Here is a 72,089-nt window from a genome sequence, read left to right as displayed (position 1 = left end):
TCTCTGAGTACCGAAAAGAAAGCTTTGAAATATGATGGATTGTGTAGAGGAAGTCACTAACTCTACTGATTAAATAACAGCTTTATGCAGGGTAGGTGGTGGTTTGCAAAGCTTTGCTTTCAACAAAATTATAGTAGGACCTAATCCTGTTACCAGTTAATTTGCGCCTTAAAAACTTTGCTGATTGATCTGTATGTGCTTTTTATATGTAACTAAGCAAGTTCAACTAATTAACAGCTACAAGGAGATCTCTTTCATATCTATCTGCTTATTTGTATGAACAAAGTTTCTCAGTGCTTACATTTATAAAAATGAAAAGGAAAGAAATCCACATAGGAATAGAGTTGATGTTAAACCCTGGCTCAGTTAGAGCACCTGCTCTTGTTTGTTGATGCCTTTTCATACCTATCTGAAATTTGTTTCTTAACTTCCTTCATCCTGTATATCCTGTTTCCTCAAAGTTATTTTCTAAGCTCTTTTGTCCACTTACATTTAAAAATGGGGCACTATTAAGATCAGAAGCTTTCATTACATTCACAGAGCTTAGCAATTTTAGTGCTGCTGCAGGTTGGATTATATCCATGCTCCAAAAAAATGTATGGCAGTCCTAATGTCTAGTATCTTAAAATGTGGCCTTATGTGTAAGCAGGCTGTTTATGGAGATAAACAAGTTAAAATGATCATTTTATTATGGCCATCCTAGTAGATGTGAAGTACTATTTCATTGTGGTTTTGATTTGCATTTCTCTGATGACTGTAATGATACTGAACATCTCTGCTTGTGCTTCTTGGCCATTTGTGTATCTTCTGTGGTGAAATAATTAATCATATTCTTTGCTGTTTTTTATTAGTGTCTTTCTGTTGATTTGTTAGTATTCATTATATATTCTGGATTCTAGACCTTTATAAGATGTATAATTTGCAAACAGTTTCTTATTTCCTTTGGATTGTCTTTTCACTCTTTTGCTGAAGTGTTCCTCTTAATGTTCAGAATAAGTGATAACCTGCAACATATTAGATGAATCTGCATTATTTATTTAAGAGGAATTTTCTTTAGCATCTATTATGTTCCAATCACCATGGTAGGCTCTTCGAAATAGATAACACACATACAAAAAGAGACAGACACACAATTAACCACTGACCTTTCATAGCTCATAATCTAATAGAGAAGATAAAAAATGTAAAAAGACCATGAAAATACATTTTGATAAAAGGAAGCACACATAGAAAGTATCCCTGAACATAATTCGGGAAAGTCAAGGAAGGCATCAGTGTGGAGGAGGCATGCAATGGTAGACGAAGAGCAGAGAACCCAGTGGTTAATGGGACATCAGAAAGTAAGAACAGCATGTGCAGAGACATCTGACACTAACGTGCATTTAAAGAACTATTAGTTGTTTTAAGGGGCAGCTATGTGAGAATGCTCTGGTTAGGCAAGAAAGAACTAGATTACAAAAGATCTTGTATGCTAATCTAAAAAGATTAGACCTGGTCTTTAATGAAACCTTGGGGGCATTTTAAGTAACAAGTGCCACAGAATAAGATACGCATTTTAGAAAGACTATAATCTGACTTCAGAGGGTGAATTTAGGAATGATAAGACAGCAGGTAAAAATGGCAGTTATGGATTAAAAAGGATGAGAGATGATGACAACCAACATAAGACAGTGGCAGTCAGTATTGTCCTTAGGTTCAGCCAGCAGCTCCGGCTCTTCACATCCTACCCTGATCAAAAATACTGTCCTTGTAACAGCTCAGAGGACCGTATGTGACCTGAGCTATGCACTTCTCTGAGCTCACTGTGTTCCAGGCACACTTGCTTCCTTTCCTTTTTCTGAATACTTCAAGACAGCTCCTGTCTCTGGAGTGCTCTTCCTTCCAGTATCTGTGTGATTTACAGCTATAGCTTCTTAATGTCGCAACCCTCATCAATGGTCATCAGAGAAATGCAAATCAAAACTACATTGAGATACCATCTCACACCAGTTAGAATGGCGATCATTAAAAAATCTAGAGACAACAGATGCTGGAGAGGATGTGAAGAAGTAGGAACACTTTTGCACTGTTGGTGGGAGTGTAAATTAGTTCAACCATTGTGGAAGACAGTGTGGCGATTCCTCAAGGACCTAGAAATAGAAATTCCATTTGACCCAGCAATCCCATTACTGGGTATATATCCAAAGGATTACAAATCGTTCTACTATAAGGACACGTGCACACGAATGTTCATTGCAGCACCGTTTACAATAGCAAAGACCTGGAACCAACCCAAATGCCCGTCGATGATAGACTGGATAGGGAAAATGTGGCACAGATACACCATGGAATACTATGCAGCCATAAAAAACGATGAGTTTGTGTCCTTTGTAGGGACATGGATGAACCTGGAAACCATCATTCTCAGCAAACTGACAGAAGAGCAGAAGATCAAATATCGCATGTTCTCACTCATAGGCGGGTATTGAACAATGAGAACACATGGACACAGGGAGGGGAGCACTACGCACTGGGGTCAGTTGGGGGGAATAGGGGAGGGGCGGTGGGGGGTGGCAAGCTGGGAAGAGATAGCAAGAGGAGAGATGCCAGATGTAGGTGATGGGGAGGAAGGCAGCAAATCACACTGCCTCGTGTGTACCTATGCAACAATCTTGCATGTTCTTCACATGTACCCCAAAACCTAAAATGCAATAAAATAAATGGGAAAAAAAAGAAAACTTCGCTGACCTACTTACATAAAAAACCACTCCCTTGATCCTCTATTTCCTGCTTTACCCTGCCCACAGATCTCACTATCCACAGATCCCATCTCCCTCTGTGAGACTGACTGATCATGAAAGTAATGCTCAAAATATATTTACTAAATGAATAAATATAGGAATACAACATTTTGGATAGAAGAGGACAGGTCTAGTTTTGATTATGTCAAATTACCTATGAGCATTCCATGTATTTTTATAGATTTCAGGAGAGAATCAAGTGGATGCAGACTTAGAAGACATTAAAATAGGTGACAGTGAAGCCATAAATTTGCATATAGAACACATTGTGTGTCACTGATTAAGTCATTAGCTCAAAATTTGTAGAACTTGCAACTGATCCTAAAAAGTGTGATTCCCATTATGGACATAGCTATAGCTAATTAACCTGTTCATTATAAGCATAGAGATTACAAAACCTTAGGGGACAGAGTTGCTCTGGGGGTCATTCAGATCAAACCTCACAAAATGCTTTTATTTTTAAGTGTCTACTCACAGTAAGTGAATGCAATAGAAATTCAACATTCCCAAGAATTTTAAACGAGTTATTTCATCTTGCTCCACCTTCCAGAGAGAGAGAGAGAGAGAGAGAGAGAGAGAGAGGGAGGGAGGGAGGGAGGGAGGGAGGGAGAGAGAGAGATTGATTTAATTTATTTTTTTGAGATGGAGTCTGGCTCTACCACCCAGGCTGGACTGCAGTGGTGTAATCTTGGCTCACTGCAACCTCTGCCTCTCGTGTTTAAGTGATTTTCCTGCCTCAGCCTCCCAAGTAGCTGAGGTTTGTGCCACCACTTTCAGCTAATTTTTATATTTTTAGTAGAGATGCGTTTTGCCATGTCAGCCAGGCTGGTCTCAAACTCCTGGCCTCAAGTGATCTGCCCACTTTGGTCTTCCAAAGTGCTGAAATTACAGGCATGAGATACTATGACCAGCCATTTTGCTGTTGTTGTTGTTATTTAAGAACAACCGGTAGACCTTACACCTAGACGATTTTAATCTGTGCAATTTTAACAGAATGCTGAATAGATCTTTTTTGTAATGATTTGCTTTTCTCTTAATTTTTGAATTGGTGAATCAGGTTCAGATATTAAAACAAAGAGGTGATGATTACTCCCACATTCTAAAGAGAGTCCACATTGAAAGACACAGCATGCTTGTGTTTAAACCCAGGCAGTCAAAATTATTCCATTTTTTCAAGTATTTCCATCATTAATCTCTTCTAACAAAATATGTAAGGAAGATGAAGATTTGAGGGTGTATAAGGGAATGGTGGGTTACTGGCTTAGAGGAAGACTTCTATGGCTTTTCTCTCCTTTCTTGTTTAGTAATAGAAAGGGGATCTGTTTTTGTCTTTACAATCAAGTAAGAAGGATTAAAATAAAGGCCAGCATCTCATTACTGATTGACCGTTCACTTAAGAAGAGACTTCTGAGATGCCTTCTGCTCTTTTTAATGGAGGATGGGTACGGGTGACCTCTGAGCAAAGAAAAGCCATGCCCACTAGTTTGGGGTAGTGAGGTAGTGAGGTTGAGACATTTTGTGTGTGTTAAGTAAACACAGAAGAAAGAAGTCAGTCTTGAGCAGCCTAGTAGAGACTGGCTTCTATTTTCTGTATTTACTTAACACACCTGGACAAAGAGGGATTCCCTGAAATATATGACTGAACAGTATCTGGCGAGAAAAGTTGGCTGAGGTTACGCTGCTGAATGCCAAGCACGAAAAGTTTTCCTAGTGGCCCATCACTAAAGCAGGCCATGAGGTGGCCTAAGATTGCTCACAGGTCCCGGGAGATGATCAGGCTCTGAGTATCTGTGCCACAGGCCCCAGGACAGAACCAGAGTCTGAATTCCTATGACATAGGCCCTCTGGTGTGCCCAGAGGCTGCAGACTTGTGTTTTAGCTGCTTAAAGAAGACCATGGCAGAACTTGTTAATACGAAGATAATCAGGTGTTTTTATTTACTATTATTTGTTTCCTCCAACAACATAAAGAGTAAGGGACACAGAAAAGAGAAAGAAGGAGATATCGAACAGGCCACACCTCTCCCTGCTCCTGATTTTCAGCTGAAACTTGGCTAGCAAAAGTGGGAAGAGTGAGCATTTATCAGATAAGAGGAAGTCCAGGAGACAGAAAGAGTTCCTTTTTAACTACAGGAAGAGATTGAAAAGCTGTGTGTTTGGGTGAGATGTGTTAGAGGCAGTAAGGCAGACTTCCCCAAGCACAGTTGAAAGTAATAGTGGGGGAAACAACACTTTAATTTGCTATTCAATTATATAGGTTTTTTGAATATTGCCTTATGAGTGCTTTTTTCTTTGTTGGTTTGCTATATATACACATATATGTATATAGACACATGTATATATAAGACATACATGTATATATATCTTAGATGCTCTTCATTCAGTATGAAAAATGCCTGTTAGAATTTTGTGTAGTGCAGATCTACTGGTAAATCTACTGGTAACAAATTCTTGTAGCTTTTTAATGGAAGTGTCTTTAGTTTTGCCTTCATTCTTGAGATACATTCTCACCATAAAGATGGTGTTTCACTGGCTTCAGGACTCCACTGTTTTGATGGGAAATCAGAGATCACTTGATCTTCCTTCTATGTAATAATTTGCTTTTCTCTCTATTTCTTTAGGACTTTCTATTTTGGTGCGGTTTTCTTTGAATTTATCCTGTTTGTGCTTTGCTGAATTTTTTGAATATTTACATTTATATCTTTCAACATACCTAGACCAATAACACCAATACACTTTCCAGTCTAGCACTGCCTGGTGTTGAGACTTCAATATTTGTTCTTTGGGGTACCCTTGAAAATGTCTGTCACTGTTGGTCCAATACAAGCTATATGTTTTAAAAATAAAAAAATTCGATCACTTTGGCAGGATAAATATGGGATCACAGATGCAGCAAACCATCATGGCACTTGTAAACCTATGTAACAGATCTGCATGTTCTACACATGTACCCCAGAACTTAAATTTAAAATATACACACACACACACACACACACACACACACACACACGGTCTCTGATACTACCTGATATTCAACCCTTTTTCAACCCAAGTTTTATGGCAAAATAGTTTGCAGAGAAAAGCTTTTATCATTAAGAATGTAATACTGTATCATGTACATGACCTTTTGTCTCCAAAAATGAATACCCATTGATGAAAGATAAATCTATACCTTAGGCAATAAAAAAAGTAGCCTAGTTTGCTCTGCTCTGAAATACTTTGAAATTTACATTCATAGCAATTTGGGAAAGGGCTTATGTAGAATCATAAAATTTTAAAGGAAAGGGAAGTTGAATGTCACTATATTCAATTTTAGAGATGAGAAAATTTTGACCAAAGTCACATTAAGCACGAATTATTCCATTCCATAAACAGTGGCTGGGCTTCTGTTAAGCGCCAGACACATGTTGTGTATATGTTAGACCTTGACTACACCTATAGGGTGAAAAACAAATTCACGGGCTGATACACAGAGACAGGCTAAGAATTTAGATGTGTAGGTATCTAATTCAGTGCTTGCTTCAGAATAAAAATGGCGAAGCCAAAGGAATGGGTACTATAATCTGGAGAACAATAAAATTTAATTTTTTTCAATTACAAGGAAAAGGGAAATAAAAACCCAAATCCCTCCATGAAATGCTATCAAGTAAAACTTAATTTGCTTTTATCATCTCAGTTAAAAATTAGTATCATCTTTTGAGAGGACTACAGAAAAAAAAAGCAACCAGTGGCTTTTATTGACTACTTGCAGGGCTTCAAATATCTTCGGTTCAAGAAAAGCAGTCATTTCCTCCCAGGTAATCATTTATTACGATTTTTTAAAAATTCTGCAGGCTTGAATTACTAGATTTTATAAAATGATGCAGGATGCTAATTACTGTTTTTAAAATGCTGGATACATGGCAAATATATAATATATTCTACTTTACCACGAGGAGTACTTTTTGCCATAGGAGAAATGAAGGGTATTAATTTGAGTTTAATGATCAAGCCACAAAAAGCAGCAGAAGATAACTTTGCATAGTGCGTTTTGCAACTCTATTTGAAAGGTAATGCAAGTTCAAGAGACCAACAAGTATAACCTAAAAATGTTCCCAAATATTCCTATCCCCAAATATTTACAAAGTTATTGAAATCCAAGTAATTGTGAATGCTAAAACTTTTTAATATAAAGAGATCAGTTCACATTTTTATTCATATTTGTTCAAAAAGACCTAAGATTTTTCATTATTTTGGTACAGCTATGTCTATGACCAAGTTAGAAGACTAGATTTTATCAAAGTTAATAGAACAATGAAATCAACATGGAGCCAACGGGGTTTTACTATAGAAAGAAGGTAAAGACAGTCACCCTGCATGCTCCAAAGTCAAAAATATAAATTTTTCTTTATTCTTTCAGTAACTTAACCCGTATTTCTTTACCTCTGTTTGTAAAACATCATGCAAGGTGCTATGAAGAATAGAATGATTCACAGACAGCGATTTCCTTAAAGATATTTACAGATTAAGAGCAAAGACAGAAAATATATGTAAACAATGAAAACATAAGTATACTTGGGGCGCCACTGTAGCACAGGCAGCAACCAATCCACAGTAACAACAGCGTTAGGGTGCAGCCAGTGGGGATCACTTTCTGAGCACATTATCGGCTTCCTAGGACCTATAACACTTTAACTTATGGTAACTTTGGGTGGGGGCTACCATTTTCTTAAAAAGAGAATCTTTGTACAAAAATAAATTTGATAAAGATGATATTCAAATCGTTTGACATCAATTCATTCAGGTATGTAAGAAGGTGCATGACCTACCCCAGTGAGGACTGGTTGCTTCTCACAGTAACCAGGGGCCAACCATGGTGCAGGCCTAAGAGAAGCCATCGGCAGCCTTCACTCAAACCTGGAGTGGGATAATGGAAGAGGACTCTGTAATGAGGGTCCCATTCTAGACTTCCTTGCTGTCAAGGTAGGTTTGGATCTCTGGATTAGCAATTTTCTAGAAATATGCTCTTTTAGAATCCAAAGGTCCTTGACTTTTCTATTCTATCTCTTCTGTGATTTTTTTTTCTCTACGTGGTGAAGCTATTTATATTAGCAAGTTATGGACAGAGAATAGATTCTAGATTACCTCAGACCAGGTTCAATATGAGGCGCTCTCAGCAACTTGCTTGAGTTTCAGAATGACCATTATCTTCCCTAAGAGAAAAATAAACATGCACACTGACACACATGCACATACACACACCACTCTCTTGGCATTGTGAAACAGACCAATTCACTGACTTGCACCAGGAGTTTCAGCAGACTATATGGGTACCATTCTTGCTCTGGACATCTCCCTGAGGATCAGTCTCTGAAAAACCATCTAGACTCAGTTAGAAACAGAACCAGTAATTCATTCATTACTTTGTGTCTGCTTTTTTTTTTTTTTCCATCTTTTCCTCTATTTTTACAAGCATTTACTAGGTGCTAATTCTCAAGAGTGTAGCCCATAAGCTGACTTTCATAGTACCTGCAAAAGGTAACTAGAGTTTGTGATGAGGAATTTAATACAGGGGATGGACATGTGCAGAGGCATGATAAGTTTGGGATGACACAAGAAATTCGATATGTCTTAGGCCACAATGAGGGAGAGGGTGCAATAGCAACACCAAACCACAAGGCTTTACCTACTCTACAGGTATTGATCGACTTACGACCTATGCAACTTACGACCATTCGACTTTATGACCACAATCGCTAGCCACGACTGCTCCGCGTCTGGCAGCGCAAACGTTGCCCAGCTGGGTGTATGACAGTGTGGACCAGCTTCCGGCAGCACTACCATCTCCACGTGCACCATTTCTACTGTTATCCCAGACTCAGTACAGCAATTTGTGCTTTGTGTCTTGGATATTTTTCATCAAACCCCTCCCAAGATGTCTACCAAGAGGAAATTGTCTTTGTCTATGCCTCAGCCTGCCAAGAAGGAAAGAAAGGCCATTGATCTCGACACGAAAATGAAGGTAATTAAGCAGTACGAAGGAGGAAAGAAAGTGAATGTGATCGCACGTGATACGAAGTTATCACACTCGACTGTGTCGACGATTTTGAAAGTTAAAGAAAGAATTTGTGAAGCTGTGAAAGGTTCTGCACCCATGCAATCAACAGTTATAACAAAGCAACGAAGCGGGCCCATCCACGAAATGGAGAAATTGCTATATATCTGGATGGAAGATCAAATTCAAAAACAGACACCATTAAGTCTTTTTACTGTGCAAATGAAGGTGAGAAGTCTATTTCAGACTCTGAAGGAGCGTGCTGGAGAAGATTACAGTACAGTCAAGAATTTGTAGCAAGCACTGGCCAGTTCCAGAGATTCAAGAAAAGATTCCAGATGCATAGTGTTGGAGTGACTGGAGAAGCAGCGAGTGCGGATGAGGAAGGAGCACGTAAGTTTGTTGATAGTCTGGATGAATTAATTACAGGTGAGGGATATCTAGCAGAACAGATTTTCAGTTGATGAAACTGGATTATTTTGGAAACGGATGCCAGCACGCACTTATATTCACAAAGAAGCCAAAAGCATGCCGGGATTTAAAGCATTTAAGGATAGGCTAACTCTGCTGCTTGGCAGGAACATCGCAGGGTTTAAGCTGAAGCCGTTCTTAATTTATCATTCAGACAACCCGCGTGCGTTCAAGAAAGTTAACAAGCACACACTGCCCGTCTACTTTCGTTCTCAACGTAAAGCATGGATGACACAAGGATTGTTTGAAGACAGGTTTATGAACTGTTTTATTCCTCAAGTTCGAGAATATTGTTTGGAGAAAGATATTCCTGTCAAGATTTTATTGCTACTCGATAATGCGCCTGGACACCCACCACATCTAGGCGATCTCCATCCAGATGTAAAATTTGTTTTTCTTCTGCCAAACACGACTCCACTCATCCAGCCTATGGGCCAAGGTTGGATTGCTACATTAAAGGCCAACTGTCTCCGAACCACCTTCGCTCAATATCCGCTATAGATGCTGACTCAGAACACTGTGAAATTTTTGGAAACACTACAACATTTTGATGTGTATCAAGAATATCGCTACTGCCTAGGAGGCTGTGACGACAAAGTGCGTGAATGGCATCTGGAAAAATTGTGTTAAGCACTATGTTAATGATTTTGACAGATTTGACAGTGAATATGAACTTGAAACGATTCAGGAAAAATAGTAAAACTCACTAAAGACCTGTCTTTGGAGTGTGAAATGGAAGATGTCGAAGAGTTGCTAGACAAAGAATCTGGAGAACTTACAAATGAAGAGCTAATCAAACTGGAAGAAGAAAGAGTGGCGGAAGAAGAAAGAAGGGAAGCAGAGAAAGAAGAGGAGGAGCCAGAAAGAAAGTTCACCACGAAGGGATTATCAGACAGTTTATCTTTACTGAATAAACTTCTTATACATTTTGAAGCAATGGACCCAAACATTGAATGATTTGCAAGGATTGAACGGATGGCGCACGATGTGTTTCGTCCGTATCGTGAAATTTATGAAGAAAAAAAGAAACATACAATTCAGACAAAGCTCACCATGTTTATGAAAGAACCAACTCTGGTAACCCCAACTGCTGCCTCAGATGATGACATCAACGATCCGCAGCCAAGTACCAGCGGCCAATAAAATGTTTCGTACATCTTTATATATTTTGATATGTTTTGCAATTGGGAAAATGTTTCCTATGGTATTTTTTACACCTGTATTTTGTATTTTTGTATGCACCTGTATTTTGTAATTTTGTATGTTTTGCAAATGTTAAACCAGTTGTACTAGTAATGCAGTGTTTTACTTAAACCTGACGAATGTAAAAATAAGAAACAAAATGGTGTAGAGATGATACAACTGACATAAAAAGAACAAAGAAAATTATGATATATAACAATAATGAAAGAAAATTATGATAAAATATGACTTAAAGATTTTTATAACATCATTTCACAGTATTGTACATATAGCCTTACGACCAAATCATGTTACGACTGGTCTGTCGGAGCCAGTTGTGGTCGTAAGTCGAGCACTAGCTGTGTATTAGAGTGGGGCTTTCTCCTGAAAGTTAGAGACTCACTGGAAGGTATTATCAGCACAGGGGTACGAACAATCTTCCATTTTATAAAGAATCCCTCTAGAGAATTTCTAATAACAATTGGCAGTCTATGTTTTTGAAGGAATTAATGAATTATGAGGGATCTATCTATGCCAGTGATAGATAAAGAAGCAGTTCTACAGATAACAAGATTATATGCTCTATAAAACTTGGAAAATGATTGAAGTGTGGGTTGATAAACAGAAAAACCAAGTATTCCTATGAGAAAACAAAACAAGCAAAAAATAAAACAAAACCCTAGATTTCATGTAAGGCTTTCCAACCATAGTCACCCACACGGACAAGACTATATTTTGAATACGCATATGCTGATGATATCTATTCATAATTGGCATTTATTGAAGCTACAGGGGGATAGTGGGTACTGTGAGACTTATTTTATATAGCCTAGATAACCCTCCTACGACTTCTTGGGTGGATTTTCCATTTAAATCATGTCCTCAAAATTTCTAGCAAAATTGGCTTATTGTCCTAGCAAAAACAGCTGCTTTGATTCAAACCGTTCATATAAAAAGCAGCAACACAAGCTTAGTAATAGCACCAAATTTTTTTAACACCACAAGCAACCCACAAAAGATAAAACAAGATTCTTTTTCTATTTTTTAACATTTGTTTTAATATCAATAGCAACACATTCTTGAAATGAGTAATATTCACTTTTTCCTATGTTATTTTCAAATGCAAATTTCTAAAAACATTCTGAGGAAAGCCTTTGGAATATTTCAACTTAATAAACTCCAGCTGCCTTAAAGAAAAGTGATTTACTCTTATATTATTTATTTGAGCCTCTTCTGATTTGAGATGTAATTGAATTGGTCCAGAGTTATATTACAGAAGAAATCTGTAAGAGGAGTTGAGGAAGGACGGCATAATGTTTAAAATTACATTTTAGTTAATATGAAGAATAGCCATGTAGATTTTGAAGCTGTCATAGCATTGAACTCTGAACAAGTAATCTCAGAGTATATATTTGCAAACCTGAAAAACACTGTACTGTAATTCACTTATAGTTTTGGAAGAGATGGGAAAGGAGTATGTTCAGTTATCCTTCAAACTATTTTTAAGCATTGTAACTTTATAGATGGAATGTTATATTTCTATATTCCATGTGGCCAAGTTTCATTTATTGACATTACAAAGTATGCTAAGCATGTATTTAGAGCAATTTCAACCAATGTTTAGATGGAAATTTGTTATTCACTAACAGATTACCAGGCCCTCATATCATCTTCCCCATATACTTTTTTCATATTTTGCATTACAAAAACTTTTTATTTTGAAATAATTTCAGATTTATAGAAAAGTTGCAAAAATAATGCTAGGTGATACTTTATATCTTTCAACCTGCTTCACCTAATGTTAACCTTTTATATAACCACAGTATCATTATCAAGAAAAATTAACATTGATATATTATTGACTAAATTCTGAACCTTCCATTTCTGCCAGATTTTCCACAATGTACTTTTACTGTTCCACTATCCCATATTGTATTTAGTAATAAACATCATCAGTAAAATATGTCAACATCATGTACCCCCAGTATGATGCACTGAGAAGACCACTGTATCAGTTCATTTTCATACTGCTGTAAGAACTGCCTGACACTGGGTAATTCATAAAGAAAAGAGGTTTAACTGACTCAAAGTTCCACATGGCTGGGGAGCCCTCGGGAAACTTACGATCATGACAGAAGGTGAAGGGGAAGCAAAGACCTTCTTTACATGGTGGCAGGAAACAGAAGAATGAGGAGCAAAGGAGGAAGTGCCTCTTATAAAACCATCAGATCTTGTGAGAACTCACTACCACAAGAACAGCAGGGGGAAATTGCTCCCAAGATACAATCTCCTCCTGCTAAGTCTCCCCAGGCACATGGGGATCTTGAGGACTACAATTCAAAACGAGATTGGGTGGGGACACAGCCAAATCATATTGTTCCACCCCAGCCTCTCCCAACTCTCATGTCCTCACATCTAAAAACACAATCGTACCTTTACAACAGTCCCCCAAATTCATAGCTCATTCTAGCATCAACCCAAAAATCCAAGTCTAAAGTCTTGTCTGAGAAAAAGCAAGTCCCTTCCACCTAGGAGCCTCTAAAATAAAAAACAAGTCAGTTACTTACAAGATACAATGGGGGCACAGGCATTGGGTAAATACATCCGTTCCAAATGGGACAAATTACCCAGAATGAAAAGGCTGCAGGCCTCATGCAAGTCAGAAATCTGGCTGGACAGCCATTAAATCCTCAAGATTCTTAACCACCTTATTTGATCCTATGTCTTATATCCAGGTCATACTGATACTAGAGATGGGCTCCCATGGTCATAGCCAGCTCTGCCCTGTGGCTGTGCAGGGTATAGCCTCTCTCCCAGTTGCTTTCCTGGGTTGGCACTGAGTGTCTATGGCTTTTCCAGGCACAAGGTGCAAGTTGTGGGTAGATATGCCATCCTGTGGTCCAGAGGAAAGTGGCCCTCTTCTCAAAGCTCCACTAGGCAGTGCCCCAGTGGGGACTCTGTGTTGAGGCTCCAACCATACATTTCCCTATTATACTGCCATAGCAGAGATTCTCTATTACAGCTCCTCCCTGCAGCAAACTTCTGTCTGGGCATCCATGTGTTTCCATGTATACTCTGAAATCTAGGTAGATGTTCCTAAACCCCAGCTCTTGAGTTCTGTTCACATGCAGGCCCAACACCACGTGGAAGCCACCAAGGCTTTGGGCTTGCATCCTATGAAGCAAAGGCCTAAGCTTTACATTAACCCCTTTTGCCACAGCTGGGATACAGGGCACCAAGTCCAGATACTGCACAAAGCAGCAAGGCCCTGTACTAGGCCCACAAAACCATTTTTTCCACCTAAGCCTCAAGGCCTGTAATGGGAGCTGCTGTCATAAAGACCTCCAACATGCCCTGGAGACATTTTCCCTATTCTCTTGGCAATTAAAATTTGGCTCATTATTTATGCAAATTTATGTAGCTGGCTTGAATTTTTCCCCAGAAAATGGGTTTTTCTTCTCTCCTGTATTGTCGGGCTGAAACCTTTTTGAAACCTTTATGTTCTGCTTCCCTTTCAAACACAAATTCCAATTTCAGATTATTTCTCAGAAGTTCTAAGTTCAACAGATCTCTAGGGCAGGGACAAAGTACCACAGTCTCTCTGCTGAAGTACAGCAAGTGTGACCTATGCTCCAGTTCCAAATAAGTTCCTCATCTCCATTTGAGACCAGCTTGGACTTCAATGACCATATCACTATCAGCATTTTGGTTAAAACCATTTGATGACTCTGCGGGAAATTCTAAACTTTCCCACATCCTCCTATCTTCTTCTGAGCCCTCCAACCTGTTCTAACCTCTGTCTGTTTCCCCGTTCCAAAGCCACTTCCACATTTTGGCGTTATCCAATACCTCACTCTCTATGGTACCAATTTACTTTATCAGTCCATTTTCATACTGCTTTAAAAATTTGCCAAAGACTGGATAATTTATAAAGAGAAGAGGTTTAATTTACTCACAGTACCACATGGCTGGGGAGGCCACAGGGAACTTACAGCCGTGGTAGAAGGGGAAGGAGAAGCCAAGGCCTCCAATGGAAGCAGAAGAGAGAAGAGGATTACAAACTGTATGAGATGCAATACCATTTTTTCTGGTATTCTTGACAAAAATGCTTATCTTTAATCCAATTACAAGAGAACAGTCTAACCAAAATTGATGAATATTTGAAAAAATAACTCATTGTACTCTTCAAAGGCATCAAGGTCATGAAATACTGAGTAGCTATTACAATCTGGAGAAAGCATAAATAATAAAATATTTTTAGGATAAATTTCACAACATATTTTTAGGATTAAGGATAAATAATAACACATTTTTCTCTCTTGTTGCATTGCAGCCAGAAAAGAAAAATGAGTAATTAAAAGGCAGGGCCAGGTATGGTGGCTCACACTTGCAATTCTAGCTGCTTAGGCCCAGAAGTTCAATGCTGCAGTAAGCTATGGTTGCACCACTGTACTTTGGTCTGAAAGACAAGAGGAGATCCCTTCTCTTAAAAAAATAACAAATAGAAAGAAGCTCTACCGTAACAAAACCAACGGAAGAGACATGGGATGGGAGCTCTTGCCTTCATCCGCTTTGAGGCTTACAGGGATTCATGGTCACCTTACATGGAATCACAAAATGTGTTGTTGGTGGCAGAAGGTATAGACCTCCTATAATCTATTTCTCTGTTTGAGCTTCTAATATATCACATCAGTTGAATGAATTAGTGGAGCTGAAGAATCTCTAGTGAGACACATTAGATTCCATGGGAAGGAAAATAGAATGATGATGTTGACCACTAATTTTTGTGCCAGGAGTCTTACAAAGGAAAGGAAACTAGGCAATGAGCCTCAGGATCCGATATGTATTTTGTTTTAAGTAGATTAGTCAGGAACACTGAGTCCGGACAGAATAAAAATCAAAATCAGCCAAGTTGGGAAACAGAAGGCAGATCCCCAAGAACCAAATGTCGGGGAAGGTGGAGGCCATGATAACAGAGAAACCAGCACCAGCATGCTTACAGGTCTACTGATGTGTGTTCTCATATGTCTCCTGAGTTCTCTAATAAAAAATCACTCTGCACCATTCCTAAACCCACAGTTCCTATTTCTATGACACTATCTTCAGAACAAACTTTAAAATAGATTGCCCTAAAACTATGGGGATTATATAAAGATTTTTAAGTGCTCTTGAAATTTTTTTATACATACTTTTGAGCCTGGGAGTATATCCCTGTTTCTGGCAGGGACAGATTTATTAGAATATCCAGATTTCCCATGAATCAAAAAAATATGAATGAAAACCATGTGAACCATCCCTTGATTGGAAAAGGGGCAAGAGTCACTGTAATTATATCATATGCTTTTATCAGTAATAACTCACAATTAATTTGACCATAACTATGCTCCAGTTGCCAGGTAATTTACATACATTATCTTGCCTAAATCTCAGGAAAAAACCCAGCAAGTAATAATTATTCCCATGTTGCAATTTGAAAAGCTGAGTTCAAGAGAAGTTAATCTCCTTCCTAGACTATGATCAGTAAAAGCTAAAGCCAGAATTAGCAACAGGTCTGTAAGAGTCCCAGGCTTAAGACTTAAATAATATCAAGCTATCCTTTGGGAGTTAATATTTTATTGCAAATTTACTCAAATAAAAGGAAACACCATACTCCCGTAATACTATAATTTTTTTTAGTAGTTCTCTTAAATTTGAGGAAGTTATCTATTTGCGTAGTAGCTACGAATAAAACAAATGTATTTCAGCAGATTTTTAAAAAAAATTAACCAGCTTTCATCATAAATTTTCCAGCTTCCTCATCAAAAATGTCCATATAGTCCTCTGCTACCATAATTTTTCTGTTATAGAAATTCTATTGATATAACTACTGGAGATTGTTTACTAATATGCCAATTGATTCATTGATGTTGACCAATTGCCAACATCAAAGAAGCCCTGAGCCTTCTTTTGCCTCAGAAGTATTCTGCAAATGAATTTAATTTTAAATAAAATACTCCTACTACATCATTATGGAGTGTGGTTCTTTCTTTCTTTCTTTCTTTTTTTCTTACAGGGAACTGCCTCAAAATTACAGTATTATAAAAATAATTGATATTTTGAAAATAAAATTCATGAGATGGTAGATGTAAGGTAAGAGAAATAAGAATATGTACAACCAATTCTAATTCCCAAATAAAACAAAATCTAAATCATGGGATCATTAGGCCCATGATCGTAATTTTTAACTGATAAACTTTATGTTTTACAACAAGTTTTGGCTCACAAAAAACTGAGAGGAAGATACAGAGAATTCCCCTGTTTCTACAATCATACCCCTTCCCCTACTAGCAACACCTCTCACCAAAATGGTACATCGTTTGCATTCAATGAACCTACATTGACACATCATTATTACCCAGATCCATAGTTTACATTAGAGTACACCCTTGTTGTACATTCTATGAGTTTTGACAAATGTATAACAACATGCATCCAACACAGCAGTGTCACACAGAGTAGTTCCACTGTCCTCAATGCCCTCTGCACTCCATTTATCCCACCCTTCCCCTAACCCTGGTAACCACTAATCCTTGTAATATGCCGTTTCTTTTTTTCCAAAATGTAATTCAGTCAAAATAATATTGTATGCAGCTTTTTAAGCCTGTCTTCTCTCACTTAGTAACATGCATTTATGTTTCCTCCATGTCATTTCTCGGCTTGATGGCTCATTTCTTTATAGTGCTGAATAATATATTCCATGGTCTGGATGTGCATAGTTTATCTGCTCCCCTACTGAAGGACCTCTTGGTTGCTTCCAAATTTGGCAATTATGAATAGAGTTTCTATAAACATCTTTTTGCAGGTGTTTGTGTGACTGTTTTTATTCATTTGAGTAAAAACCAAGAGGTACAATTGCTGGATCATATGGTAAGAATATGCTTATTTTTATAAGAAAACGCTGAACTGTGTTCCAAAGTGACTCTACTACCCATGGTCATATTTTCAAAAATCAAAATATCTCTAAACTAATTATTTTCTCATTTTTAAAATAACGAGAAAAACCCATAAGTCTTTTCATTAAAAAACTGTCAGTTAAAAATGTATGAATACTCTGCTCCACTGCAGATTAACCGGATCAAAATCTCCGAAAGGCGACATTCACGTACTGATACATATTGTAGGAGTGCCCTGATTCAGCTACCTAGCTAGGATTAAGAATTGTTGACAAAGGTTACCTGGGCAGCCACCCAACAACCCTGCACTACCATGTGAATACAGTGTTGCCACTGCATTTACTTATACTCATATTTGTAATACTCCAGTAACACAATGATATTTAACTTTCTGTATTTCAGTAAGTGTAACTGGCTTCGACTAAGTTGCTCTGTTCTATTATCAGAATGACAATTTTTCAAAGGCAGCCTTTTATTCATATTGAATTACTTTTCCTGTTGTAAAATCACCTCACACCCTTTTACTACACTAGTCATTCAAAACTAAAGTAGTTTTTGGAAGAACAACACTATAGTTTAACAAATGACTTAAAAAATTTATTTATTATACTTTAAGTTCAGGGGTACATGGCGGATCATGCAGGTTTGTTACATAGGTACACACGTGCCATGGTGGTGGTTTGCTGCATCCATCGCCCCATCATCTACATTAGGTATTTCTACTAATGCTATCCCTCCCTGATGCCCCCCCACCCTGTTATTTCTCCCCTATCCCTCTATCCTCCAGACCCCGGTGTGTGATACTCCCCTCCCTGTGTCCCTGTGTTCTCACCGTTCAACACCCACTTATGAGTGAGAACAAGCAGTGTTCGGTTTTCTGTTCTTGTGTCAGTTTGCTCAGAATGATGGTTTCCAGTTTCATTCATGACCCTGCAAAGGACATGAACTCATCCTTTTTCATGGCTGCATTGTATTCCATGGTGTATATGTGCCACATTTTCTTTATCCAGTCTATCAATGATGGGCATTTGGGTTGGTCCAAGTCTTTGCTATTGTGAACAGTACCACAGTCAACATTCCTGTTTATGTGTCTTTATCATAGAATGATTTATAATTTTGAGGGGTATATACCTAGTAATGAAATTGCTGGGTCAAACGGTATTTCTATTTCTACATCCTTGAGGAATCACCACACTGTCTTCCACAATGAATTAATTTACACTCCCACCAACAGTGTAAAAGCATTCCTATTTCTCCACATCCTCTCCAGTATATGTTGTATCCAGATTTTTTAATGATTGTCATCCTAACTGGCATGAGGTGGTTTCTCAATGTGGTTTTGATTTGCATTTCTCTAATGACCAGTGATGAGAGCTTTTTTTCATCTGTTTGTTGGCTGCATAAATGTGTTCTTTTGAAAGTGTCTGTTCAAATCCTTTGCCCATTTTTTGATGGAGTTATTTTTTTCTTGTCAATTTGTTTAAGGTCTTTGTAGATTCTGGATATTAGCCCTCTGTCAGATGGGTAGCTTGCAAAATTTCTTTTCTATTCTGTTGGTTGCCTGTTCACTCTATTGATAGTTTCTTTTGCTGTCCAGAAACTCTTAAGTTTAATTAGATCCCATTTGTCTATTTTGGCTTTTGTTGCTGTTGCTTTTAGTGTTTTAGTCATGAAGTCATTGCCCATGACTATGTCCTGAATGGTATTGCCTAGGTTTTCTTCTAGAGTTTTTATGGTGCTAGGCCTCATGTTTAAATCTTTAATTCATCTAGAGTTAATTTTTATATAATGTGTGAGGAAGAAATCCAGGTTCAGCTTTCTGCATATGGCTAGCCAGATATCTTGAGAACAGAAGCATTCCTAATTTTGCTTTAAAGATAATATCGATTTGCAAAATATAGTAATAAGAAAATTAATCCTTTATCACAAACGTGCATCTCCCCAGGATTTTTTTCTTACCCTGTATATAAATAAGCATTGTACCTAGGGTGGCCGTGCTCCTCCTCTTACTCTTGAAACACTCTACTCAGTCTGTGGAGGAGCTATTCTTTCACCACTTTATTTTCTAATAAACTTGCTTTTGTTTTGCCATGTGGACTTGCCTTGAATTCTTTCCAGTATGAGATACAGGAATCCTCTCTTAGAGGCTAGATCAGGACCCCTTTCTGGTAATAGATTGCTGTCAGACTCCCTGGTTCTCTCCTCATTTTTTCTCACAGGCATTTCTCTTAATAAAATTCTTGCATGTTCATGTTGGCAAGTATTTCTCAGCAGACCCAGACTGGCACATACATCAATAAAAAATTATAATTTGGTGATTGAAACAAGATTTTTTTCTTCAGCAAACATGATTTACTGTATTAAATTGGTGATAATTTTAATACCCAGTAGCAACTTTTCTGTTTACGGGTAATATTATTTTTAAAAAACTGTCTTACGTCTCCACTAGGACTACTGAAGGCTTTTCTTTTTCCTTTTAAACTGGTGTGTATATCATATAAATTAGAGAAATGCTGTCCTAACTAAGCATTCACTTGCTACAATTCTCTGCAGCTGAGGGGGAGAGTGAGCATCATTTCCATCAGGCTGCTTTTATCAAAGTAACTCCAGTTAAATTGTTTTTCAGTTCAGATACTTGTTAACTGCAGATCAAGTTGCATGGGGGGACTTTGTCTAAGCATGGTTTGCCATTGTGAGCACCCAATCTCACTGTGAAACCAAACCACCACCGACCTCTAACATGTGTTCTAGCAAATGCATCAGCTCCACCCAGTCTGGCTCATTCACAACAACCCAATTTTTAAACACTGCTCACAATGTTGCTTCAACTATTTGCACCCATTTTGGCTGCTTTCTCCAATAATTTAGGAAAGCCTACAGACCAATAAACAAGTCAACTTGGAGAGCTGCAAACCACAGTGCCCCAAGCCTAAACTACTGAGTTGCTTACTTAGCATACCTCACATTGGGGCACAGCCAGCACTAGCCTTAGCTGGAAGCCCTAGATGAAGCCCATAGGAAGTGGCATTGTGCCACATTAACATATGTAAAAAACTCTGTCTCCCAACATGAGGATCCTGCAGCGAACATAAAACAATGTTTCTTTGGTTGCTCCACAGGACTGTTACCACTGCTACCATATTTAAACATTCTTTAGGACCTTTGAATTCTAACTCTCGCATCCTTTTTTAGAACAACTGTGGGGAGAAGAGAATGGACAAGGAAGAAACACACAGAGTCTTGGCACAGCTCTCCGGCTTACTGACTTTTAAAGTGAATCTTTCAACTAATAAGTGAACAGAAATAAAAATACAGACTCAGTTTTAGTCCTCTTGATCACTGAGTAACTGTGAACATAGTAGAATGTGCCACTCAGAATTTAGAGTCTGCTGACATTGATACTCTGTAGAATCCCCTGAGGTCCAAGAAAGAAACATCTAGCATAAGCAGAGATCAGTATCTCAACAAGGTGATTGGGTTTGGCACAATCCACCTCTCAGGACAATACAAGGAGAATCTGTGGGGTAGTGTAACCGTCCAATGGGTTCTTTTTGCCCACTGTCTAGACAAAGCCAACTTATCAAGACAAGAGGATTGCAATAGAGAAAGTAATTCGTGTGGAGCCAGATATATGAAGATCAGAGGTTGACTAAATCAGACTCAAATTATTCTCCCTAAGAATTTGCAGATTAGAGTTTTTAGGATAATTTGGTAGGTATAAAGCCAGAGAGATAGGAGTGCTGGTTGGTCAGGTCAGAGATGAAATCACAGGGAATTGAAGTTGTACTCTTGAGCTAAGTCAGTTCCTGGGTGGAGGCCATGAGAACAGATGAACCAGTTTATCGATCTGGGTGATACAGGTGATCCATCAAGTGCAGGGTCTGCGAAGTATCTCAAGCACTGATCTTAGGTTTTACAATAGTGATGTTATCCCTAAGAGCAATCTGGGGAGGTTTAGAATCTTGCAGCCTCCAGCTGCATGACTCCTAAACCATAATTTCTAATCTTGTGGCTAATTTGTTTGTACTGCAAAGGCAGTCTAGTCCCCAGGCAAGAAGCGGTTTTTTGGGAGAAAGGAATTGTCTTTATTTCCAAGCTAATCTATAAACTACTTTCCTCCCAAAGTTAGCTTGGCCTATGCGCAGGAATGAACAGGACAGCTTGGAGGTTATAATGAAGATTGAATCAGATCTCTTTCACTTTAATAATCATCTCAGTTATAATTTTTGCAAAGGTAGTTTCACTAGTACCCAAGTATCAGTCACCCCAGGTGACTCCACGTCTCAGGCAAGTCTAGGAACTGTTACTCTAGGTTTAAGGCATTTATTCTCAAAATTTCTCACTCATCAAAATTATCTGAACACTTACTAATAAAATGATTGCTGGGCCTCACCCCCAGGTTTTTATTTAGTGAAAGCCCTTTGTGAAGAATTTGCATTTTTACTAGAACATACCAATATAAGGTGCTTTAAAAGGCCAAATTCTCCTCTTACCTTCTGCTCCCTATGCCCATTTGGAATGTCTGCAATGCTTTCTCCTGTTGTTGTGGTTGAATAGGAAAGGGAAGTGTATGGGCCCTGAAATGACTTAGTGTAGAGTGATTGTTGATGCAGGATATGTTGATGCTGCCAGTTAGGGACTACACTTTGAGAACCAGCAGCCCAGGGAATTCTAGGTTTCCTAGGAGGCCCATCTAGAAGACTTCTGCTCACTTTATTTTGGTAACAACTAGGCTATCTGGACATGTCTATCCATAAGGGAACCAAGATATTAAATATTTTTGTTGATCACATTGTACACATTCTACCCCAAACAAAATCAGATTATCTTAAGTAAGAAAGAAAGGGAGAAGAGAGATCTGGAGGGCGAGTGCGACCTAACATGTTCAGTGTCATCGGAACCTAAAAATGATCTGATGTTTGTGGCATGCTGAAGGAAATAGGATTTTAGAACCTGTGTAGCAAGCAGTCCACTGGCTCAGTGTTTCAGCCACCCTGAGTTCTGTCCATCCACCCAGAGGGCTGAGGGCATCCACTCTCTGTCTGGGAAGATGGTGAAGGTCTGGATGGCAATTAGTAGTGTCTGCTGGAGACATGTGCTAAGGTGAGCTCCTATTACCTAATTTGTTTGACTGTTCCATTCTCTGAAGGAAAGATAAAATTCTCATAAGCAACTCTACCAAGCATCAATATACATAGCAGTAAGTAAGATAAAGAGTTAACTCCATGGATTCTGCCCACAGCAGACTTTATCCAGAGGGGCACTAGTGGATTGTCTAGACCAGTAGGAGGAGAGGGGATACGTTAGCACTTTAATTTTATCCAGCTATAATTTTTCTTTCCCAAACACCATTTTCTTAAGACTTTTTTTTTCCTCTGCAGAGATCTCACGCAATTCCTGGCTCACATCATGTGGTGTTAGCATTTTAGAATCACTGCCAGCAGACTAACTGAGTGACAGAGTGAGCACATACCAACATAAAGTGCTCTAATACCCCTAGTTCTCCTCTTACTTTCTGCACATGTACCCATTTGAAATGATTGCAATGCTTCTCATTTTTGTAATGGTTGAATCTGAAAGCAGGCCCTAAAATGCCTTAGTACAGAGCAATTTTAAAAGATTTGAAAGCTTTTCCCTTGAACTCACAGGATGTCCTGAAAGCTGCACTTGACTCTCGTCTATCCCACACAGATTTGACCAAGCCCCTATTCCATCAGCCGCATATACACTGAAAAATATCTATCCCTAATCATGAAGACATTCCCACTGCTTCAAATGACCCTATGGCGCCTATAAAAGCTAAAGTTATTTTCACTTGACAACATTTGGGTTTGGGTATCTTTTGCTAAAAAAATAGGGTCCATCAGTAAAAATTACACAAATGTAATGGTGCATCCAAAATTTGTCTTATTGTATATAAATAAAATTTAAGAACCTCCAATATATGTAGGTCTCCTTTGTTTCGGGGAAAAAAGAAAAAAAAAAGAGAGGGATGGCAACTACTACACAGCCATGATGACATTATTTCTGCTGCTCTCTAGGTGACTGTAGAAAGCTTATTGCTGGAATGATGGACAGTGAGGGAGGCACACACTCACCACCCCTTGGCCTGAGGCTATAGCTGCAATTTTCAAGGTGTAGCATAGGGTGAAATGCTGTATCTTTGTTTCTCAGACTGCTTGAACCTCTGCTCTAAATTGGCCACCTTGGATCTGAATGACATCCACTGAGAGGGGTTATCCAACAGCTAAGGGCTCTTGAAAGGTAACAGAGGTTTCTTAATAAATGTAATCATAATCAGTAATTAGCAAATTCCATGTTAGATGGTACAGTAATATCTCTATAATTACACAAACTTCTTATTCTACCTTCTCTAAGCATAAATGTTCAGTATCAAAACTACTTAAAAGAATGTACTCATCACTGCCTTCCTAATTTTATAAAAGTGAAATTGTAGTATTTCTGTCATTTTCCGTAAATCAGCCTAATCCCTTTCGTACATATTGACATATTATTTTATCTGACAACTGATAAGAACACATCACAGGGCTCCAATTAGAATTAGTTTGAGTTAATTCATCCAATAGCCTTTGTAGCAAGTATTTATCGAGTCTACTGCATGCTAGGTTCTGTGCTAATTGTAATGGGTGCCGTGGTGTACAAAACATAGTTTCAGGACTCAACAAGCTCACGTTATCCAGGAAATTGATTTATAACAGGAAATTGATTAAATATAACATATATTTAATCATCTATGTTTCCTTATTGGGCTGTGGAATTATGGGATATGTTTATTTCAGGCAGTTTTCTAACTCTGGTGGCAAAGGGTAAGCAAGTGAGAAAAATCTCTCTCATATCCAGAGTGTACCCTTCTTTTGAGTTTTTCATTTAGCCTCATTACTCTCCACTTTCTGATCCTTGGTCCCCAATCCACAAAGGAAGTTAGTAAATTAATTGCTTATTTATTTCTGGTCTTTTATGAGACGACAAACTCTGTTCTTCAGCACAGGGAAATGATCTTATGTTTTATTTTTGCCCATTCCCATCATTCTGTCCTATTCTCTCAGTAAATTCAGTAGTCACGATTATTGTTAAGAGCTCAAGACATATTAGATGGCTTGCTGGATGAATCGATGGATGCATGACATTCAGCTATGCTCAAAGAGAATCTGTTAGACTGGTACTTCACTGAAGCATCCACCACTGTTTATTTAGTTCACATGGCTTCCTCAAGAGTCCAACTTATGTCATCAGGTCTTAAAGGATTTTGGTCAAAGCAGATGATCAGGTTTTTTTACTAAATCATATGGATAAGAGATATTTCACCATAAAGAAAAATGTTGCATAGAATAAGGAAGATATCTCAGATAACATCTAGTTCCAACTTGTGATTATACAGATAAGAAAAGGAACCAAGAGAGGTGAAACATTCTGAGATTGCACTGTCTGTTAGTATGTATGACCAGAACCCAGCATTCGCGATTCCTTGCCCCAGATTCTTCCCAATGCACAGAATGGACCACTTTTGTAAACAAGCAAAAATCACGCAACATTAGATTTTCTTCGAGAATTCTGTATAAATATAAATGGACAGATGGTTCACCTGGGCTCCTGGAGGCCAGCCAAAAGTATGGGCAGAGGACAGGGTACCTTGAATTCATATTTGCTGAAGACGCTATAGAACATTTACCCAGAATGTGCAGCAGATGCTGCGCCTTTCCACGTGCCTTAGTTATGCAGCTAAGACTGAAATTCTGTGTGGCTGTGTCCCATGTAGCAATTCAGTTGTGTTTAGTCTCCACTAAAAGAAAATTTAAAAAGGCAGAACAAAACAATGCTGAAAAATACTTAGGTTTGGGAGCATCCAAAATGCTACTTAAGCCATGCTAGATGTTCCTTAATTATAAATTAAGTTTTAACATAGTTGGGCACTTAAGAAAAAGAGCAATAGTACAGATGATCATTAAGAAAAATTACTGAATATGTTAAAGAATGGCATTATTTTTGTTATCTAAATTAGCAGTAAGATTTATTTTTTTTCACTCAACATGTATCACATACACAGTAGTCTATATGATTTGAGAGGCAAACAGGAAACTTTTCCTGTTCCAAAACTAACTTATACAAATTGCAGTATAAGAAAATCACTCCCTTGGAGTTAAAAAGTCACCTCCAAGGTGCAAATGATTTGAATGAATCGTATCACAGAATTAGATATTAAAGCATCAATAGTTCATAATTTGGTGCCCCCACCTTTAATTAGATGGTACAAAACAAAATTGCAAGTTTCCTCACTGACAGAGTGGGTTTCTCATTGTTCTGGGTCTGACACTCTCAGCTCTGTGAGTTTCACATTATATATGTTGTAAGACACCCTTCCTTTACCCTGGTAATTCTTAAGATACTTTCAGTTCAGTGAAAGAACATCTGACTAAAACTAGCCTCTCGCCTCTGAATTCCTCTTGGATTTTGGCTTTTGTAACTGAAATATGAAGAGGAAAAGCTTCAAGGATGTGTTGCTTATTTCACTGTTCCTGTGTGGTACTCACATCTTCCCCCTGTTCACATGTCACCTGCATCCTTAGAATGGCTTCCTTATCATAAGAGAATGGACAGAGTCATGCTGCCCCTCATATCTGCATACCGCATCACTCAAAGCAAGAGACATCATGTCTTCCCTATTCCTCCCATGAGCAAAGTTCTGAGATTCACTCTTATTGTGCCAAATTTCAATATATGCCCTTCTCTGAGTGAATCATTGTGATGAGAAGGATGGACTGTTCTGATTGACTAGAACTGACTGTGGCCAACACCTAGAAGTGAGGTGTTAATTGCACGGGGGCAGACAAGAATGGATGCCGGGATGACCACACAGACTACATTATGATAGTTACTGTAATGTGTTACATCAAAGAAGCAGGAAACAATGTGTCTGAGGCTGATTCTGTACGTTGAGCTCCTACCTAATGAAGTTCAACTGAACTTGGTCTGTAAACAAACCAAAGCATAACCAAGGAGCATAACAAATAGCTGAATTTTAACTCACTCCTGAATCCATGCCCCAAAAAGGCAAGTACGCACCATGCTCAAATGAGGCAGACACCTAACTGTAACCAATCAGGTAACTTTTCTACTTGGTTTCTGCGTTTGGCCTATAACACCTGGCTGCTTATACTGTTATTGCTGGACAGATCTCTCTGAACTTTCTCTGGTTCTGATGGCTGCCCAATTCATGAATTGTTCTTTGCTCAAATAAACTCTGCTAAATTTAATTAGTCTAAAGTTTGTGTTTTATTTTTAACAAGATGAATAGGAATTGTCGTGGTGATGGAGAAACAGGAGAACAGACAATTATTTCAAAACAGGTCAGTGCCTGTGGAGGACAGATATAACTGCATTCAAAGAGAAGAGTTCTTTAATGCTAGAGTAATGTATCTCTCAGTGGTAGAAGGAGGCTGAAGAAGGCTGCTTTTAGCCGAGACATTTTCAGAAGGAGAGTTGACAAGGGCATTCATGATTGTTTACTGCACAATCACAATACTTTACAGATGTTTGCTGCAAATATCTTACTGTAAGATATCAGAAGTGTGTTTCAAGTACCAAAACATTTACATAATGGGCATTTTCTCTTAACTACCTTCTTTCTATAAGATCATAGCTCACAGAGAATAACAATAAGACTTGCTGTTTATTCACAGCATTCTGAGTAGAAAAGAAGTTAAAGAGTTTTCTCTCAACCTACTGACATTATTCCTATCCCTATTTTACTCTTTAAATGTAAACATTTAAGGTCACAGTTATGATTTTTTTTCATTTAAGTTTCATTTGTTTATGTGTGAAATCTTTAAAGTGTAAAAGTGGAGTCTAAAACTTACTGCTGTTCTTCTTTTCTTTGGTCCTATACGGTCATAATGTATCCTTTCTTCCTGAATCTCACCACAATGTGCTTCTTAATATGCCTTAATATAATAGCATTTTATAACGTTAATGCAGAGTCATAAATATGGCCGACAGAAATCAGCAACAAACAATAGAAACAGGCACTAATTCATAAAATGTGAAATCTAAAATTCCACCACTAACTGTGAACTTTGGTCAAATCATTCAATTTCTCACATCCTGGGTAGTGGTTTCCTCCTAAGATGGGAATATTAATACCTTACATGTCTAAAAGCAGAGAACTGGATGAGATGATCTCCTGATTTCCCTTTAGGCTGAAAATATCTGTAATTCTTACAGAAAAGTCAACAAATGACACTTGAGAATGACATGGTAATAATCTTATGATATTTCAAAATGTTAGTATTAACATAAATGGGCTATTTGTCTATTCATTGAAGGTAAACAAATTACCTCTCCAATGTAAGTTAACAAAAGGGCAGCATTTGTCTAGAAATTTTATATCCTGTGTCTCAATCAATCATTTTCCTCCACTTTGGAGATCAGTTTTAGTTGTAACTTCTTTGTGATAGGTCAGTGTAAAAGGTAAGGAATATATCTTCAACAACAGCAACAACAACTTCCATAGAGCTCATGACACCTCCACTCTAAAAACGCATTGGATATTTAAAACTAACATGTTAAAGGGCATTGCTATTGGCTTGATTACTCTTTCTACAAACTGCTTTTGTATTTAGCCATTTTTTATTGTCCTAAAACGTGTTCAGTGTTAGAATTTGTTGCAGTAATCATAGTCTAATACAATTTTTTGTTGCTGTTAACGTTGTTGTTTTAATTTTTTTTGACAAATTGAACAGAAAGCCACTTGATAGAGAAGATGGGCTAAAATAAAAAGAGCTAAAAAAGTGTATTGAAAAAGTGGCATGCATTCAGTTCCGAGACTCATGGGTTGCTTTAAATTGCCACTAAAAATGCCTGCACTAAAAGCTAATTTATAACACCTATAAATGTAGGTAAACATTCATTCATTCTTGCATGTATTTATTCATGTACACTGAAATACCCCACTACGTTGCAGACACTGAGCTGGGTGCTAGTTGTAAAGGAACGAGTAAACAGAAGCTACCCCAGTTTCAGGCAGCTAGGGGGATATTTAATTGACACAAAAAGAAGGGTGCAATTATTGTACCAGAGAAACCTGAAAGAACTTCACAGATTTGAGTGGGAATCTTCACTACATTCTTGATAGCTGAGTAGTTTGCATTTCCAGGGAGAAACAGTGCAAAACTGGAAGGTAAGAAAAAGGAATTCAGAACACAGGGGAGCCCTACATTTTAAGGAACTGGTGGAAAAGGAGAGTTAGGTGGACAAAAGGCTGAAAAAACAAAAGAGAAGGAGGCAGGATCTCTCGGTGGTCAGGATGGAGAAAGATTCAAGAAGTTGCTCAACTTAAAAAAGTGTAGAAAAGTCTGACAGAAAATGATGTAAAAGAGACCTTAGGGCTGGCATTCTGGTGGACACTGGCAATGTTTGGGAGCCACTTCCACAAAGTGGTTATTTCATTGAATGCCCATTCTGGGCAGCTCTCAAAGAAGTTACATTTTGGTCATGAAAACATTTCCAAAAATCATACCACTCAATTCTCCACTGCCAGTTGACCCGGTCTTCCCTTCAATGTCACAGGGTCTTGACCACTTTCTTTATCATATGAACCAACACCCATGATCTTTCTGTAGCATGTCAAATTCACTATTACCTTTTCCTATAAGATACTCAAATTTTCTGCCAAGGCCTCCTTCAGATTCCTCCTTATATTCCGGAAAAAGGAACTGTACCAACTGCACTGATACACCTATTTATTTCTTTAGAGGCTTGCAGTTGACAACTTGTAATCTTTCTTCTCTCCGTTTCACCAATCTGAGAGAAGAAAACTAAAAATATTAATCACAATGATAACATAGACTGTTTTGTTTCCATCTCTTGCCAAGGAGAATCCCTGGGACCCCACATCTCTTCTTAAGGACCTGAGACTGGGCTCAGTGTGACAAGTGTCCAGGACCTAGCCTGAGCATCTCAAATCTCTTCTGCCTACCTGCTTCCCTACTTCTCTCCCATATTTTGAATAGTTTTAATTCTACAATCCTATGTTTTGAGAACTATGCCTAACACCAATTTCTCCTAGGACACCAATAAATTCTTCAGACAAATAGGATTCCTAATGTTCTACCATGGAATGCCAAAGTGCTTACAGTTAATATGATGATGATCTGCCATAACATTTTCATGTTACGTTTTGCTCTGTCTGAAATCAAGCCATGTGTAATTAAAATTGGGATCATTTCTTGCTACATTATTATAGGTTTAATTAGAACCAATTTTAGATTCTCAAATAAGTATCATGTAATTTGTCCCATTAAATGAAAACTATTAACCAATGTGATATTGTACTTGGCATTTCTTTTCTCTCTTGGCCCTTACCTCTATTTTGACAGCAAAATTTTTCTGGACTTAGACATCAGGAAAAGTATGTATGACTATAAAACAGAAGAAAATAAAAATAATGATAAAAAATAATTTTTTCCCTGCATGAATTTCAAAAGCTTCTGTTCATAAGATAATTAAGAAGACTTATGATCTAAACATATTTGGGGGGACAAAAACAGTGTCATGGCTTGAATGTGTGTCTTCTCCAAACCTTGCGTAGAAATGTGACCTCCAATGTTGGACATGGGACCTTGTGGGAAGCTCTCTCATGAGGGCTTGTTGCTGTCCTCCAGGTACTAGGTTCTCATCTTAGCTCCTGCACGAACTGCTTTTATAAAAAAGCCCGGCCTCTCTGCTCCTCCTTCTCTTGCTTCCTCTCTCCTGCATGTGACACATCTGCTCCCGCTCATCTTCCACCATGAGGGGAAGCTTCCTGAAGGCTTCAAGAGAATCAGATTCTGGCACCACGCTTCTTTCACAGCCTGCAGAACTATGAGCCAAATAAACCCCTTTTCTCTCTACATTACCCAGCGTCTCATGTATTCTTCTATAACAACACATAATGGACTAATACAGACTGTCAGGTTTTTTTTTTTCTTCCACCATACCCTCCCAAAACTAAGAATAAGTTTTTGGAGCTAAGAAGATATAGGACACTCAAGATGGAAGAAAATAGAGTTGCTGAGTACCCAAGGAAATGGATTGATTTTTTACTTCTTCCTACATTGAGCCATGGGAAGGCAAAACATTTTAAGATTGTTTTGGGGTTATGAGAAAAGAAGACATCTAAGTACTGATTCTGGATACAGTCATAGGACTGGTAATAGTCCATAGGAAAGAAATGTTATGCCATTGTCTATGTGGAAAGGACTTTACACAATTTTGCTGGGATTTCCAGTGCCTTGTGTATATAAGGTTGTTATAGAAAGGACATGAAGAATCAGAACTGTATAAACAGTGACCAGAAAGTAAAAGAATAAATGTCTGTGATAAAAGATGAATGGATGAGCATGGAATAAAGGTCTAGAAGAGGCATGCATTATTTTGACCATGTTCCATTGGTAAGAGCAATCACATTAACACCTACAACTATAGGGAAGGCTGGGATATGTAGTCCCTAGCAGGGATAACACTAACCCAAATATATATAGGGGACTACCTATATATATTTGAGACAGGGTCTTGCTCCATTACCCAGGCTGGAGTACAGTGGCATGATCTTGGCTCACTGCAGCCTTGACCTCCTGGGCTCAGAGTGATTCTCCTACCTCAGCCTCCAAAGTAGCTGGGACTACAGGTGCATACCAGCATGCCTGGCTAATTTTTGTATTTTGTAGAGACAGGTGCCCTACTTTGTTGCCCAGGCTGGTCTTGAACTCTTGGGCTCAAGTGATCTACTGCCTCAGTCTCCCAAAGTGTTAGCATTACAGCCTCGAGCCATTGCTCCCAGCTCAAAACGGATATTTTTTGACCACACATAACAGTCTCCACCACAGGTTGCCCTTTAGCTACCAAATGTGTATACAAGTTTCTTCCTATACATAGAAAAATCAGTATCATTTAAGGGAAATAACTAAAAACTCCCCTTGTTTACTTTATCCTGCTGAAATTTTGTATTATCTGAATTATTTTCTCAGGCTTGGACAAAATACAAAATCAAACTCAATAAACACTTTCATTGAGAAAACTGAAGTGTAGAACAAACTGTAGACCAGTGAAACATTTCAAATCCTGAGGGGCAGGAACTGTATACAATCCCTGGCCTGGGGTGACAGCTCATTCCCTTGGCTGGCATAAGAGGCAGCCTTAGGTAAAGGTTCTGAATAGCAATAATCATTTGCATTTTTTTGGTAAGAGAAGCCATTGGCTTGTGTAAGACTGTAGGACTTCCAATTTTTGTATGATGTCTGTTATGTTGGGTATCTTCTTAGAAACCAGCTGATTATTTTTATAATTTCTTCACATAAACAGCAAGAAATTGATATACACTAGTAATATGACATAAAATGTTTTCTTTAGAGCCACTTGTACTTAGCTTTCAAGTTACTGTTTTATGAAATATTTTGCCACAGCGTAAGAACAAACACTAGCTTTGAAGTCTGCAATATGCCTTTCCCCCCCTGCAGCCTAACACTTGAGGTAACAACATATATGAAGTTTGGTTGTAGGAGTTTTCTATTACTCAATTTTTCTAGTCCAAAAAAAGCATCAGCTGCTCTAACATACTGCAAATTAATTCAATATCCTAAAGAAGACAGAACCTTATTTTTCTGAGAATAGCCACAGGATAAAGTTCTTGGTGGATAGTGGCTTTATTCCGTGTAGTCAGTCAGGGACCCAGGTCCTTTCCATTTTGTTTCTCTGCATGTGCAAAGTACTGACTCTCAGGGATGTCCAGATTCTAGTTCATGGGGATGGGAAAGGACATGTAAACAAATGAGCATGTGTGAAAAATAAAACATCACATGTAATTAAAATTGCCAAAACTGAAGTGATTGGTGACAAAGCAGCAGGAGCTATCCCAGGCTGGATAACTATAGGGAAGGCTGGGATATGTAGTCCCTAGCTGAGATAACACTGTATTGTACCTATAATTGGTACAATTGCTAAAATGGATAACTCTGTTGTACCTGTAATTCTATCACTATGGAAGAAGAGAAGAATGGATTTCTGGGGATAGCGAACAAACTATTGCTATGAATCAAGGGAAGAACAGATGTAGGCGGGCAATTATCAGCCTCTGCAACGTGAGTTGTATTCCCTTTGTAATTTAAAATCTTAACTAGGAAATCGTACAAGGTCAATAAGTAACTATAAATAGTCTGTAAAAGGCTATGACTGTAAACACAGTGCCATGTTAAGAAACAAGGCAACGAATCTGACCTGGCTTGTGGGTTCAGGAAGGCTTCTAAGAGGAAATATGTATAAAAAGAGTCCTAAAGGGTAAGTTGTTACTGAAGTTGGGAGGCAGGGAGTCAAGGGCGTATAGGAAGTGAACTCGGCCTGCATGAAGGCCTGTAGACGACGCACAGTGTGACGCTATTGGAAAACGGCAAGAAGTCTGCTATGGAATATACATATAATTTAACTCAAAGAATGAATTGCTGGACTGCAGACAGCATGGGGAAAACGGCATGAAATGAGATTTGGGAAGCTAGATTATAAGGGACCTTACAGAATCTATAACCTTATAATCATTCAGTTGACAGTAGCCCGAGGACAGTGGGGAATCATATATGAGCTGGCCCTGTCCTCATCTCAGAAGGACACAGAGTTTTTTTCTGTTACCTCCAGGACATCTCCTCATTCTTTTTTTTTTATTATTAAAGTTCTGGGGTACATGTGCAGATCGTACAGGATTATTACACAGATATACACATGCCATGGTAGTTTGCTGCATCCATCCCCCTGTCACCTACATTAGGTATTTCTCCTAATGTTATCCCTCCCCAACTTCTCCGCCCCCTCATATCCCTCCCCTAGCTCCCCCCACCCCCAATAGGTCCCAGTGTGTGATGTTCCCCTCCCTGTGTCCATGTGTTCTTATTGTTCAACACCGACTTATGACTGAGAACATGTGATGTTTGGTTTTCTATTATTCCGTCAGTTTGCTGAGAATGATGGTTTCCAGCTTCTTCCATGTTCCTGCAAAGAACATTAACTCATCCTTTTTATGGCTGCATAGTATTCCATGGCATATATGTGCCATATTAGCTCTCTTACCCTTTGTAGCCTCAAGTCGCATCCCACACAGATAAATCACCTTATTCTCCTGTGAGAAGAAATCTGCTTATTTTCTTATTTACAGTTCTGTACTTTTCTCTGCTGATGAAGAACCCTTATAATTTGATTTTGTCTAGAGGCTGGAGTAAATCCCGTTGTGCCAAAGCTTCACCTTGAATGACATTGTTTGTATACTATCTCAGTGATTTATTTCTTATGTTAATATAAAGGTGATATTCATAATCTGGGGAATAAGCATCTTTTGTAAATACCCTTACTTCTAGGTCCACTCTCACAAAAACTATTTTAATGTATTTTTGCAGGGCTATAGGCAAAGATGACAACTGCTGCCTTTGATAGGACTGTGGACGAGAGAACAAATTATGTCCTATAAAAGCAGAGAGCAAGATAAAAAGCAGTAGAATTAAGATAAACAGTTGCATAACCATCTAGGTGTTTCTGTTTGATTATATCATGTTTTAATCTTTTGCTTATGTATTTACAGAAGAGGGCTACGGTATCAGAACAGCTTATTCTCCATTATCATTATTTTGTAGATGGAGTCTCACTCTGTCACCCAGGCTGGAGTACAGAGGCATGATCTTGGCTCACTCCAACACTCACCTCCCAGTTTCAAGCAATTCTCCTGCCTAAGTCTCCTGAGTATCTGGGATTACAGGTGTGCATCACCCCACCCAGCTAATTTTTGTATTTTTAGTACAGATAGAGTTTCACCATCTTGGCCAAGCTCGTCTTGAACTCCTGACCTCAAGTGATCTGCCTGCCTCAGCCTCCCAACGTGCTGGGACTACAGGCGTGAGCCACCATGCCCGGCCTTCCTTATTATTTTTATGAAGCACAATATATTTTCTATTTTATCTCTCTTTACACATGCTCATGTAGGGAATGTTAAACTTAACCTTGAATTCTGTTCTGTTACTTAAGGAGAAATAGTTAAGTTCCTGTGGAAGTTCTGTGAGGAGGAATAAAGTTTACTTTAGTTACCTGAGCCATCTTAACAAATCCACATGTACAATCCACCCTCTGTAGCCATGGATTCTGCATCTCAGATACAGTTAACCACATATCAAGAATATTTAAATAAAAAATACAACAATGTACCAATAAAAATAAGACAAATTAAGAAACCAACATAGCATAGCAACTGTTTACATAGCATTTACATTGCATTAAGTCTTATAAGTAATCTAGGGATGATTTATAACATACAGGAAGAAGTGCATAGGTTGTATGCAAATACTATGCCATTTCATGTAGGAGACTCGAGCATCCACAAATTTTGGTATCTGTGGGAGTCCTGGAACCAATGGTCTATGGATACTGAGGGACGTCTGTATGTGATGCTGGATCCCATTGTACCTAATTCACATAATAAGGCTCCTCATGCATCTGAATCTGTGGGAACACACCTCATTTCTGTCTGCCTGTCACTTGGGCTTCCTTCTGGTCAGCTGATCCCCTTTTGAGCTATAAATCACCTGTTTGAATTTCCTGACCCTGTGTCTTTCTTATTCAACCTGAACCTCGTTTGGGTCTAGAGTGAGGTCTTATGCTTTGATCTCCCCAGATGGCCTAAACTCAACATCTGCAGAGCTCAGCACACCCTTCCATCCACCAGCCCCAGCACACAACCCAGCCTGCTTTTCATCTATTTTCCTATTTCAACCTGCCTAAGATAGCCAACTTCTCATTTAAAGTTTCTGAAATCAATCTGTCTCATAACAGATGACATCTCGGGCAACAGTCTTAATACATTTTACCCATAAATGCATATTAAAATTTGGTCCTCATTGTTCACATCATTGAGGAGTCCTAACTGGCACAATATCTCTCTACAAAATACGTATCTTCTCCAAAAACTGACTCTAAACTAAACTTCAGCATAATGTACACCCATTTTCTTATTCATTTATTTGAAAATATGAAGTCACATTTAATAATATGCCAAAGTCATTTTAAGAACATTTCTAAGGCAAAAGTAATTTTAAAATTAAATGTCATTATACCAGAGAAAGTCAAAGAAAAAAATAATGAAGCTAAAAATATGATCAGCAGATGAAGAGGTGGAAGTAACACATCCTAAACTTTCATGATGTGACTTTAGTTTTTCCCCTGCTACGAACCAAATTTACACTTCTAATTTTAGTAATTATTTTACAGTCTGATTTTTCCCTGTCTGCTATCATTGCCATTTGGCTTTTCTTGGACTATTTTGATCCCAATCAATCAATCAGTAAATCTCTTCAAAAATACCTCAACAGGTAAACAAGGCATTGCACAAGAGGCCCAAATAGATTCGAGAAACTCTCACTACACCTACGTTCAAGATGTGTTTTCTATTGCTTGAGAGATCAATTATAAACACATCCACATCTAGAATACCAGCCCCCCACACTGCAGATGCTCAAGAAATACATATTTCATAATAAAAATGTTATTGACAAATAATGACAGCAAGAAAACTAATGCTAACAGTAAAATGCATCACATGATAGTGTCTCATAAACAGGGCTGCTCACACGAACTATTGGCTTTTATAGGAGGGAGTAATGGCTATAGGCTTATCTTATATAAGGTGACCTAGACTCAAGGATGCAGTGATTTGAAGAGCCCGTAAACTATCTCTGTGCAAATTTGGAAAAGGCGCCCTTTCCTCTAGGCAGATGCAAACCTACGCCGTTGGCTTAGCTGCACTGGATTTTAACCCCTTTTCCATATACTTTTCCAGGCACTCTAGTTCAGCAAATATCTGGAAAAACTGCATGGTGACTTTGGAAAAGAGGGAGCTTGTGCCTGAAAAGACATTTAACAGTTTCCTGTGACTACAATTTGTTATTTTCAAATTCCTCTTCCTTTCCCACAATGGCTTCTTTACTGAAAAACTTCGGTCTCTTCATGATTAGGTCTAGTCCACCCATAACCTAGTAAAATAATTTAAACTTTAAATATTATTTCCACTTTGAAGTCACATTTTGCATCCCCCTTTGCCTTCTCAATTTAAAAAAGTCATTATCTCTCTCATGAGAATGTAAAGTCATAGTAAAACATCGAGGTATACATGTAGCACCTAGTAAAGTACTAACTGCCTTGATACTCATCACTATTCTCTTCAATCTGAGCAGCCCCCTTTGAGGTAGATATGAGGAGGAACTCTACTTCACAAATGAGCAGACGGTGGACCTGAGATTCTATGACATTGTTCAACTCTTGCACCAGGTAACCAGGCCTAAATTTGAACATTAATTCTCTGAATCCAAATTCTTGAGGGTGAATTCCATGAGAGTAGACAGCTTTTTTTAAATCTCCTTCACTTTCAAATTCTCACTTCCTAAAATATTGATGTGGTCAATCTTCCATAAAAATGCAATGCATTTAATACGTAATTTTAGGACCTGATACGTAGCACTTAAAATTTTAGACAAAATTTTAGCAAAACCAGTAAAATCTCTCACTCTCATACAGGTTTTACTCCAATTGAGAAGACAATAAATAAATTAGCAAGTAAATTACGTGCCAGATATTGACAGATGTTTGGTGGTAAAGCAGGAAGTAGAGGGAGAGAGTGCAGTGAGAGGATCGGGGACTTGCTATTCTAATAAGATGGTTGGGAAGAGCTGCAATGATCAGCCAATATTTGAACACATATCTGAAGGAGGAGAAGAGTAAGACTTGCTGGGTTAGAGCTTGCCAGGAAGAGAGAACAACCAAAGTTAAAGTCCTAATGGAGAGCGTCTCACTGAGGGTTGCATGTTGCATGTTTGAGTAACAGCAACAGAGCTAATTTTGCCAGAAAAAAGCCAGCCACAAGAAAGAAATAGGAGATGGGGTCAGGGAGATAAAAGGGGTGGCTGAGATACACGTTAGATCTCTGTTAGGACTTTACGTGGACTCCGACTCCAGGTGAGGTGAGAAACTAGCACTAAAGATTTTAATAAGAGCAAGGACATTCTCATTTTAGTGAAACAGGATCAACCTGAATGCATGCTTACAACAGACTTTTGAAAGGCAAGGGTGAAAGCAGGGAGCCCAGTCAGGAAAACACCCTTTCGAGACCCGACTGGTGGGGCTTGCAGACAAATGGGATGTGGAGTGAGAAAGATGGAGACGGTTCAAAGAGGACTGCTGAGTGAATGCTCAACTATCCTCTTAACCATGCTTTGCTTCCTTCTAATAATCACAATACTCCCAACTACTGTGGTTTATAAAATAAATTTTTGTGGGGTAAATGAACTTGAACCAGGAGTCTAAATGTGTGTTACTTCCGTCTAATTGACTTTTATCACTTTCTGAGTTTCTGGTGGTTTGGTTTCCTTAATGATGAGCCTCAAATAAACAAAAAGAAAGGAATGGGAAATAAAAAAAAAGCAAAACTTCAGATTAGTCTATAAGTAAACATGTAAGTCAGATGTTTTGCAGAGTCAAAAAGAAGATTCAACATTTTATAGATACAATATAATCTAACATTTCCTTAATTTATTGCTTTATGTTTTTTCCAAAAGTTCTTCACAGAATGAAGAGTATACACATATATTAATTTTCTTTTCACAAAAATACCAAATGGTGATTCTTGAGGCATGTGATAAAATACATTCTTATTTCTCTTGAAGCTGGCATGCTTGCATTTGACATTTTGTACTTTCTAACTTACTTGCATTCTCTGTACTATTTAGCTTATCTATTTCAATCAATGTTTATCAGGAAGATTTATTGTACTTTTTATCTATTACCTAATTTATGCCCATGAAATTTTGAAAATATTCCAAGAATCTAAAAAGAACTTCATTGAGTACTTGATATAGTGTTTCTCAATTATTTTTAACCCACAGTAATATCGCAAGATTGCCTCAGACATGATTTTATGACCTTGTATTTATAGATTTTTCAAGTCTAGGCCTCATATGAATACACTGTCTTAAATCAGGAAAAGTGGTTAAGAGCTGTTATAAAAATTAAATGAGTTTATATACATATACTATTTAGGACAAGGCCTGGCCTCAGTCAGTATTGTAAAAGTATTTGCTATTATTATGGTAATCACCTGCTGTATTTTTTTTTACTGAAAGAGATTTCTTTGAACGTAAGTTTATATGATTCAATAATAAAAACAGTGCTACTGAATGTGCTTTTTAAAATCACATGTCCCACTGCATTCTCAAGATCTTCCGACGATTCTCCCCAAGAGTGATCAAGCCATCCCTGTTTTTCTGAGATTTTCCCATTTCTAGAATTGAAAGTTCCACATCCTGGGAATCTCCTCAGTCCCAGGCAAACTGGGATGTTTAGTCACTCTACCTTTCAGGTTCTTCACCCCATTTTCATCATCACTGATATAACCAGACTTCTTTGTTTATCAAAAATCACACAGCTGATGCCAGATGCAAAATAGTCTCTGGTCTCCTTATGCACAAATTAAAAAGATGCACAGACTGTCTGAGACAGAGGAGAGGTAACGTCCTGTAAATAAACACCTTGTGCCACTCTCTCGTACTTTGATGCTGTCTATGCACGTGTAGTCTGTATGCTCATGAGCAGGTAGAGTATTTCCATCACATATATGTTCATAAATATAATAAAGTCGTAATGATAGTATACTACAGTTCACAGCTTAAGGAAAAAAATGCTTCAAAAATTCTTAAAGAACACTCAGGCTAATAGACACATATCTATTTTATACTACTTGTTATCTATGTTTCCAGATCAATATATATAAATAAATTTGATTTGAAAATTACCACTGTAATGTATCTATACAATAGAACACCACTCAGCAACACAAATAACTGCCAATGCACACAAAGCTTGAATGAATCTCAGAGACATTATACTGAGTGAGAGAAATTAGTCTCAAAACATTGCATATTGTTGGTAATGCTTATATGTTATTTTCCAAAAGATACGCTCTGGATGTGAAGGATAGAGCACTAGTTATCTGGGGTCAGGAATCAGTGAAGGGGCTGAGAATGAAGGGACATTTGAAGAAATGTTTGAGATTGATAGAATTGTTTTTATCGTGATTCTGGTGTTAGTCACATGAATCATTGCATATATTAAAATTCATAGAGTAATATATCAAAAGAAAAAAGTCAATTTTACTCTATGCTAATTAAAAACAAATAGTGGAAATGTAAGTTCAAATTTCTGAAATGAGGTGAACTATAACTCACCTTCAGAGACAGAAGATCTGACTTCCTAAACAAAATATTACTGAATGTTATTTGTAATTCAAGGCTGTATTTCAGTAACATCTTAAAGATAGCATCAAATAATAAGCGCATGAGATATCCACATACTCTTCTACATTTCCTAGCTCCTGCACATTTCTGTAGGGTCGAGACATTCACTCTGACTGGAATCATAATTCTATATGAGTCAAAATTATGTATGACTTCTGGGCAGTTAGGGATGGGGTCTCTCACTCATATACACACACACACACACACACACACGAGAAACCTAACTTTTTGTTTCTCTAGAGTAGACACCATAAAGTCAGCTGATGGGTCATGTAGCAAGTATTTGCTTAAGTTTGTAAGAAACTGACAAACCATTATTCAGAATGTCTATACCACTTTGCATGCTCCTCAGCAATGTATGAGACACACAGTTGCTGTATCTTCTTCTATAGCAATTTGGAGTGTCTGTGTTTATTTTTTCAGTTTGGTCATTCTAATAAGTGTGTAGTAATATCTCATCATGAATTAATTTTGAATCTCTCTAATGGTTAATAATGCTGAAAATCTTCTCGTGTGCCTATTTGTCATCCGTATGTCTTCTTTAATATAATGTCCTCTTAAGTCTTTTTGCTAATGTTAAAATTGGGTTGTTTTCTTATTATTGAATATTGACAGTAACTTACACACTCTGAATATTAGTACTTTGTCACAAAAAATGCAATTAGTTTTTCTCTGTAAGTAGCTTGTTTTGTGCGTATTTCTTTAATTCTCTTAAGAATGTCTTTCACAGAGAACATTTGAAAAAATTTAATGAAGTCTAATTTATCCATTTTTTTAATGGTTCATGTTTTTGGTGGCTTACCCCAGATAATATTTTTATTTATCCCTGGTAATGGAGGATAGAATGACAGGGCAAATGCAACCAGTGACAACTTCAGTCTCTTAAAGCCACAGCTCTACTTAACAAAGAAAAGGTTCTCCACCTTCAGAGTTTGGCTTCGGGAGTTTCCCGACATTCATTACCGCTAACATTGCTGACAGACATAGTGGAAAAGAAAAAAGTTGGATTTCTGCACTCTGAGAGTTATAAATATAACACAGCAAGTATAAATACTGAGCTTACAGAATAATTCAGAATATTTTTAATTAAAAATTAAATTCAAAAATTACTCATTTGGGTGCTAACTGGAAGTTCCAGATTACACTATGAAAGTCCACACATAATACAATATATTCAACAGATTTTCCCCAAAATTGCCTATTTTGGTTACACTTATTCGTTAATTCATATAATCAATAATTCTGAGCACTACACATGTACCAAGAAGAACATGAGACAGATTTCCCCTTAGTATAAAAATAAAGAAGTTCAAAGCAGGTTCCTGGACTTCCCTTTAGGAACATGCATGGGCCACCCACAGGTGAGGTGTACAAAATGCAACACAGTCCTGTGTCCCCGTCTCAAGGATGTTCACCCTTAAGGAGGCTGAAGCCACTTCTGCATCAGCCCATTAAACAAGGCTTTACCTTTACTTCCCTTAAGAATAAACTAAGCAAAAATGTGCACACGTGTAGCCATGCACCTGTGCATGCGTGCACACACACACACACACACACACACACAGAGACACACACGCATTTTCATGCATGCATACTATTTACCCTTTCCATATGTAATAGGTTCTATATCAAAGATTCAAAGATTAACTTGGTTATATAAATCTCATAACTAGAGAGTTTCATATTCTTTTTGGTCAAATCAAATGCAAGGAAGACTATATGGGAGGGAAATAAAATTAGAGGTGAGGCTGGGTGGTTTGGAGAGCCATAATCATTATTTTTTCATGCTCATTGGACCAAAGAGTTATCCGCAATTTCAAGTTTAACAGTTTAACTTTAGCGTTCTGTGGCATAAGTTACAAAGCAGGAAGTGATATACTGACAGAAACAAATAGAGGAAGATTCTGTTATTGCTCACAGGCACTGATTATCTTGGAAGTGACAAAAAAAAAAAAGGAAAACTCATTTCACTTAGAGGTTCTCCTTCACATACTTAAAATAACTTAATAAAGTTAATTCTGGAAAAAATGTGGGTGTGTTGAATAATGAAGCAGCAGTATTAGAGGTACATGAGCTTTAAAGTTCTACTTTGCCACCTCACCAGCTGTCTCTTTTGGTTTCTTCACAGATAAGCTGAGTGTCATTATTCCCCTGCAGCGGTGCTTAGGCTGTTTAAATGAGATAATGCATGTAAGGCCATTTTCACAGTAGGTGTCACATAAAAATACTCTTTAAATGTTAGTTTCCAACACGGGGTCTAGGAAAACAAAGAAAAGGGAGGAAAGAAAGGTGTTGGCCAAAGCAACATAAATAAAATCTCCCCATTTACAAGAAGATGGAGGTCCAGCCATGTCCATCTATAGCACAGAAGGGGGCCTGGGTTCTTTTGTTAAAATGAGTTTGAGTTCAGACTCAATGACATGGATTGGGAACCCTAAAAGGAAGTTCTGACCACAAAAATATATTTCTGTTCTTAAAGTTGGGAACGAGTAGGTTGGCACTGGTAGGTGAACACATATTTTTCAAGTCAGAGTTAAAGTTTAGCTGCAGGATGAACGCTCTTATTTAGTAGCAGATATTCAATAAGAACATGATAGTTACAGATGAGATGGCTGACAGCGATAGTCCCATGTTTCAATCCATAGACACAAGCATGAAAGGCATCTAAATTATTTCATTTTAAATTATTACTTTCAGAGTTCCAGTTGTCAAACTAAGATTTGAACTAAATGGACACATACCTCCAGAATGAGATTTCCAGTCCAGAAGTGAGGATCTATATAACGCATTGCCCAAGGACACTTCCCTTTCCTGAAATATCTAATATTCATCTTTCACAACCACAAATTACTGGAAGAGCTGCCAGCTTGTTCTTGGCAAGATTTTTGGAAGAACTTGCTTGGCATATTATGTCCTATCTTGAGGTCTGCAAGGAGCAAGGACAGCTTGACAAAGCCACGTCAGGGAAATGCTGCCCCACCAGCAAGCCAAAGGTCAGACAGTAATTTAAGCAGCAGTTTGCTCATCAAGGGTAGAACACTCCCTGGTTTCCTCTCGCAAGCAGGGAGAAAATCAATCCTTTAGTAGCCTTCAAATGGAAAGTTTAATTCAGGACAAGAAAAGTAAACTTGCTTTGCTTTTTTCTTTCTTTTTTTTCTTTTTTTCTGATTAGTCAGCAGACAGCTCTGTAATTGTTCTGTTGACAGCCTAACTTTTTTAATGTCAACCTTGTCCTTTTTCTCTCTCCCGGCTCTCAAATTATGCAGAAAACAGAAAAACTGAAAGTATGCTTCAACCCCGGAAAGTTAACTAGCAATGACTACTCGGACGCTGATTTTAATGGATCCAAAGTTCAAACTCAATCCAAATGGTTTTCATACAAAAACAAATACTGTACTTGTTCCATAAAGAGAACATTATATTGAAGCACTTGATTTGATTAATAATCCATGGGCTTGATCTGCAGATTTTCAGAAAACAAAGCCACAGTTTCAATACAACACTTAGAACGGGAGGAAAAATAGCTGATCTGGTTTATTTGTCCTCTCTAAATTTCTTGTTGAAAAATGACCTCCAGTGTTGAAGGTGGCGCCAAGTGCAAGACGTTTAGAACATGGGAGTGTATTCTTCATGAATACCTTGGTGCGTTCCCCATGGTAATAAGTCAGTCTCACTATTTTAGATCACTCAAGAGCTATTTTTTTTTTTGTTTTTTGGGGCTTCTTTCATTTGATCGTTTTTTTAAGATGGAGTTTAACTCTTGTCACCCAGGCTGGAATGCAATGGTGTAATCTCAGCTCACTGCAACCTCCACCTCCCAGGTTCAAGTGATTCCCCTGCCTCAGCACCCTGAGTAGCTGGGATTACAGGCACATGCCACCATGACAGGCTAATTTTGTATTTTTAGTAAAGATGGGCTTTCACCATGTTGGTCAGGCTGGTCTCACTCCCAACCTCAGATGATCTGATAACCTCAGCCTCCCAAAATGCTGGGATTACAGGTGTGAGCCACTGCAGCCAGGCAAGAGCTGGTTTTTAAAAAGAACATGGTACCTCCTCTGCCTTCCTCCTGTTCTTGTCATGTGACTGCCAGCTTCCCCTTCCCCTTCCACTATGATGGGAAACTTCCTCAGGCCCTTAACAATAGCAGATGCTGGTGCCATATTTCTTTTACAGCCAACAGCACCATGAGTCAAACCTCTTTTCTCCCAGCCTCAGGTGTTCCTTTATCAAAACATAAAATGGACTAATGCAGTAGCTTAATACTTGGAGTCCCTTCTTTGGTTTCTACAATCTGAGCTGAGTTAGCTTTCAACTTTAACCTCACTGAAGAGAGCTGTATTTTTGAATACAAGCTTTGCTTATCATTTCATTATTGAAGAACTCTGTTCTGGTTTACATGTTTCTGTTGTTGTCCTTGTTGTCTTAATATGCTATTAACCTGACCATGCTTGTCAGTTTGGTATTTAGCAATGTGATAATACTGTTTAAGATATTTGACCTAAATTATCAAAATTGTGTATTTCCATTGCAAAGAAAAAAAAAATCTAACCATACAGAAAAGTCAAATCCCCAATCAGCAAGTTTTCTTAATATTGAATTCAATCACATTTTAACCCCTCTCACTGTGGCAAAAGCCTTCTGCCCAGGCTTCCTGCCACCTCTCATCCCCTCAACTTTCTAATCTGCACACAGCAGCCAGAGTCACCTCATTCAAATATAAGTCAGATCATGCCACTCTCATGCTCTAAACACTCCCATGGCTTCTCATTGCATTTCAGTGGAATCTAAAGCCCTTCCGATTACTGAGAAATTCTTGTATAAACAACCCTCTCTTGCTCTTCTTCACCTTACTCTAAAAACATGCACCTCTTTTTATTTTTTCATAGCTCATCCACACTCTCCTGGTCCAGGGTCTTTGCACTTGCTAGCCCCTTGCTTGGAAGTTCTCTCCACAGGTATTTACTTATCCCTTCCAATTCAGATCTCTGCTCAAAAAGGCTCCCTTACCGAGAACAGCAGTCACTATCACTGCCTATTCTTGTACCTTCCTTAATGTTTTTCTAATAGCATTCACTACTGCTACGATTTTTACGTTTATTTGCCTCTCTCCTGGAATATGAATTCTATAAGAGGCAAGACTTGTTTACATTTATATTCTCAGAACTGGACTAGACAGCTCCTGAGAAGGACTAGGCATCAAATATTTAATGAATAAAACTCACTCAACAAAAGTAACACTATGCATGCATTAATGTGTATCCCTCTAGACATTTTGTACATACACATAAACTATTTTTCAGAAATAAATTGTTTCACTGATATTGCTTTCGGAATTTCTGTGTGCATGTGTATTTATTTTCAAACACTCTCTTTACCTAGACTTCTAGGAGCAGAAATCTCCAAGTCCTTCTCTGGCCCTTTGAGACTAAACCTCCTGTCTCTGCCCTTGATCCAGCCTTCTACCTTTCAGCTTCCTTTAGACATGCTGGAGCTCCCTTTGCTGTTTAACTTCATCAGTATTTACTGTCTGTTCTTACTCTACCTGTTGGTATGTATGTATCTTACTTTTCTTCTAAGAAAAAAGATTTTTCCTTCAAAACACTTCTCCTGTTATTTTATCACCTTTCTTCCTATAATAACAAGATATCAAAAAAGAGTAGTCTACGTTTTTGGTCTTCACTTCCCTATGACTCATTTCCTGTATAAGTCTCCCTAAAACCTACCTTCTGCTCTTAGAGTTCTGGAAAAAACTCTTTTCCAAGCTGACCAATTACTTTCTCATTGCTAAGCCCCAAAACCTTTCTCAGTATGATTTCCTGAATCTCTGACGAGCACCTGCCAATACTTCCTCCAACAATCCTCTGTGGCCTCACGGCACTGCACTGCAGAATGGCCACAGTCGAAAGCCTCAGCTACACTCCACTTCTTTAAAGGGAGTGTTCAGTTGTTGAACTCTTTTCCTGGAAAACTAGTAGCATCTATCTAATCAGTATGTCAAAAACATTTGTCCCACAGTTCCCTGGAATTTGAAAATAGTTCTGCTCCGTATTGTATCTAAAAGGTCAAGCATCAGGTACTGGAACAAAGCTACACCGGAAGCAACTCTCCATTTCAATTAAATTGCCTTGTGGTGAAGACCCCTCCAGCTGCGACATGTAGGGTTCTTGCCCCCATCCCATGAACAATGATATCTAATGGTAATCCCTCTACCGTGTATCTTAAACACCTTGGGCCTGCTTCCCGCTTTAATCCTATTGGCTCCCACTTGTTATAGAAGTGGGTTCTATTCCCCTCTGGCTTTTTAATTTGAAGTGGATTCTACTATTATACTCGGTGTGCAATTGATTGTTACACTGTGATTATTCATCTGCATCCACGAAATGTTTCCCCACATCTGACCCCTAGGAACTTTGGATGGCTGTGCATTTTTAAAGCTCTAGCTACTCTGCATAAAGCGGAGTATTTTTTGAACGCATAGAGCTTGTGTATCTTATTAGTGGCTATATTCCTTTCTGTAAGTATCCAGGCTTTAACAGATGTTTAAAAGATAGTTCTAAATGAATAAAGCAACAGATGGGTTAAAGTGAATTCAGCACATTTTGGTTTGAATTTTGCTTCCGTTTATCAGCTCCCACCTAGAAAGCAGCTCCTCCTTTTCAGTTTTACTAAGCTCCCACCAGCTTCTGGCTTACCTTCCTTCCCTTGCTTTATTTCTGTTTGTGTTTCCTGCTCCAGCATGGTCAGCTTCATCCTGGCAAGTCCTTTAACATCCCCTAAATAATCAGACTTTCTCTATCAATCAGGCTGGTAACAAAAAGAGTGGCACCTATTACAACTGCAGATGCCAGGAAAGGGTGTTGTCTTCATTACTCTTGGAAGTGTGTAGTGTTGCAACTACAGAAGGCAACCTCATGGTGCTGATGAAAATGAAAACGCACACATCCTTCAAAGAAGCAATTCCACTATGGGAATCTCTGCCCCAGAAATAAAAGTGAAAATACATAAAATTTCTCTATAAAAGAGTATTTATTGCACTGTTGCTTATAATGTTTTATAAAACTGGAAATGAATATCCATCAAATGACAAATAATTTACAAATAATTATATAGCCACATCATAGCCACGGCCATAAATTCATGCTATAACAAATTACTCTAGAGAAGAAAGATGTATGTTATCACTTCTGTAAAGCAAAATGATTGTTTTGTTTGTCAACTGTTCCACATATATGTATATTTTTATAGAATCATATAAATGCAGAGAATTCATATAAACACTTACTAGACATAAACATTGAAACATGGGTTACCTGGGGTATAAATGGAATTGTGGATGTTGGCATTGATGTAAGTAGAGGAGGAAACAGACGGGAAGGAGAGAACACACCTCCCTGCAAGTCCCCCAAATCTACTTTTTGTAAAGCCATATATTCACATTCATAAATTTCTATAAAAATAGTAGCAGATAGTTCTTTCCCTATACCAAACATTGTTCTACTGCTCACTATATTATTTAATCTTCTACCAACTTAATGAAATTGATACGATTTTAACCCTCATTTTATAGACGATAAAATGCAGGCACAGAGAAATTAAGGCACTCGGTAAAGTCGAAAAGGTAAAATACAGCAATTCGTGTTAAATCCAGACAGTTCGGGTCCAGAGAGAATACTCTTAACCATTCACTTTTCTGTGTCTTAGGGTATGTGCAGTGAGTAAAGAAAGAAAAAGTAATTCTTAAAGATGCACAATGTGGCAATTAACAGGATAGTATTGCTTCTAAATGGTGCATTTTACTATACCGGGCTAATCCCTTTTTTTAGTTGTAGCCAATTGCATTTTTAAAAAAACAGTCTTAACTATATTACTATGTGCTAGTAGTACTTGTCTACTCATGATTGCTGTTCAGAAAGGATTAAAGCCTTCTAGAGTACATCAGTTACACCTCAAGCGACCTGTCCCAATAGCCATCAAAACACTAAGTCTCAAGGGTCTCATTTCAAGAGCTGTTGATAGGGGAAATTAACTACTTGTTGCACGTGCTTTTTAGATCTAATTCTCCTCCTCAGTGGAATAAGGATTATCTATAAAACCTTTTGGCTAGAATGAAAGAAACCGCCTGTAATTAACATAAGCAGACTGCAGAACTATAGACCACTACCCTTTATCTGACTGGGAAAATCCACAGTGAAGGAAACAGTGCTCTGAAATTGAAATCAGTAAAAGTCAACACAAAATAGAGGTAAGCAGTCATCTGAATAAATGACTTAATATAAGAAAGGAGCCTGGGCCTTGAGGTCCAAGCTCAAGCTAGACTCTGCAGTTAACTTGGCTAAGCCTCAAGTCTTTCCTTGGAGAACCCGTGTACCAAGTGACACCCCTCAAGTGCTCCTTCCATCAGGCAACCGTTAGAGCTCTCATTTTTTTCTACTGAGTTCACTTAAGCAGCAGTTTCTTCATGAGCTGAAAAAGTTACTGATTCAGCTCATTTTGTGAGACATCTCTTCCACGATACATTCATCTTCTGATATTCTGGTGTCCAAATCAGTTTGTTATTATTTTTTTTTTTTTACATTTGTTTTGGCCTGAATTGTCCTTCAACGTTTAATCACTTCTGAGTAAGCTGCTAAAATGAAGACTCTGGACTTGCTGAGAGGAAGAAACCTGTCTGTGACCTCCCAGGCCTTGCCCTGCATCCAGCCTTTCTCCCACAATTTGACATCTGTGCAGTGCAATGCCTCTCAGCAAAAGGGCTTTGACCATGGGACTGTCTGTCTTTAAAGATACATCTTGATTTTGACATGCATCAAAATGCTATTCGGACTTTCGAAGAGTAATGCCTAAGGTGATTCTAAATGATGGGATGGAAGAGGGACAAAATGAAAGATTCTTTCATTCTTAAGTAGATGGAGTATGCATTTGAATGCCTAGAGGGGAACTCTGATTGACAGAGAATGTATATATTGGGACAGAGGTTAAAGGTGAACAGAGAGGTTTTGGAATTGTCAATGTAGTCATTGTCACTAAAGCATTCAGCCAAAAGAGGCCACAAAGACATGTGGAGAAAGGAAAGAACCTCGTGGGTCAAGGACAGACTCTTCTGAAAGAAGTAGGAAGATTTGGTAAGAGAAAGAAAGATGAATAGAAAGAAGCAGCATCTGTAATGAATGCTACTGCTCAGTAAGATTGAGTGGGATTTGCAGGGTAAATGGGAGAATGGATGGATTGACATTAGGTGAAAATCAATGGCTTTTAATTAATACCACCCCAAAGAGTAAGGATAATGGGGGCAGAGAATTGGATGATTATACAAAATAAGGTCGATCTTGGTTGGAATAAATTACACTTCCTATACATGGTCAGGAGTACTATGCTGTTTAAAACAACAACAACAGCAGCAACAAACTACTGAGTTTGAATGGGGGGACACGTGATAAAATAACAGGAGCTATTCATTTCAAACCAACAGTCTGCCTTCATAAATAATTGCCATTACTTAAACAAGAATCAGTACCGAGGTGGCCCTGATACCCAGAATCCAAAGGTCAGCTCCCTGAAATGCTCCCAAATCACAGACATTTACTATGGCCTGGCCCTGTTCCATCTGTCACAACTTTATTCTGCCCACTGGATTTCTCCTACAACTAACAACTCTGAAAATCTCAGTTTAGAATTCCATAGAGCAAAACTATGTTAAAAATACAAATTTTAAAAAGAGAAAGGTTTAGTCTGTTTAAAAAGAACACTATCATAGATGTAAGGTTTTATTAAAAATAAAATTTCATGTATATAATAGGAAGAATATTAATTAGCTGTTTATAGAAAGGCAGAATAGTGAGGGATATAAAAAATAGAACAGAAAAGAAAGACAAGTTTGAATATTAAAAACTACAGTAAACTAGCAATTTAGACACTCAGATTGTAGTATGAATCTGCAGAGGTCATCCAGTGACAGAACAAAGAAACGGACAAAAAAATGGCACTGGCTCCAGCTTATGCGGTATTTTCCTCTTCTCTCATCAAAAAAAGCAAAGAGATGACAGAATACAGAATACCCTAAAAAGGACACCATAGAGTAGAAAACTCACAACCTTGGTGTGTTTAGTGCCTGATATAGTTTAGGTATTTTCCCCACCCAAATCTCCTGTTGTAAAGGAATCCCGTGTTGACGGGGCCTGGTGGGAGATGCGGGGATCATAAGGTCAAATCCCTCACTGCTGGGTGCTGTCTTCCTGACAGTGAGTTCTTGCGAGATCTGGTCCTTTGAACAGGTGTGGTACCTGCCCTCTACTGCCTCTGTCTGGTCCTGACAGTGAGTTCTTGAGAGATCTGCTCCTTTGAACAGGTGTGGTACCTGTCCTCTACTGCCTGTGTCTGGTCCTGACAGTGAGTTCTTGCGAGATCTGCTCCTTTGAACAGGTGTGGTACCTGCCCTCTGCTGCCTCTGTCTGGCTCCGGCTTTCGTCAGGTGAAGTACAAGTTTTTGCTTTGCCTTCTGCCTTGAGTAAAAGCTTCCTGAGGCCTCCCCAGAAGCAGATGCTGCTATTCTCCTTGTAAAGCCTGCAGGATCATGAGCCAATTAAACCTCTTTTCTTTTCTCTTCTTGTTTTTATTATTATTTTTTTTGTGATCAAGTTTCCCTCTTGTAACCCAGGCTGGGCTGCAGTGGCACTGAACCCCCCCCTCCCAGGTTCAGTGATTCTCCTGCCTCAGGCTCCCGAGTAGTTGGGATCACAGGTGCCTGCCACCATACCCGGCTAATTTTGGTATTTTTAGTAGCGATGGGGTTTCACCATGTTGGCCAGGCTGCTCACGAACTCCTGACCTCAGGTGATCCACCCGCCTCACCCTTTCAAAGTGCTGGGATGAGCACTTTGATTATAGGGGTGAGCCACCATGCTTGGCCAAGCCTCTTTTCTTATAAATTACCCAGTCTCAGGTATTGCTTTATAGTAATGCAAACATAGCCTAACACACTATCGTTTCAGTATTTTTTTTTTTTTTTTTGAGACAGAGTTTCGCTCTTGTTACCCAGGCTGGAGTGCAATGGCGCGATCTCGGCTCACCGCAACCTCCCCCTCCCGGGTTCAGGCAATTCTCCTGCCTCAGCCTCCTCAGTCGCTGGGATACCAGGCATGCGCCACCATGCCCAGCTGATTTTTTGTATTTTTAGTAGAGATGGGGTTTCACCACGTTGACGAGGATGGTCTCGATCTCTTGACCTCGTGATCCACCCGCCTCGGCCTCCCACAGTGCTGGGATTACAGGCTTGAGCCACCGCGCCCGGCCCCCGTTTCAGTATTTTAAAACAAAGTGTTGACGACATTTAGAAAAGTTAATGTTTAAAATCACAGAGCTAATAAACTGACTTAAGGACTTGTCCCAATTATTAAACTTTAGAAACTATTTAGATATACAAGTTAGAATTAAATTAACTTGAATGTTAATTGATAACAAGGGAAATGGTATTTATTTTTGCCTTGTTTTATATTTTATATTGTTTTATAGCTTGCTCCTGATTCACAGTGAGCAAATCAGGAAGCTCTTCACAGTAATAAGCAGCCCAAAGAAATGTTCTAATATTTCTGTTAGCATTTTGACAGTACACTATTGGGTAAAAGAGGAAACAAATGCTGAGATGGAGATGTGCATTCAGATGGTTTATTGGGGCATGCTCTCAGAAACACCTGAGACATGCATGCCTTAGAGACATTCCTCAGCCACTGGAAGAAGGAGTCTGCAAAGAGTGAATGTGGGCGGTCGAGCAGAGCATCTACTTTGGTATAAAACCAACAGGTGAGATTCTGCAACAAAGACAACCAGTTAATCTGTGCGAACTTTGCCTCGGACTGATGGCTATAGCCCAACAGAACTTTTACACCCAAGTTGTGTATGAGACCCTCATTATCCAACCACTCAGGCAGAGCTGCCTTGACCTTCACCTTTCTAATGAATAAAGTTATCAATAACTGCCAAAGCAGGGAATATGATCTTCTGTAGCAAGAATCTTCCACAAGAATTGGAATCAGGATGTCATAAACCACCTTCAAATAATGGTTCTGAACACATCTTTATACACTCTAACTACCTGGTATCTTGTAGTTCTAGTTAACATCCATGATTTTCTGATCTGGGAGAGGTAGTAAATTCCAGGGGATTCTAGGAGAGCGGGAAGCCTTTGGCAAGACCGATGTCCCACATAATTGCAGTCATGTATCACTTAACAACAGGAATACATTCTGAGAAAAGCATCATTAGGCAATTTTGTTATTGTGCAAACATCATAAAGTATATTTATGCAAACCTGGATGGCAAAGCCTACTACGTACCTAGGTGTACAGGATAACCTATTGCTCCTAGGCTACAAACCTGTACAACATGTTACTATATTGAACACAGGAGGTAATTTTAATGTAATAGTAAGTATTTATGTATCTAAACATCTATATGTAGAAAACATATTGTGTCATGCTACAACACTGCAATGTCACTAGGTGGAAGGAATTTTTCAGCTCCTTATAATTTTATTAGACCACTGTGGTACATGTGATCCATCAATGACCAAAATGTCATTACATGGTACAAGGCTATAAATGTAGAATGAGGCGAGTTCTGTCTGAAAATCAGAGTGAAACAGCATAGCATATGGCCCAAGTGTCAAATTTAAGAAGATATTTGTAGAAAGAAATGTGTCTATCTTGAGGCAGCTGGCCATAAAGCCTATGAAAATAAAATTCCGGAAGAATTTCAAGGTTAAAACTTATGCTGAATTGATAATCCAGAGTATTAACCATAAAAATCTCTCTTCTTCTATCACCTGTTATCCTTCCTTTGCCAACCTGTGTAAGCCTCATATGTCTATTCTTTGAGTTTGAACTTTGAAATCTTAAATGAAAGGGAAGAAGAACCAAGTTTTCAACTCAACGTTGAGTACGTGCTTATTTGCAATGTAAAATAATTGATAACAGAAGACAGAGTGAAGAGAAAGATTAAAGGATCCCACTTAGATTTAATGCAGGTATTTTCAGTCATGTAAAGATGTGCTTAACTCACATATGACCATTATTTGATTTTAAAACAAACAAAACAAAAGCTTTCAAACTTTCAGTGGAAGCTCTCAAATGAATGGGTTTTCTTTACTCATTCATTACAAGCAGGGTCAACCCTCTTATATAATGGAAAGTGAAAGGCCATTCTCTTCCCGCGCCTACTGCAAGAGTGGATACAGGCAACACAGGAGAGTATCCACTATGGCATAAAACCAACAAGCGAGATCCTGCGATAGAGACAGCATCTGAATTCCCTACTTTTTCACTGTGATATCAAAAAAAGTTAATATTTTGTTGTTCTTCTTGTTTCCTGGAACACTCGCAGAATCTCCGAAGTGATAGGAGTGTTTTTTGTAGGCTAATGACATGGCTGGTAGGTGGGGGCCCCTGGATAGTTTCAGAATGGTGGCTGCTCACCAGAAAGACAAAGGAATTATTAGAAAGTGGTAACTTCCAGTCCCCCAACTCACCTTTAGAGTCGGGAAAGGGGCTGGAGATCAGGTTAATTACCAAAGGCCAGTGATTAAATCAATCTTGCCTATGCAATGAAATCTCCATAAAATGCCCTAAATGACAGGCTTCTGAGAGCTTGTAGGTTTGGGGAACACATCAACGTGCTAGAAAGATGTCTTAATCTATGCAGTGTAGCTATTAAGAAGGACATGAGGTTGGGTAATACATGAAGAAAACAGCTTTATTTGGCTCACAGTTCTGTGGACTGAACAAGAAGCACAGCATCAGCATCTGCTTGGCTTCTGGTGAAAACCTCAGGCTGCTTCCACTCATGGTGGAAGGTGAAGGGAAGCTGGCATGTGAAGGGATCACATGGTGACAGAGGAAGCAAAAGAGAGAGGGAAGAACTGCTAGGCTCTTTATAATAACTTGATCTCCTGGGAACTAACAGAGAATTGATTCACTCCCAGAGGAATCATGAGAGCATTAATCTATTCATGCAGTACTCACCACCATGACCCAAACACCTCCTGCTAGTCTCTACTTCCCAGCAACGCTACAGTCGGTATGACATTTCAACAGGATATTTGGTGGGAACCAGCTATAGCAGAGGGCATGGAAGCTCTGTGCGATCTCCATTCTCAAACCTATGGAGCTCTTCCATTTGGCTGTTCCTGAGTTATATTCTTTATAATCAACTAATAATAAGCAAAGCACTTTCCTCAGTTCTGTGAGTCAACATAGAAAATTATTAAATTATTAAATATGAGCAGGGGTTGTGTGAACTCCCCGAATTTATGGTCTGTTAGTCAGAAATACTGGTGATAACCCTGAATTTATAACTGGCATGTGAATTAAGGGCAGCCTTGTAGGACTGAGCCCTTAATTTGTGAGATCTGATGCTGACTCCAGGTAGACACTGTCAGAATTGAACTGAATTATAACACACCTAGTTGATGTCAGAGAACTGGAGAAATGGTGTTGGAGAAATCACCACGCATTTAATGTCAGAACTATTGTGAGTAAAAACAGTTCATTTTTACTCTCAGAAGATGATCTCAAGTTTATATAGTAATTTCCAGAAAAAAGGTGGCAGACTGGAATTTCCTCAATTTCTTGTCATGAAACCTCTTTCCCACATGTTATATAAAGCTGTTCCTTCATCTATATAATGCCAGTCTTTCAGCCTGTGGTCATAACTCATCTCCCTCAAAATTTTTTGAAATTTGACATGTGATAGTAATTACGTATTTTCTTTCTGGTACTTTTGTTCTCCCCACCAAAGTAGAACCTTTTAATCAGCAAATTAACATGATATACTCTCTAACACACACACACACACACACACACACACACACACACACACACACACTCCATCACTTCACTTTCTCTTTCTTTCTTTTTCAGATATCAACTCCTCAGGTACAAACTCTCTTTAGAAGTGCTAGTTAGGTCACGTGCAGGGGCTCATACCTATAATCCCAGCACTTTGGGAGGCCAAGGTCAATGGATCACTTGAGGTCAGGAGTTCGAGATCAACCTGGCCAACATGGTGAAACTCTGTCTCTACTAAAAATACGAAAATTAGCCAGGTGCAGTGATGGGCCTGTAATCCCAGATATTTGGGAGGTTGGGCAGGAGAATCGCTTGAACCTGTGAGGCGGAGGTGACAGTGAGCCAAGAGTGCTCTATTGCACTCCAGCCTGGGTGACAGAGCAAGACTCCTTCTCAGAAAAAAAAAAAAAAAAAGAAGTGCTAGTTTTACTGTACTAGTTACTTCTATTTTCTCTTCTTATACTGACCTTTCAGTTTATATCAATATAACCTCTCACCATGCAAATGGCTCTTGCTGATGTAACCAAAAATGTTTACGTTGCCAAATTATGTTTCTTGAACTTACAGCAAAAGTCTTTCCAGTTGACTAATTGCTATCTCTTTGGCTTTTCTGGCATTGTGAGTTCTTGACTTTTCTTTCTTCTCCGTCCACTCGTTGGTCCTCTACAACCCACCCTTTAAATGGTGGCAATCTCAAGATTTGCCCCAGTCCCTTTTCTAATTCCTTTACTCTCTCCTCAAGTAAGCTAACTGTCATGTCTTTGACAGCTATTGATACATAAAATACAACAAAGTATATGTAGTATACATATAAGTGTATGTCTTGGTCAGTTGGAGTTCAACTAGTCTTAACTTGATTTGCCTTCTCTTTAAGCTGCTAGTTGGGTCCAGGTCTGCTCATGTTTTTCATACTCCTTGGATCAGCAGCTCACCAAGGCTAGTGAAAGGTTTAGAATAAGTAGTGCTGGTTATATAAATGAAAAGTGTTCGTGAAGAGAATGAAAAGACAAGCCACAGACAGAGAAAACCTTTATGAAACATAAATCTATTAAAGGACAAATATGCAAACTATACATAGGCCTCTTAAAACTGAACAATTTTAAAAAACTTGTTTAAAAATGGACAAAATATACTTTTCCTAAGTTAATGCCAGATACCAAACCATAAAGCCAAGAAGCTCAGAAAACACCAAGTAGGATACATATGAAAACAAAAACAAAAAATGAACAAAAACTACACACAGGTGTATCATTTTCAAACTATATAAAATCAAAGATAAAATACCCTAAAAGAAGCTGGGAAGAAAAATATCTTCTTTTTAATTGCATTTTAGGTTTTGGGGTACATGTGAAGGACATGCAAGATTGTTGCATTGGTACACACATGGCAGAGTGATTTGCTGCCTTCCTCCCCATCACCTATATCTGGCATTTCCCCCCATGCTCTCTCTCCCTAACTCCCCACCCCCTATTGTCCCTCCCCTAATTCCCCCATGTGATGCTCCCCTCCCTGTGTCCATGTGTTCTCATTGTTCAACACCCACCTATGAGTAAGAACATGCGGTGTTTGATTTTCTGTTCTTGTGTCAGTTTGCTGAGAATGATGGTTTCCAGGTTCATCTGTGTCCCTACAAAGGACACGAACTCATCATTTTTCATGGCTATCTTCATATAAAAATAAGAATTACATCCAAGTATCCCAATAAATTATGCAAGCAAGGAGAGAGTAGACTAAAATATTTAATGTTGACAGAAAAAAGCTATCAACATAAAATTCTGTACCCTGTGAAACTACCCTCAATAAGCAAAAATTGGGAAAATTTGTTCCCAGTAGACCTGCCTTGTAAGGAATATTTTTAAAAGTTAGGGGAGGGATAACAGGGGATGGGGGGATTGGAGAAGGATAACACTAGGAGAAATACCTAATGTAGATGATAGGGAGATGGATACAGCAAATCTCTATGGCATGTGTATACCTGTGTCACAATGCTGCACCATCTGAACATGTACCCCAGAACTTAAAGCATAATAATAAAAAAAATTGCTAAAGAAAAATAAAATAATATAGATCAGCAACTACAATTTACATGAAGGAAAATTTACGTAAATGAATAGAAACAAAAACAAGTTTTTATTAATAGATCAAAAGGATATTAGTTTGTTCTAGACAATAATGTCTATATTTGATTATATATGTTTACACACACATAAATATATATGCTTATGTATAAGTGAAGAGAATGACAGCAGTAATACAAGGGGTAGGAGAGAGGAAGTAGAAATGTTTAGTTATGATAGACTATTTGCACCACATGTACAGAGGTATAGCATTATTTGAATGTAGACTTGGATTCGTTGCAAATGTGTATTACAAACCATACAGCAAACACTAAATAGGGTAAGAAAAGTAAAACTGACATGCTAAGAAAGGAGATAAAACAGAATTATATAAAATGCTCAATTAAAATCACAAAAGGCAGAAAAGAGTGGAAGACAATAATAAGAACAAAGAACAAAGGCAACAAATAGAAAATGTGGTAGATATTTATCCAGTTATACCAATAATCACTGAACATCAGTGGTCAAAACGATGGTTTAAAAGAGATTGTCAGAGTGAATCAAAAAGTAAGACTGAAGCCTATGTTGTCTATAACCACCTGACATATAAAGGCACATATAGATTAAAAGTAAATTAATAAAAAATGTGCATCATGTGAAGACCAATCAAAAGAAAGCAGGAGTAATTATATTAATTTAATACAGAGCAGATGTTAAAATGAGAAATGTTATGAGGGATTAATAATGGCATTACACAATGATAACGTGTTCAGTTCTTCAAGAAGACATAACAATCCTTAATATGTATGTACCTAACAACAGAGCATCAAAATAAATGAAGCAAAAACTTGTAAACTTCCAGGAGAAAGTAATGAATCCACTATCATTATCAGAGACTTTAACATCATCTATTAAAAACAGACATTATCTAGCAGAGAAAAATCATTAAAGACATGATTGAACATCATTAATCAACTGGATATACTTGATATCTATAGACGACATCATCCAAAACAGCAGAAACACACACACACACATACACACACACACATTTTTCTGAAGCTCTTATGGACTACACACCTGGGAGATAACTTCCTGGGTCATAAAAAAACACCTTAACAATTTTTTTAAAAACAGTATTCAAACAATACCTGCTCTCAGACCACAGTGAAAATAATCTAAAAATCAGTAACATGCAGGTATAGCTAGAATTCCCAAAATGCACAGTGATTGGACAACACTTTCATAAACAACACATGGACCAAAGAAGAAACTTCAAGAGAAACTTAAAAATATCAAGTAAATGAAAATGAAAATATAACTTATTGATATTTATGGAATGAGGTAAAAGCAATGCTTTAAGGGAAATTTATGATATTAAATGAATATTTATAATATTAAATGAATATATTAGAAAATAAGAAATCAGATATCAACAATGTACATTTCTACCTTAGAGAACTAGGAGAAGACAAGCAAATTAAATCCATAGTAAGCAAAAGAAAAGAAATAATAAAAATCAGAGCATAAATAACTAAAATTAAAATCAGGAAATAAGAAAAAACAGTGGAATCAAAAGCTTTTTCTTAGAAAAAGTCAATAAAATTAATAAAACTCTGGTGTGGATAACTAAGGAAAAACACAGAGGACACAAGTTATTAATATCAGAAACACAAAATGGGACATTACTACAGATCTCCTAAGTATTAAAAGAATAACCAAAGAGTATTGTAAACAAGCTTGTTCACACAAAGTTGATAACCTAGGTGAAATGGGCCAATTCCTAGAAAGATACAGTAAGCCAAAATTCACAAAATAATTTAGATATTGTCTAAATAGGCCTATAGCTGGTAAATAAATTGAATAAATAACCTTCTAAAGCAGAAAGCTCCAGATCAATGGGTTCACTGATTAATTGTATGAAATGATTACATAATAAATTATTTGATTCTCTACAGTCTCTTGCAGATGGCAGATGCTAAGGGAATACATCCAAACTCATTCTATGAGAACAGCATTACCCTAACACCAAAACCAGACAAAGAAATCACAAGAAAAGTATCAACCAATGTATCTCATGAAAATGGACACAAAAATCCTCAATAAAATATTAGCAGATGGAATCCATCAATGTATATAAGGTATTATACACAGTGACCAAGTGGGATTTGTCACGGGTATGCAAGGCTGGTTCAACATTCAAAAATCAATTAACGTAATCCATCATATCAACAGGCTAAAAAGGAAAAAATCCACGTGATCATGTCAACAGATGCAAAAAAAATTTGACAAAATCCGAAGCAATTTATGAAAAAAGAAAAGAAACTCTCAGTAAACTAGGAATAGAGGGAATCTTCCTCAAACTGATGTACATTATCTACAATAAAACTATAGGTAACACCACACTTAATGGAAGGAAACTAGAAACTTACTCTCTAAGATCTATGACAAGAATTACAACTGCTCTTATTGCTCTTTTAAACATTGTACTTGAAATCCTAGCTAACAAAATAGAGCAAGAAAAGTAAGCAAAGGTATACAGATTGGGAAGGAGGAATAAAACTATTTTTGTACAACAATGATGTGATTATATAAAACTGGAAGAAATTGATTTGAAATTTCCTGGAGCTAATAAACAATTTTGCAAGGTTTCAGGATACAAGATTAATATACAAATGTCAATCTCTTACCTATACATCAGTAATGAACAAGTTGTCTTAGTCTGTTTTGCGTTGCAGTAACAGAATACTCTCAGCTTCTGGTAAAGGCTTCATGCTGCATCATAACATGGTGGAGAACTGGAAGGAAAAGCAGGCATGCCAAAATGTGAAACACAGAGCACAACCTTGCTTTTTAACAACTTGCTCTTGGGAAAAGTAACCCAGTCCCAAGAGAACCAACCCAGTCTTGCAATAAAGACATTAATCCATTTAATGACATAATTATTTTTAATTATGTCATTACCATTACATTGGCAATAAAATTTACCTCTCAATACCATTACATTGGCAATAAAATTTCAACATTAGTTTGGTGGGGACAAACCCCATACAAATCATAGCACAAGTGAAGCTTGAAATTAAGAAAGCAATAAAACTCTGATGAATAAAATAACAAATCTCAATAAATGGACAGATATTCCATGTTAATGGATAGGAAGATTCAATATCATCAGCATGTCAGTTTTTTCCACTTTGATTTATATATTCAATGCGATCCCAATAAAAATTTTAGAAAATTATTTTGTAGGTATCGACAGACTGATTCTGAAATTTATATGGAAAGGCAAAAAATTAAAACTAGTGAACATTAAATTGAATAAAAACAAAGTTAGAAAATTGACACCACTCAACTTCAAGACTTATTGTAAAGTAATAGACAAAAAACCTAAGGAAGTAGAATAGAGAGCCCAGAAACAGATCCAGATAATGATAATTAATTGTTGAAAAAGGAGCAAAAGAAATATACTATTAAAAAGATGATCTTTTCAACAAATGGTCTAGAAACTACTGGTCATAGTATCTTTAAAAAAAAATGAATCTAGACAAAGACTTTATACCCTTCACAAAAATTAAATCAGAATGGATCATAGACCAAAACGTAAAATGAAAAATTATAAAATTCCTAGACAATAACATAGGAGAAAATGCAGATTATCTTGGGCATCGTGATAACTTTTTAGATCTCACACAAAAGTCATAATTCATGAGATAAATATTTATAAGCTGGACTTCACTAAAATCAAGAACTTCTGGTTTCCAAAAGACAACATCAGGTGACCGAGAAGACAAGCCACAGACTGGGAGAGAATATTTGAAGAAGCATGTGATAAAACACAAAGAATTCTTAAAATCCTACAGTAAGTAAATAACATAAACAACCTCATTATGATTTTTTTTTTCCTTGTAACAGAGTCTTGCTTTTTCACCCAGGCTCACTGAAACCTCTGCCTCCTGGATTCAAGCAATTCTCCTGACTCAGCCTCCTAACTAGCTGGGACCACAAGTGTGTACCATCACATCCAGCTAATTTTTGTATTTTTAGTAGAGATGGGGTCTCACCATTGTTGGCCAGGCTGGTCTCAAACTCTTGAACTCAAGTGATTTGCCCACCTCAGCCTCCCAAAGTGCTAGGATTACAGGCATGAGCCACTATACCAGGCCTAACAACCTGATTTTTAAAATGGGCCAAAGACCATAACAGATGCCTCAGCAAAGAAGATATATGGAATATACAGATGGCAAATAACCATGTGAAAAGATGCAGCACATCTTCTATCATCAGGAAAATGTGAATTAAGATGACAAAATATCTCTACACAGCTATTAGGATGGCCAAAATCCACAACACTGATGACACCCACTGTTGGCAAAGATACAGAGCAACAGCAACTCTCAATCTTTGATGGTGGGAATGTAGAATTTCACAACCACTTTGAGAGGATTTTTTATTGTTGTTTGTTTAAAAAAAATTAAAATTTCAGAGACAGTGTCTTGCTATGCTGTACAGGCTAGAGTGCAGTGGCTACTCACAGGGACAATTATAGCACATTATAGCCTCAAACTTCTGGGCTCAAGTGATCCTCCTGCCTCAGCCTCCCAAGTAGCTGGGACTACAGTATATGCTACTGTGGCCTGTACAGCCACTTTGAAAGACAGTTTGGTGGGTGTCCTATAAAACTAAACTTACTCCTACCATAAGGTCCAGCAATCAAGCTCTTCACTATTTATCCAAAGGAGTTGAAAAACATATGTCTGCACCAACACCAGCATACGAATGTTTATAGCAGGTTTATTCATAATTGCCAAAACTTTTAAGCAACCAAAATGTTCTTTAGCAGATAAACAAAGTGTGGTACATCCATACAATGAAACATTATTCAACAATAAAAGGAAATAACCTATCAAGCCATGACAAAACATAGAGGAACATTGAAAGCATATTGCTAAGTGAAATAAGTCCATCTGAAATGGGGACATACTTTATGATTTCAACCGTATGACATTGTGGAAGAGCCAAAATCAAGGAGACAAAGACATCAATGGTTGCTAAGGGTTTAGAGAAAGTGGGGAGGATCCAAGGGGTGAAGCATAAGGGATTTTTAAGAGAGTGAAACTATTCTGTTTGATCCTTTTTTTGTTTGTTTTTTTGAGACAGAGTCTGGCTGTATTACCCAGGCTGCAACGCAATGGCACCATCTTGGCTCACTGCAACCTCTGCCTCCCGGGTTCAAGCAATGCTCCTGCCTCAGTCTCCCAAGTATCTGAGATTACAGGTGCCCAGCTAATTTTTTATATTCTTAGTAGAGGCGGGTTTCACCATGTTGGCCAGGCTGATCTCGAACTCCTGACCTCAGGTGATCCACCCGCCTCATCCTCCCCAAGTGCTGGGATTACAGGCATGAGCCACTGCACCATTAATGGTGAATATATGTCATTATGTATTTGGCAAAACTCATAGAATGCATAACAGAATAAGTGAACCCTAATGTAAGCTACAGACTTTGGTTGATAGTTTTGCCTATCAGTATTGGTTCATCAATTCTAACAAATGTACGATATTAGATATTAATAATGGAGGTAATATGAGGACTCCATACTTTCTGCTCAATTTCCCTGTAAACTTAAAACTGCTCTTAAAAATTCCAATAATAATATATACAGGAAACAGATACTATAAATAGACTTTAGTTACTGTAGGGAAAAAAAGAAGAAATTCCTCACTATCTTGCATCAGCATTGCTGTGATCCAAATGGGCTTCATAAATTAGTTGTATATTGAGCCTGAACCTTGAACAATGGATGTGGAAGGAATCTGGAGGAAACAAATTGTAATAAAAATATTGGCTAAAAATTAAAAGTAATATTGTCATTATTCTCTTTGTCAGTAAATAGATCAAAAGTAGGATGCTGAGAATTCTGTCATTAATGGAATTTCACATGATGGCTAAGTTTCCTAGTAGCCATCCATCCTTAACCAAATTTCTCTTGTTCCTACTGAATTCTTTTGTAAGAAGGGTGTACAGATGCTTAGCAGCTGTTGCTGTATGTCAGGAAGCAGCTTTATAACTCTGCCTCCCAATGAAATAAATAGAAACTGTAGGGTATAGAAGCTCCAGTTCTCACATCAGTGGTATGTACTGGGGATGCTGTAATGGCTACCACCTGAGATATGCAGAGAGAAAGCAAAAACGAAAAATGTTCCGTGCACTTCATGCCTTTCTGAAAAATGATAGCTTTCCCACAAGACATATGGAAACAACTGCTTTCCCGAATATGTAATGTCTCAGGGTACAGACGAAGCCAGTCGACTTGACAGATAACAGCGAGGAGAGAAATATATGAACATTTCTCTTTGGGCCAAGAAGCAATAATGTGTCTTACTAGAGTTACTGCCTCTATTAAAAGTAGATACAGGATATTAATTGTATTACACAGGAGTTCAGAACAAGGGCTAGAGCACAGCTCCAAAACAGCATGGAAACTGTCACTTCCCAGCTTAGCCTTCTCTAATTAAGTCCCAGTGGGGTCTCCTGTTCATTTCGGTAATGTGCACTTCTCAGGATAAATGATATTTAAGTGCTCAGAAAAATCCCTGCATCTAAATTGGTCACCAACTCAAATTTGTACTAGATGGTGGTGACCGTGACTGCAAATTGTTACACACACCTCCAGTGTCTCTTTGTTTATGAGTATGCATCTGCCAGTTAATGGGTTGTCGCTGCCCCTTCAAAGCAGACCATCACGACAGTAAGTCCTCAACGGGTAACCCAGAACTAAACGCCAGCTATGTGGAGCTGCATAGAAAATTCATTCTGAGAGGTCCCAAAACTAGAATGGTCATTATTTGTTGGTCATTTTTGTAGTATTCAATGTAGCCAATTTGAGGGGAGCCTCTTTTCCTTGAAAACCTTGAACCAAGTTTAACATTTTTTTCTTTGAAAATTCATGGAACAGTGAGAGAGAATGCACATATGCGCATTGTGTGGGTGTCCTTATGAAGCTTCACCTCCCTGCTCAGCCGTGCCTACTTTTGTTGTGTTTGCATTTCTCTTACTTTTAATGTGTATATTGTTTTCTTTCTCAACCCCGGTGCTCAAACACCCTTTGGTACTCTTTCCTCTCTTCCTGGAACTTCTTTGATCTTATTAAATTTCAAAAGACAGGAAACAAACAAAAAAAAAACTATGGCTCTGACTGAAAACCACAAAAAATGGTTATATCATATTATAATGGATATTTTGTTTCCTTTTTTAAATGTGAAGTCCCAAAAGTAAGGTAGAAATTACATTTTTTAATTAAAAAAATTCATGAATTTAGACACAGAATTAAGGTTAACTAATTAAATGATAGAGAAAGACTGTCAGTTCCAGCATTAAGTAATCTACAAGGACTGACTTAATAACTGTGATGTATAATTGGGGCCATATCTGCTTTGAGCCAGAGGTGAATTGCTGATCTAAAAGGAAAAGTTGCACACCCCATTCACCTGGCTATTTTCATTCCCCAGAGCCTTTGAATATGTCCCTGCTGCACTATTAATAAAGCAAGTGTGTCCTAGGAGTCCATCTATTTTACTATGTTATTATTCCGTAGGGTAGTGTCCTAGGTTAATAAAGCCTCATTAACGATCGCTAGCAGAACCCCTCAAGCTTTCCAGTGATTCATTTTAAAATAATGGAAAGAACATCAGAATTTGCCCCCATATCCAATTTCAAATGCCCTAAAGCAAAGAATAAGAGGATGGAAACACAAAAAGGTATGTGCTGTCTTTCTGCAATGTCAAAAACATAATCATTCTAGGGGTCACTGTTAGTTACTGAATACCTGTGTGGGATGAAAAGTATTGCCATTTTAAAAGTGCATATTTTCTCATCTTGTGGAGCATAGCAATCTATTATATAGCTAATGTGAAGTATCTATGCTTTATCCCTGGATGTTCTTAATTTCCCACTCAGGTAGCAAGAAATTTTTCTTGCAGCCTCCTAATGTAAGCATAAAATTGTTGTTGTGACCCATTTTATTGTCGCCATTAATGCTGGTACCCGATTTGTTAGAGTGAATAAAATGCATATTTATTTTAGGCACATGTTTGAAACTTTTTCATTGAGAAAGGTTGATGATGATTAACATATGTTGTCTCAATAATTAAGAGATAACTAGGTCATTAGAAACTCATTAATCTTCAGAATTTTGTATCCCATAGGATCTCATGTGAGAAGTTAGAGCTTGGAAAGAAATATGCCTTGCTTTTCTCTTAGAAATGAAATAAGAGGCATTATAAAAATGAGCCTGGAATATGGACTTCATTCAGTTTATATTTCAATTTATTAGAGTGTGTGCTTTCATTTTGTTTAAAAAGATGTCATATCTTCCAACAATGGTCTAGATATAAATATTTCTGTTAAATATGTATTGGAGGTGGCAAAATGTCATCATTGTTTAGTTTCATCTGTATATGAGTAATAAAACATTCTGGATTTCTTGTCAATTCCTTGTCATTCTCTGAGGGTTTTTCATACGCGCATGCCTTATTTCCTACTCTTCTGTTTTTATGGAATTCCTTTTCTCCCACTAATCTTTGGGAAACAATTTTCTTTGCTACCTTTAACTTTTCCTCCAAGATTCGATGCATTATATTACTTCAAAATATAAAATCTTATTTCCTTACACAACTGTAAGTTAAAGGTGTCTTAGCTTCAAGAGCAAAGACTTTCATTTTGTCAAATAGTACCGAGTGATCCTTTTTCTTACTGAGTGAGCATTTCGGCATCTTGCTGAAGGCTTAAAGCCATTTCATCCAGGCAGTGCAGTAGACAGAGAAGCTCACAATGTTTTCCTGTAGAATGTTTTTAATGAAATAATGATCTTGGAAGATGTGAGGCTGACAGCTCAAGAGACAGAGATATCCTGATTAGCCAAAGGGTGAGCACAGCATGGGTCAACAGCAGGACACCAGCCTCTACTTGTGGCTTGGAGCAAATCGGCCCCATGAAAGTGCAGTCTCCCTCTTCTCCCATCTGCCAAGCCCAGGCGGCACAGCCCGATTAGTACCAGCTGTGAGGGTGAGCGTTCTGATGGAGAGATAGTTCAACTCAAAGCGGAACCAACTCTCCAGCCTGCTTCCAGACAGCACCATTAGGCTGTAAAATCTCCGTGTTCCTACTACCCCAATCAAGCCCCAATCAAAGACATACCCAGCAGCACATTACTTGCTCCCTTGTCTTCTTTTTTGCCCAACATCAGTAATGAAACCGCAAATCAAGTCTACTCAGTGTGCTATTTTGATCAAGATCGGGGGAGAAAACCTTTTCCTTTTATACTTCATAGCTCAAATTTGATTTTTGAAGGAGTCGAATTTTCTCTGATAAACAGACATGATAATACAAAGTTTGTTATGAAATCAATACCTGCTGTTTTCTTAGTGTTCACATTAGACAATGGTCTATGGAAAATTTTTACAGAAAATGTTAATTAAAAAAATTTTAAAGCCCATGTATCTCATGTATCTATCTCTGACCTTCCAGGAAAAGCCAAAGGAAAGACATACAGCCACAGTAAAACATAAAGTCCCTCTTCTATTGCAATGTGAATTGTGTCACCTGCAAAACCATACATATCAGCAGCAGACACCTTTCTAAAACAAGACCTATTTTGATATGCTCACAGTTTCCTTCGGGTGAAAAGTATTCCTATTAGTATTAAATAGCTAATGTGAATATCTCATTTGACAGAAAACCTGAGGCTTTATCAGGATGGCTAGCAATGATTTCAGTGTACATGAAAATGATTGCAAAACATATGTTTCAATAAATCCACCATAAATGTATTCCTGCATTAACTTCCTTTTAGCTAGAACCTCCTAAAATGCCCGCAGCCACTGCAATACCAGTGAACATGGGGGAAATCTGATCGAAGGAAATCAGAAAGGGAGTATCACACTCCTTCTAAATTTTTATGAAGACGTGACCATGTTAACAAAGTTTTAGTGTTTTTCTCAAGGCCATGGGAAGGTCTGATGTAAGAAAAGGCTCTGAAACGTAAAAGTCTTTCAGTTTTACAGTAAGTAGGTTTGCTTCTGAGATTACATATGTGAAAATTATCAACTCAGGTAATTCCAGAAATTTCAATCCAAATACGATAGCTCCATGAACTTTTCAAGTATGCTAAGCATTCTCATTGATAAGTACTCATTTCTTATCTACAGCCTGAAAATCTGAATTGGCAGAGACAATGACGCCAACATTCCTCAGAGGAGACTTCTCAGGCCACTTCTGACCCTACTAGAGGGAGCCTGGCAAGTCCTGTAGCATTAGCATGTGGACAAAGCTAGGTTGACCTGTACCACGGGAACTAGACAGATCTTGTACTAAGGTCACAAAAGAAGGTATACAGAGGGAGCAAGATTTTGCCAGTGGATAGTTACTGGCATCTAGGAGTAGGCAGAGTTAGTGGGAGATGAAGTAACATTCAGAGGTCTCAGAGGGCCTGTGAGTGAGCTGCCAGTGTCTGGGCAGCACAAGAGAATTGAATTAGGTGGGCTTCCTAGGAGAACCAAGAAGAACTGGAGGCACAAACTTGGAATTAGGGAACAAGCATGGCCTCTGGTTCCCAAACCAAGACAAGTAGTCTGACATGGGGAAATAGACAAAACCCCATTAATGGAATTCAAGTTCAATATAAATGAGGGACTCAATTTTACTGTACATTAATTCACTGGATCCCCATTTGAGTCTCCTGTACCTGAATGTCTGCCTTTTGAGCTCATTGGAACTGCCTGCCTTTGGAGCCCATTTAAACAAGGGATTCTATTTTATCCCTGTTAATTCAGTTACTAGTGAATTAACATATACAATCAATAAATATGCATATACATTCAATAACTATGTATATAAATGCTTAGTGTACCAGACACTGCTCTAGTTACAAAATCCCTAACACTTAAAGTTTGTATTCTATTGAGAAGGCATACAAATAAAAATAAATGGATCATTTCAGACAACTGACAAGTGCTATGAAAAAAGTGGCCATCATATACACCATGGAATACTATGCAACTATAAAAAAGAATGAGTTTCTGTCCTTTGCAGGGACTTGGATGAAGCTGGAAACCATCATTCTCGACAAACTAACACAGGAACAGAAAACCAACCACCACATCCTCTCACTCGTAAGTGGGAGTTGAACAATGAGAATACATGGACACAGGGAGGGGAACATCACACATTGGGGCCTTGTGGGGGCTGGGGGGCAAGGGGAGGGAGAGCATAGGAGAAATACCTAATGCAGATGATGGGTGCAGCAAACCACCACAGTACATATATACCTATGTAACAAATCTGCATGTTTGCACGTGTATCCCAGCACTTACAGTGCAATAATAATAAAAAAAGTGACCATAATGCCGTAAGGCATGTCCAAGGTAGGGGAATATTTTTCTTTAGGGGGTGATCAGGAAAGGTATCTCTGAGGAGATGAAACTTAAGCCAAGGCCTGAGTGAGCAGAGGTGGCCATACGACAGTCTATGGGAGTAGTCATTCACACAGTGAATCACAAAAGACAACAAGTTTGGCCGCTGGTATGTTTTAGGAGGGAAAAGAAACACTACTAAACAGGTAGCAAATGAAACATGACGTGATATGAGAGGAATACAGAGAGGAAGTATGGCATTGGAAGACATGGGATTTCAGAGACCGAGTTAAGAAATAGGCACTGTAGTTGCCTAGGAAGTTACTGAAACAAAGTGGGAAAATAATAAAATTCTATATAGTTATTTGGTTTTTTGTTGTCTATTTTTTTTTGACATGGTCTCACTCCGTCACCCAAGCTGGAGTACAGTGGCACGATCGCAGCTCACTGCAACCTCAAACTCCTGGACTCAAGCAATCCTTCTACCTCAGTCTCCAGAGTAGCTGAGACCACAGGTATGCAACACCACATCCAGCTGATTTCTTTTTAATTTTTTGTAGAAATGGGGTCTCACTCCTTCCCTCTCAAAGTGTTAGGATTAAAGGTGTAAGCCACTGCACCTGGCCCTTATTTATTCTTCAAAATGATCACGTACTCTAACTTCTGCATGAAAAGTGTCAACCTCTCTACTTCCTATGTCTGCGTGTTTTCCCCTTGATTTCTGTTATGATCCATCTAAGCTAACTTCCTTCAACTCAGCCAGTTAAGTCCAATTCTCTCTCATTTGGATATTGTCCCATTGCAAACTGAACCCAGTTCTGATACTACAGAGAAATTCCTGAATGAAGAGAAAACCGCTGAAGAGGAAAGACATGGCCGGGTGCAGTGGTGTCTAGCATCAATTCTCCAGTGAGAACTGAGACAAACTGAAATTTGTTTGGCCGGAGAAAGAAATAATTTCTTATTCAGACTTCTGGATAAATGTGACATAACCAGAGCTTCTTATCTATTGCCAGGGTGGGGGTTAAATGACTTATCTATTGCCAAGGTGAGGGTTAAATGACTATATTAATTTTTCATTTAAAAAATCAAAATGCATGAACTGCAACCATGGTTCACATCATGTAATATCCTTCATTTCAAAAGGTGTCTCAAGATCTTTCAATAACACAGTTGTAATTATGAACATGAGTGTCAACAAAACACAGGGTGTGGGTTCATGAAAATGCATAATCATACAGCATACAGTGTTGAGGATAACAACAGCTAACCAAACTCCCAGGCATTTGTGTACATATAACTAAACTTTTCCACATTCTTCTAGGATTCATAGCTCATCAAAAGATCTGTTAATTACTATACAGTGGGGAAAGTGAAGGTTTTTTTTAATCTGAAAATTACACATTGATTCTAAAACTTTAAAATACTTAGATTTTGGTTGTGTCGGAAGGTATGATTTAGCCTTTAAAATTGAGTCAATTACATCACACACTATCAACTTGCACTTAATAAAAAAGTAATGATCGCACTTAATGTATATTAACAAACTGTAAAACTTGTTCAAGGAGAGAATATTTAGCTCCAGCTAATAGAAGCCCAAAACCAGATTAGGGTTGAAGGCCAAGGTGGCAAAATGCAGCCTCCCTAAAGCCAGGGTGGAATACTGGGTGGAACGATGTGAATAAAGAATTGATGTTTTATATTCTCTGTACAGCAAGTTAATCCTATCAGGAATAAGTATTGATTTACATTTCACATCTAACTTTCTTAGCTTCTGTCAAATTTAATGAATGTTGATGCAGATATTGATTTTTCTAGCAAAAGGAAATTAACAGGACATTGTCCAATTTTGACCTTTACTTAATGAGTCATGTATACATCAAAAGCCTTTTAAAACATGTTGTTGATCAGCCACAGAGCTTCAAAAGCAGTCTTTTGTACCAAAAATAAAAAATAAAAATCAGAGTTTTAATGATCCCCAAACTCATAATTACTGTAGAGAGAAAACTCAATAGAAATACAAAAGGGGGCGGCTCCGTTGCCACAATCTAGGCAGTGAGAAATCATCAGTGGCTTGCAGAATGTGGAATATGGGATATGTCTATTTATAATTCAAATACCATCTTTTACAAGGTGCTGAGGGGAGTTGATTTAATAGCAATCCTGCGTAAAACCTCTGCCCGTGTACCTTTATGCCTAAAAATAAGTCCCCACACTTGTTGGTTTAAATCGCTGCTACTAGAAAATGCTTGACATTAGTTTTGATGTTCTTTTGGACAAAAAGTCAGTTCCAGATCATTGAATAAAATCACATGCATGTCTGCTATCTGCTGCCTGTAGTTTGTTTTCCCCCCCCCTTACAATGTGTGCTTTGTCTATAGGATTGGGATGCATGGAAAGGAAATAAAAGTCTTAATTCTCAACATAATTCACCCTCATAATTGCAAATAGTGTACAGAAGGTGAAGAGTTAAAAATCAAATGTTCTATTTAAGCCATATCTTGTTAATATAAACTCTAAGAAACTTTTTAATTTTCCAATATTGAGTGTTTTTTAACACCAAACTACTCAGAAGTAGTAGATATTACAAAATCTTGCTTGACCATACGTGGTTATATAAAAGTGTGTGACAACAGTATTTGTTATAACAAGATTTTGATAGCTTAAAATGTACGTTACTATGGAACTACACGTTCACAAATTTTTCTGAGTTAATAGATATTGAAACGGTCTACAACGATCTGCTTGATATCTCTCCTTGTTTTGCTTAAGAATGTTTCAAACTCAACAGGTCCAAGGGGCAATGGAGTTCAGAGGTGTCATAAAACCAGCCAAAGAACAGAGAACTACAAAGTGATAGAAAAAGCACCAGACACAAGTGAACTGGTCATACTTTAGGGGAGACACAAAGCCCCTTATAAAAGAAGGGAGGTCCTTATCTGCTTTAAATAAACAGTCAAGTGAGTTCTTTGACAACTGCATAACTCTGGTTTCTTTAAAATTTATAAAAAATTTAAAAATTCATATTATATATGGTTTTCAGATGATTATCACCTAAAATGTATACCCGTAAATGCAACAGTGCATAATCATTTTCCTTCCTAAAATAAATCCATTTAGGCAGTATTTATATTGTTTTGAATATCAAGCGATAGTAGAATGGAGACTAATGACTTCTATGAATACTCATAGATGATCATTCTTACTAAGGAAAATATTGAGGAAGTGCCAGTTTTATCTAAAATTCCCTCAAGTAAATGTTCTAATTTTTTAGCTCTAAGCCAATAATGACTTCTTTTAAAAATCTGAGTTTTCATTTACAGTCCACATAATAAATATAGGTAAAATTAAAACCAGAACAGAAGAGATGAACATCTTGTACAACTTAATGTGGCAACAGATTTATAAAATTGAATAAGAAACTTGTTTAAATAAAAGACTTATCATGAAGACACTGACCTACTTTCAGAATCAAATCCCATTTCTGTCTTCTACCTTCTATCTAATACTGTCTTTAGCTGTGTAAAAATAGTTGAGGTCAGTGATTCTTGACTAAGAAATTCCAGGTTGTCCTTTCAATTAGATTTCATTACGTTTTCTAAAAAGTAGATTAGAAGAGCATGCTTGTGTAGGGGAGACATAAAAAGCAGTAGACAGAAATTATCCAATGAGTTTTTAGAATAGTTTTCCTTAGAAGTCTTAAAAATAGGTTAGGAAGTCACAGGGGATGGAAGTACCATGGTCTCTCCTGAAGCAGAGAATGGACTCTTTGACACCTTGAGATTCTTTCCAGTTCAGTGAGTCTACACTTTTATTTCTTAAATGCGCTAGCAAGGTGTAAAGACCCTTTAAGAGTTATAGGATTGGGAATGATTTATTTTTATACTAATGATACATTGTGGTCACATGATGTTCTTCCTCTGAGGATCTTGGAGAGCTTTCTTGAAATTTTCTAATTAAATTCCCTTGCATTTCTCAGAGCATGCATACAGCACACATTATTATCCACATTGTAGGCATGGCA

The sequence above is a fragment of the Sapajus apella genome, unplaced genomic scaffold (assembly GCF_009761245.1).
Source record: "Sapajus apella isolate SASKATOON/1434 unplaced genomic scaffold, GSC_monkey_1.0 scaffold63, whole genome shotgun sequence".
Taxonomy (NCBI): domain Eukaryota; kingdom Metazoa; phylum Chordata; class Mammalia; order Primates; family Cebidae; genus Sapajus; species Sapajus apella.
The sequence above is the reverse complement of the archived record's forward strand: the minus strand, read 5'-3'. Positions refer to the sequence as shown.